General features: G+C 39.1%; 1 protein-coding gene and 1 pseudogene across 1 annotated transcript; both read left to right on the forward strand.

Moving 5' to 3' along the window:
* The first annotated feature begins 2,102 nt into the window (after positions 1-2,102).
* Positions 2,103-4,678, forward strand: LOC130868381 (uncharacterized; annotated as a pseudogene).
* Positions 4,679-30,819: 26,141 nt separating this feature from the next.
* LOC130867608 (fructose-bisphosphate aldolase A-like) lies at positions 30,820-32,135 on the forward strand. Its single transcript, XM_057759673.1, has one exon. It carries the CDS (start codon positions 30,859-30,861, stop codon positions 31,852-31,854), a length of 996 nt encoding a protein of 331 aa, XP_057615656.1. The 5' UTR covers positions 30,820-30,858; the 3' UTR covers positions 31,855-32,135.
* The last annotated feature ends 39,954 nt before the right edge of the window (positions 32,136-72,089 follow it).

Genomic DNA, 72,089 nt, shown 5'->3' on the forward strand with positions numbered 1-72,089 from the left:
TGCCCAGTCCTTCAGGTCCTCAGTTTTCTGCTGCTCTAATCCTCCAAATCAATGCAATTTCTACTTCTCCAATATTGCTCATATTGAGCAGTTAAAACTTGTCTTAGGATTACTATTGCTGTGATGAAACACCATGACCAAAAAGCAAGTTAGGGAGGAAAGGGTTCATTTGGCTTATACTTCCATATCACTGTTGATTACTGAAGGAAGTTAGGACAGGAACAAAAACAAGGCAGGAACCTCGAGATAGGAGCTGATGCAGAAGCCATAGAGGGGTGCTGTTTACTGACTTTCTCTTCATGGCTTGCTCAGTCTGCTTTCTTATAGAACCTAGGACCTTCAGCCCAAGGACAGCACCACCCACAATGGCCTGGGATCTCCCCCATCATTTACTTATTAAGAAAATGCCCTACAGCCTCACCTATACCCCCATCTTATGGAGGCATTTTCTCAGTTGAGGTTCCTTCCTTTCAAATGACTATAGTTTGTATTAAGTTGACATTAAAGTAGTCAGTACAAAACTGTTTTGATATTTTATTTATTTTATGTTTATGAGTGTTTGTCTGACTATTATCTCTGTACCACATCACCCATGAAGGTCAAAAGATATCCTCAGATTCCCTGGGACTGGAGTTACTACCAGGTGTGAGCCACCAAGTGGATGCTGAGAATTGAACCCATGTCCCCTGGAAGAGTAGCTAGGACTCTTAACAACTTATCCACCTTCCAGCCTTTATTAAGTAGTTTAAATTAATTTTTATATAAAACGGATTCATGGTTTTCCTCTTTGGGTATTATACCACAAACAATATATTGAAGTATGAAGAAATAAGCTATAAAAGGAAAACATATATCTTCTCTACTCACTCCTCTTTGCTCATTTTGTTCTTCTGCTTCGTTTTACCTGTTTGCCTAGGGAAAGGAAGGTTCTTCAACTTTACCCATAGTAAGAAGTAAAACAGTATGCTTTTACAATCTTTTGAAAAATCAGGTGGCAGTAATTATACTAAATGGTTTTTTGTTAATATGATACAACAAAGAGTTACAGAGGAATTGGGACTCAATTAAAAGATTCATCCATTAGATTGCCTGCAGGCAAGTTATAGGTCATTTTCTTGATTAATGATTGAGAGTGCCTAGCACCTCTGTGGGCAGTGTGAATCCTGGGCTTCTGGTCCTGGCTGGTTTAAAAAAGCAGTTTGAGCAAGCCATGGGGAGCAGACCAGAAAGTAGTGTTTTTTTCATGGCTTCTGCTTCTGCTTCTTTCAGTGCATGCCTCCAGGTTCCTGCCTTGAGTTCCCGACCTGATATTTTTGATGATGCACTGTGATTCGAAAGAATAAGTGAAACAAACCTTTTGCTTCTCCAGATGCTTTTGGCTATGACATTTTATCACAATAATAAAACCTTAACTAAGACAGTCATGTTTACAGTAAAACACAAAAAGAGAAAAGGTGAATATATGTATATATATATATGTATATATATATGTATATATATAGCCACAGAAACATAAGAATTTTTATAGTTGCTTACTTATTTTACAATTCACAGTTGCTAGCACTTGGACTTAGACAAAGAGGCAAGTATTTTATATTTTTCATGTAGTTTTCATTAAACAATTTCATTTTCACAGGACACAAAAGGCCAGAGAAAGCCACTGCAATATGATTAGATGTGTGTAAATTCGGTTGGCTATCGTAAGTGCCAGCTATCCCAGAGTGTGACGATGAGGCCTACAGGTGCTTCAGTGCCCATTGTATCTGCGAAGCTTCCTGAAGCTGAGTATATAAATTAACCTTTGTGTGTTATTTCCCTGTCTATAAAATGGGGATACTAATTGTGTGGCTATCAGTGGAGGGTCAGTAATATCAGATGTGATAATACCTCTAAACTGTTTAAATGGCACTCCGACTAAGCCAAGCACAAGTGAGGAATGGAAAGGTTTGTGAGAGTCAGAGATTGGCAAGACTTTGTTCTGAGTTGCAATATTTGCCAACAGAACTTTTTTTGCTGAAGGTGTTTCCCATCTTCTTGAGACTCCCTCTATTGTAACGTTTCCTGTAACTAGGAAGAACATTTATGATCCAGTCATCACACAAATGGATCTCCTCACCCACAATCTACAAAGGTAAAATCTTAAATCTAGTTAACACAAAGTTTTTCAAATTGGGTAGCATGGGTAGCACCAAATCCTACAAGGCTAGCTCACTTATTAGGCAGAGCAGCAAGCTCCATCCTGTCTCCAGTTCTGCTTCAAAGCACACTGCACCTCCAGGACACTACTTTAGATCTGCCTTGGCAAGGGAAGCTCATGGGCAGGGGAGTTACCCAAGCCACTATCACCTGCACACCCATCTAGCTGAATACAACTTCCCAAGTAGTACTGCTACTGTCTTCTTCCAGTCAGGAAACACGTCCCAGAGACAACTGTGGAGCAGTGGGTAGCTGTTATTGAAGGTTTCCTGGCAAGGGGATACAGTGCCCTCAAGCCTTCAGAATGGGCACTGGTAATGACATTTTCCACATGCTTAGTGACTGAAAAAATCCTCTATCTTTCTTTCTGCTAAATGACACAGCAGGTGTCCTGAGGGTCTGAGGTTTAAAAATTTTAACTGGTTTTTCTTCATTTATTTTATGTAATAACCACAGTTTTCTCTTTCTTCTCTACTCCCATTCCCTCCCCCACCTCAGATGACTCCTATCTACCCTTCCCTATCCACTCCATTCAGAAAGGGGCAGGCCTCCCATGGGCTTGAATAAAGCCTGGTTTATCAAGTTAAGCCAGTACTGAACTCCTTCCCTTGCATCAAGGTTGGGCAAGGTAATTTAGCATGGGAAACTGGTTTCCAAAAGGCAGCTAAGTGCCAGAGACAGGGTCTGATCTCACTGCTAGGAGTCTTTCAAATAGTCCAAGCCCCCCAGCTGTCCCACACATGCACAGGGCCTAAGCTAGTCCCATGCAGACTCCCTAATGCTACACCTAAAGATTTGAACTAAAAGAAAGTCCCAAAAGGTTGTCTGACAGTGTCAATATGGAGTGTAGGTTTTTGTCAAAGACATCTGTCAGGATAATTTTTTTAGTTTTACTGAAATAAAATCAGTTCCATAAATGTGAAAATTTGAGCAAGAGATGGGTAATAATTAGTAATATCTGTGATTCCACCTATTTTACACAGAGATTTTGGATAAGTGGTATTGAGAAAATAATTCAGGGTCTCACACATATTATCTATTATCTATCACTGTACTGCTGGAACAGTCCCCAAACTGCTTACCTATAGATTTTTTTTTTCAGATAAATTTACCTATAGATTTTTGAAGGTCATCTACCCTGTGGCTTTATTTTTTAAAAATATGTATAGCTTCCTTCAGAAATGTGCACATTTCAAAAATATGTACAAATAAGAATGACAGTGTAGCCACTCAGTGGATCTGAGAGGGGCTCCTTTAGAGGAGTGTACCTGCCATGTTCACATCTCTTTCACTACATATATAAACATACCTACATATGTCAAGTATGTTATTATTTTGACTTAAATAGGTTTACTATGTGTATTATTTTTAAATTTTTATTTGGTTTTTCTTAAGGTGATATAGAAAAGTTCAATTTGTAATAGTTATAAATGTTCTGCTACAATTCTTTTAGATATGATAATTTGAGTACTGCTCCACTTATTGCTTTAAGTTATTAATAACACTGAAATATTACAAATAGAGGTGAAAAGGTATCATCTTGCATATTATATTGCAAACTCTCATGTCATTATTAATTTCAAACATTGACATTCCTAGTCAACACATATAAACATTTCAGCATTTGATGGATATTATTAAATTGTTGTCCAAAGTATCTTAAAACTGGTTACTTTTGCTACACTTGGGTTTCCAGGTTTCTTATATTGTTACCCCCAGTGTGTCAAGCCATAATACATAGATAGACCACTTAAATACAACTTTGAGACAGCAGGGACAAGGTATGAACACTTAGTGCTTTATACACCTGGAGATATTCTGTTTTATTTCTCCTTCTCTGTGTTCCTGGCTTGACTCTACTTCTTCACTTTCGTCTTCAGATTTGCTGTGGCAAAGGAGTGTATCTTCAAACTGAGCAGATTCATCTGCAGCCTGTCAGCTTTGGTGTTTGAAATCATCCTTGCGAGCAGTCGATGCTGGCACCTGTGGGACTTTGACAACAAGGTTGTGCCATTTGTATCCATTGGACTCTGGGAAGCTTATTACCTGCAAGAGTTTAACAAATCTGGGTCTGTGATAAGGAGGCTGGTGACAGCCCTATCAACTCAACATGGACTGTTTCACCTGAACTTCAGTATACACAGACACTGATAGTGTGGGTCGTTTTGATGAAACCTGTAGTCCTTATTTTCAGTGCAGTGGCCATTAAGTTCCGTGGCATGAAAGACCCACATATTAATATGCAGATATGTTTATACAGGATCTCTTCTTTCGTTTTGTGGGTTAGCTGCCTTCGCACATTTGTTTCTGTGAGCTGGAACCATGTTGTAGACCTTTATGGCCAAATCATGTTTGATTTTCCACCCACCTTTCCTGTTAAGAAAGATGCTCTAATAAACACTACCCTGCTGTGATCCCGATAGGGGCCATGTCACTCTTCGGTGTATGTTTTCAAACTGATCATTCAAAAGGTCTGAAGTGAAGGAGAGAGAGCACGAGCAAGGAACTCAGGACCGCGAGGGGTGCACCCACACACTGAGGCAATGGGGATGTTCTATCGGGAACTCACCAAGGCCAGCTGGCCGGGGTCTGAAAAAGCATGGGACAAAACCGGTCTCGCTGAACATAACGGACAATGAGGACTACTGAGAACTGAAGAACAATGGCAATGGGTTCTTGATCCTATTGCACGTAATGGCTTTGTGGGAGCCCAGGTAGTTTGGATGCTCACCTTAATAGACCTGGATGGAGGTGGGTGGTCCTTGAACCTCCCACAGGGCAGGGAAACCTGCTTGGCTCTTTGGGCTGAGGAGGGAGGAAGACTTGATTGGGGGAGGGGGGAATGGGAGGTGGTGGCGGGGAAGAGGCAGAAATCTTTAATAATTAAATAAATTAATTAATTAAAAAAAAGAGACAGATAAAAAAAAGAAAAAGAAAAAAAAAACAAAACAAACAAACAAACAAAAAAGGCCTGAAGTGAGGACTCTGGCATTTGTAACATCTGTCAGAAAACCCCTTTGAGAAATTTCGCATGTGCACACATTGCTAATGCAATTATCAAGTCATTCCGAGTAAAACATCAACCTGGTTTCTGTGGGTATGAGTCAAGCTTGTATTTTCTCCTACTTGTCTTATGTGTTGTTTTCTTTAAAGGCGTTCATATATTAAAGTCTTCCAGCCACAAGCATGTGTTCAGATACTGTCAATGATCTGTGGCAGACAAAAATACTGATGAAACGTAAATAGCATAAACCGAAAGAACTGACGCTAAGGTTTGCAGTTAAACTGAAAAATGACACACAGGAATGCCATCGTGTTTGCAGGTTGGAGGGTTTTAAGTCCTGGAATGTTTTGCATGTGGAGCAGGACTTCTTGCCCTTGGCACTGCTTAACAGATTTTTGGGGGTTTCTTTTGGGTAGGAAGGCCAATCTTTGTATTGAGGATGCTGATTGCCTTCTGTAGTATCTCCTCACTAGTAGTTAGTGGTCAGCTTCTCTCCCCCTGCTTGCAAATGTCTCAAATGCCCAGGAAATCCCAGTGTGCTTTGATGTTAAGAATGGATCACTATGGGAAAGCACTGGGCTTTCTATGGGCATGGTCCAGGTGGGCAGAAGCGCTGCAATGGATATAGGATTAGGAAAAATGCATGTATATCAGTAACACTTCTCTAGTTCCTCTGCGTCCCACATGGAAAGCAAGTGAAAATATCTTCTGACACAATGCAGTGTGTTTGGAGATATGGGATAGGGATGTGGTAACTGGAATTCAGAAGGCTATATTTCCCAGGAAAGCATCCTAAATCATGGTGCCCTATCTTGGAGTAGCTGCAAAGCAGTGTATGGCTGTGAGTAGGCCAACCTCCAGGACAAGTGATTACACATAGTGTTCCCTTGAGTAGCTGTGTTCACACTTTTGTCCTCTCCATTTAGTTCCATCTTTCCGCATCATACAGAGCAGAAGACTCTGGGGGAAGAAGAAGCAGAAGCACTAATCAGCGTACCTAAAGAGAAAGATGAGTTGTACGTCTGTGTAAACTATCTGAGGTATCCCTGCAGGCCAAAGGAGCACTGGCACAAGCAGTTGCTGCTGTTTAAGTGCAGTTTAATGCTAAATCCCCAGCTCAGGCTACATCAGCTTACTAGGTTTGACTATCCTCCCAGTACACCAAGTAACGACATGTTTTATTATTGAAAGGAGTTCAAATAAATCCACTGGGAATAGAAAAAAAAATGAAACAGTCTTGTGATCCTAAACCTGTGTTGTAAGTAGGGACACAAGCTCTATGTTTAAACAAAGAAAGAATCCTCTGATTGGGGGTGACAGCTGCGTGACTGGAGCAGTGTGTGGCACCACTGACAGTGGCATCAGCATTATCCCTAGTGCATGAACTGGCTTTTTTGAATGTATTCTCTTTGGAGAAATACTTTAATCAACCTAGACATGGGGAGAGGGCCTTGGTCCTACCTCAAAGCAATGTGCTAGACTTTGTTGACTCTCCACGGGAAGCCTTACCCTCCCAGAGGAGTGGATGGGGGTGGGGTGGGAGAAAGGTGGAAGAAACAGGAGGAGGGGAGGGAGAGGCAACTGGGATTGGTATGTAAAATGAGAAAAGACTGCTTTAAACATAAACTAATTAATTATAAAAAAGATGAAATGCAAAAGAAAGTGCTTAGAAACTTGTGCTGAGGTTTAAAATACAGTCTATTTTTACAGAAAAAAATTCAACCAGAAAAATATACTTCCTACCTCTGCTTCAGATATAAAATTTGAGATAACTGTATTTTAATTTTGTAAATAAACCAAGGGATTATCAGTTTAAAAAAAACAGAGACGGAATCAAAGAAAGGAAGTGGGAGGTTTCCATCATAAAGGAAGGCTGGTGAAGTTGAGGTCCTGCCCACACTGGCTCATATTTTAGGTCCTATTTTCCTCAACAGACCATTCTGGGTCCTTTAGGATGAAAGCTTTTTCCAAAAGACACAATCTTCCCAGAAAGATTATTGCCCTCCTTCAAAGGGAAATCTATCTGTGAAGTTCTGTTGTTTTTGAGACCCAAGGTCATTGGCAGTTTAGTGCAATGTCTGGAAACAGGAACATACATTTAAGGTGCATGGAACAGGACATTGTAAGATGGGGAATAATATGCATCCATTATTCTCACTTTACTGCCTTTAATCATTAAGTGTAGGGTGAGTGTAGATGTATACACAGTGCTTGAGAGCTGTACATGCCGACATGCCACGACAAAGAGATTAGAGACAGAAGCTAAATGATAGTGAAAATGTGCTCACGTCCCTTGTTCAGTCAGTCACCTTGTGTCCTTCAGTGATAATTCAATCCAACAAAGTACAGCTCTAACATCAAAGGTCCTAAGAGACAAATACCAGTGACCACAACTCAGGAACTTGGATTCAGTTTCCCTCACATATCATGTCTCTAGATTCAGTTTCCTGAAGTTCTCCTAGCTATATTACCAAGAAATCACCTTTGAAATACATTGGTAGGAACATTAAGTAGGTGGACCATAGGAAAATGGGGAAATGTCTGCCTTAGTTTAGTGTTTTAGTTAGGATTTTTATTGTTATGACAAAGTACCATGACAAAAGAACAAGTTGGGGAGGAAAGGATTTACTTGCTTTACACTTCCATTCTTGTCTATCATCGAAGGAAGTCAGGACAAGAGCTCAAACAGTACTGGAACCTGGCAGCAAGAACTGATGCAGAGGCCACAGAGGGGTGATGCTTACTGGCTTGCTTCCCATGTTTTGCTCTACTGACTTTGTATAGAGCACAGGAACACCAGCCCAAGGTTGGTGCCATCCACCATGGGCTGGGTCCTCTGACATCAATAACTTATTAAGAAAATGTCACACAGGTTGCCCACAGCCCATCATATGGAGGCTTTTTCTCAACTGAGCTCCCTCCTCTCTCATGACTCTAGCTTGTGTAAGTTGGCATAAAACTAACCAAGACAGTGATTCTATCTGCTGATATACTTTATGTCAGGTTCAAAAGAAACTCCATTTCCCCAAATTCCAAAAGGCAGAAAGGGATACTTGGCTATCTGTGGTGCCTATTAGCATACTGAAGTGCATGCTGGCTTCCAGGAATCGTCAGTATTACAAATAACTTTTATACATTTCAAAGTCTATGCTAGCATACTAGGTTTTCTCACTGTAACAAATCACCAGCTCACGTTCTTACTTTACCCCACCTATTCCTTCTCTTTATAACCCTGCTATTTCAGCTATGCTTTTTCTGTTTCCCTCTGTCCTGCCATCTCTTTTATGCTCCCCTCACATTTTACCCTCTCTATGTTCTTCCCCGACTTTGCCTCCCTTCTTCTCTCTCTGTCACTTGCTCTCTCTTTCCCTTTCTGTCTCCCTTCTCTCTTTCACACACTCTATCTGTCTTCTTTGTCTCCCTACCACCCATCTCTATCACTCTACTCTGCTTGTTCTTCTCCTACCGCTAGGTCAAGTCTGCTGGCCATGTTCAGTCTCCTACTTTCTCTTTCTGCTCTGGACTCTTCCAGATATGTCCAATTGCTCTCTCCCATACCTACAATTAAAACCTCCTCCTTAACTATACTGTGGAGTGATCATGTCATCAATTTATACACTTTGCATTTGATTTGGTGGAAGGTAGTTATTTAACGTTTTCTTGAAGGTTTCACTTCAGAGTCACAAGTTTGCTAAAGGAGATTCAGAGGAGGAAAAAGACTGGCTGGATACTCATAGACTAAAAACAGACCTCTGGATCTGCTTGCCAACAAAGAGGCAGAGCTCATCTATCAGCCAACCATGGAGGATTTTTAATGCAGTCCTGTCTTTCTTCCTAGAAACTTAGTTCCTGATCTTCAGCAGAGTCAGCCTCTGAGTGTGTGTTGTATGGTGTGGATATTTTCTCAGTGGATCTAGGTCCTTTATCATCATCACCAAGAAACACTGTAGGCACAAGCGTCACCATTCTACTTGATAGCCAGACTTGCCACATCTTTCTCCAGAGTCTAGCCTGCTAGATATTCATGACCTCTTCATCCACACATTTTTCTTAAACTCCCAGAGGTAGCCCTGGCTGAAGAGGTTTCAGAGAAGAATAATTGTATGTGGCCTAGATACTATTATTGGTATATTTTGGTGAAAAATATGGCTGCTTTCTGTCCTTATCCACATGCTGCCAGAAGATAAATTGAAGAATTATGGATTAACAGCTTTAGAAAAGGACATTTCAAAACAACATAGCATTGGCTATGTTTTGTGGTTATCAGTGTTCACTCTTATGCAGTTCTATAATGAAAAGAAGCAAGATGAGCAAGGAAAGTTATAAAATGTACAAGCTGAGGAGAAAGGGATACCAACAAGTGGGATAGAGCTAAGTCCTGTGTTCAAGGAGACAAACAGATGAAAAAAATCCTGATGTTAGATGGAATAAATAGATTGGTGGCCTCTGGGCAAGATTCTACCCAGATTAATTTCCAACTTGTGAAAAGGAATTAAAGAAAAGTTTAGGCATGTGGTGGTACATGCCTTAAACCCCAGGTAAACCTGTCACAATAATATCCCAGTCCCTGGTACTCCAACTTCTGTCCTAGTCACTGTTCTATTGCTGTGAACAGATGCCATGACAATTGAATTGGGGCTGTCTTACAGTTTCAGACATTTAGTTCATTATCATCATAGTGGGAAACATGAGAGCATACAGACACACATGGTACTGGAGAAATAATGGAGAGTTTTGTATTTGGATCCACTGTCAGCAGGAAGACAGAACCACTGGGCCTGAATTGGGCTTTTGAAACCTTAAAGTTGACTCCCAGTGACACACTTCCTCCTATAAAGTCACACCTTCTAATCATTTCAAATGGTGCCCCCCCTAAGCATTTAAACATATGTGCCTCTGGGGGCCATTCTTATTCAAACCACCACAGTAAGTCATGATTCTTTAGAGAAACAGAACTGATGGAATGAACATATAAATGGGATTTAATAGAGTGCCTTACAGGTTGTGGCTTGTATTTTCCAACAATCACTGTTTCCTGATGGAACGTGCAAAAATCTGATAGTTGTTTTGTTTATAAGGCTGGTTGTTTCAGATTGTCTTAGATACACATTGAATCCTCAAAAAGTAGACTTTAAAACCAGTGACATAATGAAATTTCCATAAAGAGTAAGGGCAAGCAGGCAAAAAGCAAGAACTTTCTTCTTCCATGTTCTTTATATAGGCTTCCACCAGAAGGTGTAGTGCAGATTTAAGGTGGGTCTTTCCATCTCAAATGATCCATTCAAGAAAAATTCTTCATGATTGGGCACCAACTTAGCCACATAACCCTTGACCTACAGTCTGTCCTACCTATGGGATGTGCTGGGATAAGGCTGGTGTGGAGATTGTGTGTCCAGACTCAAACTCATTCAAACAAGGGAGATCCTATCCTTGACACTCCCTGGATGGTCCAGAGATTTAAGATAGAACCAAATTCGAATGGAGAAAAATGTCAATGTAATGATGCCTAATGATATTTTGCTATACTCATAGATTGGTACCTAGTACAACTGTCATCAGAGAGGCTTCATCCAGCAACTGATGGCGAAAGATGCAGAGACCAATAGTCTAGCATTAGAGCAAGGCCAGGGAATTCTGCTGGAGAGTGGAAGGAAGGATTGTAGGAGCTAGAAGAGTCAAGAACATCACAAGAAAACCCACACAATCAACTATCCAGAGCTCATAGGAGCACAGAGAGACTTAACTAACAACCAGGGACCCTGCATGGGACTGACATAGGCCCCCTGCATATATGTTATAGTTGTGTAACTTGGTCTTCTTGTGGACTCCCAATAGTGGAATCAGGGGCTATCCCTGATTCTTTTACTTGCTTTTTAGGTGCTTTCCTCCTACAACGTTGCCTTGCCCAGACTTAATACAAGAGGAGGTTCTTAGTCTTCCTGCAACTTGATATGCCATGTTTTGTTGATATCCATGGGAGGCCACTAAAAAATCAACAACCTAAGTAGACCCATAATCAATAAAGAGACTGAATTAGTAATAGGAGTCCTTCCAACTTAAAAGAGTTCAGAGCTAGATCGAATTACAGCAGAATTCTGAATCTAAACGAAGATCTACAGACAGTCCTGATGAGATTATGGAAAAAGGAGTGCCAGAAGGAGCACTCCCAAACTCCATCTGTAAAGCCAGTATGACTCTAATACCCAAAGTATGTAAAGATACAACAGCAACAACAAACTACAGGCCAATATCCCTATGAAAAAAGACTCAAAAACACTCAAAGCATTTGCAAATAGACTACAGACATATATCAAAGAGATTATGCGCCATAACCAAGTTGGTTTTATCCATGAAATTCAGGGATGGTTCAACATATGCAAGTCAATAAATATAATAAACTACATAAATGGACTTAAAGACATAATCACGTGGTCAGTAAAAAACAACAAAAAGACCAAACCTTTCTTTGAAAAACCTTTAGAGTAATAATGACAAGATACTTATTCTGAAAGAAATAATTTTTTCCATATTAATGAATAATACATGTGGAATTCAATGTATGTAGCACAGCATGGGCCTTCAGTTATGGCAGGTATTTCTAATTAGTTTACAATTGTCTTGATTACTTATAAAGATGGGATTAAGATCTTTTCTCTTATAAACCATAAACAATTGTTGATATAAAGTAATTATGTTGATATTTCCAATTAAGTTTGTCAAATCTGAAGGGCTGAATGAGATTTTACAACTGGGTATCATTAGAGGAAAATTGTGCCGAATGGATTTTGGGAGAGAGTTGGTACAAGTACTGAAATTACATCAGAGAGTTCAAAAGAACAGCTCAGTCAAGAAGATTCCATTTAGGGTCCATAAGTTTGAGGCTAGAGCTGCATGTCTGGTGCAATTGTTCTCCTAGAGCACAGAGTAAATCATGTGGGAAAGAAGCTGAAGAAATAGATAATTATTTCTTATATTCTAGAGTGAACCAAATGAACATTTTCTTCTTTCCCCCTTTCTCAGAGGTTTGAAGTGACTTATGGCCTCATATGAAAATGTGGGAAATAGTGAGGAGTAAAGGACAGTCTAAGGATCCATATAAACTTTATCCTGCTTGAAAGTTTAAATTTTTTCCAGGGATGTATTGCAGCCAATCAAAGCAAGGGGCTTAAAGAATGGTGTGATTACAAGATAAAATGGCATCCAAAGGATATTTGATTGTACCATAAGTACATGTGGTGAACTATGTTCATAGCAGCACTGTTTGTCATAGAACCTGGAAATAACCTAAATGCCCCTCGACTGAAGAATGGATAAGGAAAATGTGATACATTTATACAATGGAGTACTACACAGCAGAGAAAAATAATGACATCTTGAAATTTGCAGGCAAATGGATGGAGCTAGAAAACATCATACTAAGTGAGGTAACCCAGACCCAGAAAGACAATTATAATATGTACTCCCTCACTCATAAGTGGTTTTTAGACATAAAGCAAAGAAAACCAGCCTATGATGTGGGAGTGTCATATCAATCTGTTGATTTCATTGGTTAAGTAATAAAGAAACTGCTTGGCCCTCATAGGTTAAAACATAGGTAGGTGGAGTAAACAGAATAGAATGCTGGGAGGAAGAGGAAGTGAGCTCAGATGCAGGGCAGCTCCTCGGAGAGACAGACACCATGCTCTCCTCTCCAGAGCAGACACGATGAAGCTCCGACCCAGGATGGACGTAGGCTAGAATCTTCCCGGTAAGCACACATTGGGGTGCTACACACATGAATAGAAATGGGCCAAGCAGTGTTTAAAAGAATACAGTTTGTGTGTCATTATTTTGGGGCATAAACTAGCTAGGCAGCCATGAGCCGGGCTGTGGGAAGAGGCCCACAGCTCTTACTACAAGCCTACAAATCACAGTCCTAAAGAACCTAGAAAATGAGGACCCTAAGAGAGACACACATGGATCTAATCTACATGGGATGTAGCAAAAGACAAGATCTCCTGAGTAAATTAGGAGCATGGGGACCTTGGGAGAGGGTTGAAGGGGAGCAGAGAGGTAGGGAGGGGAACAAAGAAAAATGTAGAGTTCAATAAAAATCAATAAAAAAGAATGGTGTGATGTAAGAGGACTCATCCACCTGTCAGTGGTATCATCCCTAGGCAGATTGGCCTGAACTGTGTCAAAACAAGAGTAGAATCTGAGTCTTTGGGCCAAGCAAATGAGCAATATTCCTCTGTAATTTCTTAGAAGCAGTTTGACAACATCACTATTTAGCTGCTCAATTTTAGCAAAAGAACATCGACAGATCTTGTCGCTATTACACCAGTGAACACAGTTTGCCTGGCATCTTAGTACTGTAGCATGTAGGATCCATCCAGCCCTGGGTAAGACCACTGCTGTCCTTTTTCCTCTAGCAGCCTTTGCAGTTGACTTCAGGCACTGTGAAACCTATCCAGCAGGAAGAGAGCTTATTCATGCTTTCAAGACTGACTTCTAGATGACTCGCAAAAAACTTCGTGGTGTTCAGCAACAGGGACTTATCATCTAGTTAAGGTGGGCATTCAAGGCAATGGCAATACTATCTTGCATTGCTTGGGATAACTCTGGGGCCTTTCTGACTAATAACTCATATGTAGTGAGGCAACCCAGGGTTGGTGCTGAGATTTTCATTTAATACTCATATTTTCTTGGAACAGCACTGCTCACAAAATATGTATTGGTTCAACAGTTTTTAAGTTATATTTTAATTAGCCTGCACACTAGTGATAATTTATAAGGCTTCTTCATGGATTTTATAGTTTTGATTAACGTACTCATCCCTCCTTTCTCCCAGACTCTGTCCCTATCCCTTCTTATTCCCTTAGCTCCCAGTATTCCTCCCTCTTGTTATTTTTAACATTATGTGTGCTTTTCTATCCTACTTCTTAATATTCTTACTTGTGTTCCAATATCACGTAGCTTTTTCATGTATACTTCCTTCATTTCAGTTAACCCTTATCCTGTCCCGTTATTCCACATCCTTGTCACTACTTGATCTTTTTCATCCCCAGTGTTCCCCATCTCTGCTTCTATTTCACCTGCTCTTTACTACCACCCCTCTATCAATGCATCTGCTAGCACACTGGCCCATTTCTAGTTTCCATGTATACTCCAGTCTAAGCACACAAAACAAAAGATTTGAAGCTCACTTCTGCGTATGAGAAAGAACATGTGGATAAGGTAAAGAATCTACTACCCTGCTTGGTGCCATGAGAACTGAGTGGGAAGGAATGAACACACACACACACACACACACACACACACACACAAACGTGCCCAGAGGCATTTGCTCTAGGTGGGGAGAACAAATCATGGGCCTTCCAGGCACCATGAGGTCCTGGGTGGTCAGGCACTATTATGGTGGGCAAATGTATGGTGGGATATGGGGAGGCAGAGGAAGAGGCCGACTGGTTCATGTCCTGTGGAGAGAAGCAGATCTGAAGAGGCAAAGGCAGTGAACAGGCTGATGTGGGAGGCTTGTTTGCCACCTGGGGCCATGGTGACGTCCAGTCCTGGGCTACTGCTAAGGGTAATATCTGGGTCCATGGTACTGCCTCAGCTTTGGTCTGTGTTGATATCTATTGTTCCTGTTACCATATAAGGCTGTAAGGATGCCTGGGGTCTGGGCCCCCACCTGGAACCATATTGGTGTCCAAAAGCAGTCCTGCAGCTGTGGTGATACTGATCCGAATGGCCAGTGTATATGGTGACATCTGGGCTTGGGCTGCTGCCAAGGACTTTTTTGGGGGGGGGGCGTCTGTGGTCCTACTGCATGCAGCATAGGTCTGTGTTGATGTGTATGGCCCACATTGCTACCCAGACCCACAGGGATGCCCAGCTTCTGGGTATGCTTGTGTCTGAGGGACATTCTCCTGGTGGAGACTGCTAACCTGTGTGGCCCGCCCTCCCATTCATGGCCATGGTGTTGACTAGGCTTGAGCTTCTGCAAGAAGTTAGTGGCCCCACTACAGTTAGAATCTGTGTTGGGGTTCCTGGTTCCTGTTACCATTGAAGGTCATATGATTGCCTGGGTTCTAGGCCACCTGGGACCAGTTAGAGCCTGGGACCACTCTGCTGCTGGGCCCATTCCGATCTGAGAGGCCTGCACTGCTACCTGGGGCCATGGTGACATGTGCGCTCAAGCTGCTGCTGAATGGGTCCAGGGACCTACTGCAGCTGGGGTCCCTGTTGATGTTTATGTGAACCATGGGTTGAACCATGTGCTAAATCACAAGGACCTTGCTGAGCTGACCCCACCCCTCGCAGGACCTGTGATAACCACTCTGATGACCCTGGCACGAGAAGGGTAGCTCCACCCCTAATAGAAGAGCTGTATCCCCCATTGGGAAATCTTGCCCCATCCCTCACCACCAGTGTGGGAGAGCTGGCTCCATCCCTCACCTGAGAGTGATGGTCCCAGCAGCCCAGTTAGAACAAGCCAGCTGCACATTCAGGGCTTTGAGTAGGCACTACCCAACATCGATGGCATCGTGACCTGCTGGAGCACAGCATGTGAAGGGACTGGCCTTGGAGAAGCACAGCCACAAGGTCTCCATGACTCAGGGCAACTTCAAGACATCCAAGACGAGTTTCAGTGAGTGTCCAGACTGTTGCTGTACCAGAGGCCAGAGGCCTTGAACCTGACCAGTGACTAATTGCAATGAACATTTGCAAGCAAAGCTATTTGGACAAAAGGGTCTACTGCATGACAGAGCACAGCTCCCAATGCTGCTGAGATAGATGAAAAGTGAAGAAGAGATGGGAAACAGAGAGGAGCAAAGCAGGTTTTCTTTGTTTGTTTCTTAATTAATATTCTTATTTGCATTTTTATTTCTTATTGTTTATTTTGATCTTATAGTTATTATTTCTATTTTAGTTTTCCTTTAGGGGGACACTATATGAGTAAAGGACAGATACACATACTGGGAAATGAGTGGGATTGGGGTAAGTGTTATGAAATTCCCAAAAGAATCAATAAAATGTGTTAATTAAAAAACACCTGACATTTGTCTTTTGGGGCCTGGGTAATTTCACTTGGTACAACCTTTTCCAGTTTCATTCATTATATCAGTTTTCTTCCTAGCTGTATATTTTGCTGTGGATGTCTGTCACATTTTCACTATCCATCTATCAGTTGATGTACATCTAGGTTGGGTCAATTTCCTAGGTGTTGTGAATGAAGTGACAATGAGCAGGGATGTGCAAGTGTCTCTATAGGAAGTTATAAAGCTTTTGGGTACCAGGTGTGGTGAAGATGGATCATATGGCAGATTTATTTCTAGGTTCTCGATAAACTTCCATACTTACATAGAAAGTGTATGCACTGCTTTACAATCCCATCAATGGTGTATAAGGGTTTCCTTTCTCCCATATTCCTGTCAACATTTGTTGTCATTTGTATTCTTGTTAATGGTCATTCTGGTAGGTAAAATGGCGTCTTAAAGTGATTTTAATCAGGCTTTCCTTGAAAGCTAAGGATTTTGAAGTGTTTACTAGCCATTTGCATATATATTTTTAATAGAATTCTTTTCAATTCCGTAATTTATTTAAAAATTGATCTGTTTGTCTCCTTGGTGTTTAAGTTTTTGCCTTTCTTGTATAGTCTAAACACTAATCATCTCTCTGATGTACAGCTGTCAAAGAGTTCTTTGAATTCCATGGATGGCTTCTTCACTTGAGTCCAGTTTCCTTTGCTGGAAAAAAACTTTTTTGTTGTTATTGTTTTGTTCTATTTCATGGGAGTCCAATTCACAAAGTCCTTATCAGAGCCTCTAAATGGAAGTGCACTTCCTAATTCCTCCTTGAGAAATTTTATGGTGTCACATCTTATGTTGAGGTCCATGATCCATTCGCAGGTGTGCTTTGTGTAGAGTCAAGTTTGTTCTGTTCAGCTATATTGTAATGTCATTAAATCTGTAGATTGCTTTTGGTAGGACAGTCATTCTTATAAGATGAATTCTTCCTGTTGGTGAGCACAGGAGATATTTTCATTGTTTTTGGTGTCTTTCTCAATTTCTGTTTTTAGTATCTTCAATTTTTTTATGGAAGCCTTTCATTTCCTTGATTATTAGCTTTTGTGGCTATTGTGAACGGGGCTATTTACCTGATTTATTTTTCAGTATGTTTGTTATTGATAAATTGAAAGGCTACTAAGTTTTGTCTTTTATGTGTTAATTTTGTATCAAAACTTTTCTGAAAGTGTCAGATTATTTTTGGTGGAGTCTCTAGTGCCTTTTATGTATAGTATTGTATATCATCTACATATAGGCACTTTGACTTCTTTTCTTCTTTATAACCCTTTTATTACCTCCTGTTTTGAGGCTCTTGCTAGGGATTCAAACAGTATGGAGAATAGTAAAGGAGAATGTGGACACTTTTTTTCTTGCTCCTGATATTATTGGGAATGCTTTGAATTTTCTTCAATTTAGCATGTTGTTGTCTGTGGTTTTGTCCTATATAAACTTTGTTATCTTGATGGATATTCTTTCCATTCCAAGGGAGTCATTTTCAGCTAGACAAATCGGAATAAGTAACTAAACAAAAGAAACCTAATCACTTACCTTAAACCTTCCCTTTTACCTAAAATTAAATAGCTTTCAATAAGCATCATGGCATACAGTAACACTCCCTCTCAATTTCTAATATCATTAGATTTCAAGAAATGTCATGCACATTTGGGTGCTCTTAACGAAAACAAATGCTTATTTATTTTAGGATTTCAACAAGTTTTGGTGCAGTAAGCAAAATACGTAATATCCTTCTAACACTTTCTACTTAACCAGAATATAATTAAATGTTGTAAAATAGGCACGTAGTGGATAATTTCCCCCACTCTCCCAGTAAAGGTTATGTTGATACAGGGAAGTAATAAAACTATATTTAAGAAAGTGAACTTTAAATTGCTGGTTACATAAGTAAATAAAATAAACCATTAAATTAATTACTGCGGTGTTTTACATTTTAATTATTACAGGTATATCACAAATATTTACTAAATTGAATCAAGCACTACTGATTCAGTGAAATTATTTTATTCTGAGAAATTATATTAACCTATTCAATCTTAATGTAATTGATGGCATAGAAAAAGTCATTTTTATATAATATCCATTAATAAAGCCAAATTAAAAGAACCCTGAAGATGTAGTGAATTGGAAGTAGATAAATACATTTAAAGGCTCTAACAAACTTGTGGAATGATGAAGATGAGGAACTCTGGAATACAAATGCTTGATTTGAGGAACTTTCTCAAATAGTTGAGACTAGCTTGATTTTTTTTTCCTTTGGCATTTTCTTGGTTCTGATTTATTATATGTATATTTCATCTTTTTTGAAGTGCATGATTTTTAAATAGTAAAATAATATTTTGCTGACTCTGTCAGTGTTTAATACAGCAATTCAAATTTACATTATCTTAATTTACCATTAAATTGGCTTAGTTTGAGGAATTACTTTCTTGGTAAAAGAACTTCCTCACAATGTTTGGCTTATCTCCATTATGTCTTGTTTGTTCTGACTTTCATAGGTATATATTTATAAGGACATTAGAGTAGGTTAATAGACATGTTTTCTTTAGAGTGCCACTTGGGTAACTACATGTATTCTGACTCCACTGTGAGTAAGCTGCATGAGGACTTATTGAATGTTTGGATGCAGAAAGCAATAGAGATATCTGGCTTCTACTAACAGGTTATTTCAACAATAGAATATGTAGTAGTTGTAGGAAAGTAAATCAAAAGTCCCCATTAAAGAAAAACAAGAATAAAATGACAGCAAATTCATTCAATCAACTACTGTTCTTTTGTGAAAAGGACAAGTTTGAGGTTAATGTGACATTATCTATGAAATACTGCAAAACCTCTTGGCCTTGGAAGGTATGTCAACATGCCGTCAGCTTTGGGTTACCTTAGTAACTAATAGAATAAGGCCTTGGAGTATTTAGTGACCAAGGAAAGTAGAAAGCCATCTAGATGTTATAAGTGGAAATGAAATAATTTTTTTCATTGCATTAAACCAGTTTGTTTTCTTTCCTTCCCTCATTTGAGAGCTTTTAGAAAAGTTTTAAATGTTTTGAAAATAATTTGATTTAAAAATAAAAGCTCAAACTAATATTTTTGAACTCATAGCAAATAAGCATGTTTCAGATAAATGGGAGCTATTTATTGTTATGCCTCTTGCACAAATCCTGACCTTAGGCCAGCATTAGAGTTGAGGATAAAAAAACACTGACGACATGAAGTGCTGGAGATCATTTTGAGTTTTACTTTGGATTTAGACGAAGGCTTTAGTTTAAATTAGTCAAAGAAGAACAATTTGCCTTGATGTCCTGGTATAAAGAGAGTCTTAAAATTATTTTAGTGATTATCTTTGCCCATGTTGAAGACTGAGAGCTATGCAGCCCAACCCTCCCTTTTTCTCAGATAATAGACAAAGTCTCAGATGTCACTTAGGCTACTTCAGGAGGAAGCAAGAATAAGAAAAGTCGCTGTTGGAATACATGCTTTGTGTTTCACTATGCAAGCCTATGAACATCAGAGTGCAGCGTGTGATCTCATTACTGAATTAGTCCACTCAGCAATTCACTTTACTTTGATTTTATTAACACAAGAACATGCTTTCTCATTACAGCCCAAGCAAACAATAAAATTCACTCATTTTATTTTAATTAATTTTAAACATTTTAATGCTAGAGAACCATAATCACGTCACTTCTACCCACTTTTCCACATCTGGTTCCTCCTTCACCCTTTCAACTCTCTGCTTTTCTCTCCACCTATTCTACTTTATCATTGTTACATGTGCATGCACACGTGCACACACACACCTGGCTGAGTCCATTTAGTGATGCGCATATGTGTATGAGTTTAGAACTGGTCATTTGGGACTGGATAAATTATCAGGGGTCTTGTTTCTGGAGAAAACTAAATTTCCCTTACAATCTTCATTTTCCTGTAGTTTGTCATCTAAGGGTGAATTTTCCCCAATCCATCCTGACAGCATGTCAACTGTGGGTCTTGTTAGGCTAACCGTATTGTTGAGATTTCACTGGTGTGCATATTTTCTTACACCACAGAGTTTGCTATTTCTGAAGCAGATGGAGAACATTGTTACAGAAAAAACAACTGCTCAAAATGTAATGAATGACTGATTGTAGGGTACCCACCTACAATAGATATATCTACAACTCTTGCACCTAAGGATCAGGGAACATCAAGGAAGTGGGGGCTATTGTAAGAGCCAGAGGACCAGGAGTTCTGCTGTAAGATTTTCTTTTTTTTTTTTTTTTTTTTTTTTTTTTTTTTTTTTTTAGAAATGATAAGGAAGCTTCATCCATGACATATTAACCACAGAGCTGGCTAAACAAGACCTATACAATGACACCAAAGTTTATTTACCTATTTATTATCTAATAGGCAATTGTATGTTTTCTTCTTTGTCACCAGCGACTATGTTCATAGCAGAATTGTTTATCATAGCCAAAACCTGGAAACGACCTAAATGCCCCTTGACCAAAGAATGGGTAAGGAAAATGTGGTACATTTACACAATGGAGTACTACAAAGCAGAAAAAAACCCCAACATCTTGAATTTTGTAGGAAAATGGATGGAGCTAGAAAACATTATTTTAGGTGAGGTAACCTAGATACAGAAAGACAATATCACATGTACTCACTCATAGGTGGTTTTTAAACATAAAGCAAAGAAAACCAGCTCACAAATCACAATCCCAGAGAACTTAGACAACAATGAGGACCCAAAGAGAGACCTACATAGATCTAATCTACATGGGAAGTAGAAAAAGACAAGATTTCCTGAGTAAATTGGGAGCATGGGGACCTTGAGAGAGGGTAGAAGGGGAGGGGAGAGGCAGGGAGGGGAGCAGAGAAAAATGTAGAGCTCAACAAAAACCAATAAAATAACCTTCCAAGATCCAAAAAAAGTATTCTTATGAACACTCATCCATAAGATTTCTGGGACAGGTGCTTTAATTCTGCTAAGTTAGACAGCATTGATTTCATTAGGTCAGTTTAATCATTTTAAAGATCTTCTAGAACATTTACTATATTGACTGTGCCAATTTCCATTCCTACTAGAAATATATTTGGGTTCCTGTTTCTCTATATGTCACAAATATGTGTTATGTTCCTTTTTTTAAAAAAAACACTTTGACCAACTTACTGAATATAAAACACATCTCTTTGTAATATTGATTTGCATTGTCTTATGCACATGAAGTTTTATGTTTTTATATAGTTACTACATATATCTTAGGAAAAATGTTGTTAGGTGTTTCATAGATTTTTACTGGATTGTTTGCTATTTCATTATTGAGTTACAAACATTTTTATGTATCTTAGATAAAAGTCTCTCACGAGAAATACAAGCTACAAATAATTTTTGTCAAGTGTGGGAATGCCTGTTCAATTACTTAGTGATGTCTGATCATGGTATTCAGCTTCTAGGGAAATTTAATATATTAGTTTTATATTCATTCTTCACTAATAATTACTGAAATTTGTTGTTATTTCATAGTTTCTATGGATCTGGAATTTTGGAGATTTCAGCTAGTGTTCTCTGTCTGCTGAAGTTCTGGAAAAAATGAAATTTTGGTCACCCATGTCCTCATGTGAGAGTGTAAATACTGAAACTATGGCCTTAACAACCTTTTTTTTTTTTTAACCATGGCAATATTTATTAAAATATTGGTGAAAAATAGGAGTCTTTTGGGCTGCTCAAGACAGGGGAAACAGACCACACCACACTCAAGAACAACCTTGTTTTTAGAAATCTAACTTACTAGATAAAAATGAATCTTCTAGAATACAGTGTTCCTGAGAGAGCCTTGATAACCTGGGAGTGAACTTGCTCTTGAATACACTGGGCACTCCCTTGAGGCCTCTTGAACATCTTGTGCAAGTGGGTCAAGGCTAGAATATCTACAAATTGTCAAGATGACCACGTTTTCCCAGCCCAGCAGGACCTGGGAAGATGACTAAAGTAATGAGAGATTTTTAGCAGCTTAATTGCTTGATGCTTTCTCCTGCCTATTGTGTTCTGCTTATAAACCATTATGCCCTTTGGGCTGAATTGGAAATAATATAACTCCTACTAACCCTAAAGTCCCATTATGAGATCAGGTGTCAGAAACTATCAAATAAGATGAAACTGTCAGTCTGTCCATTCACAGAGTCATTGAAAAAAAACCTTCAAAGAACTAAAAAATTTCAATCTTAAGCATTATGTTTTTAAATTCCTTTTGAACATTTGATTTCATGTGATTCAATTAAAGAAAGTCATTTATCTCTTCTTATCAGTGTTAATGTGTTCACATCAGTACCATTGTTTCTACTCTTTGGTGCATATAAAACATATTTTTTTTTATTTTCATGTGTTCTTGCTCCTGGTATTAAAAAATGGTTTCTAGATTGATTCTTTGACTTCCACTTCCACAGATCATACTCTTAGATGGTGTCAACTGAGAGTCCACCTTTTCTTTTTTAATGCAATGTACTTTTCTAGAAGGCTCTTGCTCCTCAAGGTACTTGCTAACACTCAAGGCCTAGATATTCATGCCTAGCCTCCATAGATTCCAGGAGGGATCCTCTGCATTTGGGGAAATGTGAAGGAAAATTAGGAGGATATGACATAGAAAATAAACATCATTTTTTCCCCATCTGGGTAAAACAAACCCAAACCTTAAAGAAATCAGTTTTATGTTCTTTGATGTGAGAAGTAGACTGAAAAGGGGATTAAAAACAACAAAATCTGTGATGAGTAGTTTGTAGAGACTAGTAACCAATTATTTTTTTCCTTTTTTTTTCATTTGTGTGTATGTGAGTGTATGCGCACACACATGCTTGTGTTTGTGTTTATGGGTGTGCAACTAGTCAACTAATTGTTTTGTCATACCATGTGAGTCCCACAGACTGAGTTCAGGTTGTATTCAGGCTTGGTATGAAGCACCTGTACTGGAACAGCCATTTCTCTGATGCATGGATTATTGTTTAGAAAGCTGGTCTGGAGCTGGAGAGATACGTCAGTTAGTAAAGTGCTTACCTTGAAAGTATGAGGACCTGTCTTTGATCTCTCAAAGCCATGGTAAAAAGGTGAACATGTCATGGCCTTCATGGATCCGCATCAGGACCTCTGTGTATATCTTATGACTTCCAGGTTAGTGTTAGTGGGATTCCTGAGTGTGCAAACGAGTGGATCTCTGATTTTTAAGCATTCTTTTTGCTTCTTTTCCTTCTGTTGACTTGCCTTGTGCAACTCTGAAGGGATCGTTTTTGTTTTACCTTATTACATGTTATTTTGTTAGGTTTTGTTTTATCTCTTAGAAAACTTGTTCTTTTCTAATGAGAAATAGAAAGGGAGTGGATCTGGATGGGATGGGAGGTGGGCACGGACTGGGAGGATTAGAGAGAGGGAAAATGTAATCAGGGCATATTATCAAAAGAAAAGTACAAAAAGCTGAGCACAGTGCTGTGTACTTGCAGTCTCTGTGCTGGGGAGGCTAGCAAGATATGGATGTCCCCAGAGCTTTGCTGGTCAGCAAGTCTGGCCTATTTCTGTGCCCTAAAAAATCTCCAAAAAAGCAATGCATTCTTGCATACTCATGTGCACACACACAATACACAAACACTCTTTCATACACACAAAATATGTCTTGAATGCTTTAGTCCATTGAAATTCCATAGAGGAAAATTTAATATCTCCATTGTATAGATTAGAAAAGTGAAAGCCAGTGAGGTGATGTGACTGGACTAGTTTGCCTGTCTAAAAAGCATCAGAAACGAAGTCAGCAAAGAGTGCAAACAAAGCTAGCGTTTGTAGCATTGCTCTGTTCCACTATTTACAAGTAACAGCTGGCAATAACTTTAACAAAGATTTTATTTTTTGACACAAGTGTATTCTGTTTTTCGAAGCACTAAACTCTGTTAAGTTGGATCTTTTAAGATCTTAGGTAAAGGAAAAAATAATGCAAAAGCTATTAAGAACGTGTTCTTCCAGGGAAATACCTAAGGATGGATTTCACAACAAGTAGTCAAAATGTTGCTTTCTTGGTTTTAAACAGCTATGATAGGATAGAAATCAATAAGGAACCACATTCAGGACTCTTTGGATCTGAGGCATTGCTGGTCAATTGCTATTCAAAGTCAGATCATTTGTTGACAATATTCTCAGTCTACAAGAAAGATTACATTGACAATGACTGCTTTTGGGACACAGAGTAAAATTAACTTCTAGGTTATCCCCGTCAAGGACCATTAAGTCCCGAACTATGAGGGACACTGTGAACAAGTCATATTTTAACCTCCCATGGGCACACGGCCGGCAGGTTTCTCCCCCCCCCCCTTCAACAAATCTGACCTTCACTGAAATTTATGTGAAAATGAAAAGGGAGAAGAAAGCTGTGGCCCTGCCAAATTCTGACGATGTTACTCATTTTAATTACTGGTATTTGGAAATTAAATGGCCTAGGGCTTGTTCGGCAATTTGTTTCAGGAAAAAAAAATGATTTAAGCAAGCCACGGAGTCCCAGCATCTTTTTACAGCAGGTGTTGAACAAGGCGTTCATTTTTCTTTTTACAGAGTGTCCTTGTAAGCATAATAACAATTAGGAAGCAAGGCCTTCACGTCAAAACCTCTGGCTTGTTCTGACATTCTTCCTTTGGCTACTTCATTGCCTCCAGTTTCCTCAGTCAGCTTTGCAAATGTATGCACTTGAAAATTCCCTGTAAATAATGTGACATGTTGGATACTTTTTGGCGAAGGTAAGGATTTTAAAGCATACTATGAGGAGTACCTTCAAGTTAATTAAACTGACTCTCTGTCCTTATATTCTATTCTTTAGCTCTGAGTTCAGATAAAATGTCATTAATAGAGTAAATTGAGCTAGTTTAAAAGAAAAGCATTGCTTAATTTTTGCACGTATTTGAGATTGCAATTAGCTCAAAGTTCCATGTATAGTGGGCCATGCTTGGAATATACTTTAGTAAAGAAAATGTAATGTGTATGCACACTAGAATTTTATTCAAGTAAGGAGAAAAAGCTGAAATCATGGCATATGCAAGAAAATGGAAATAATTTATTAAGTAAAATAGGCCAGACAAAAATGTCAAATGCAGCATGTTTTCTTTCCTATGTGGAAGCCGTATGTGTATTGTGTGTAAGTTTGTGTGTATGTTTGTAAGTGCATATGAGTGTGCGAGTGTGTGTTTATGTGTGAGTGTATGTGTGTGTGAATATGCGTGTGTGTGTGTAAATAGGAAACATAGCCCTTAGAAAAGAAATGATCTTAAATGGGTAAGAGGAGAGAGGGCTGTTGAAAACTTGTAACATAAAAGTGGAAGGGGGGTGACTTGAAGTTAAGAAGACATTTAGGATGAGGAGATGGGGGATAAGGGAGGACAATGGGGGAGGGAGATGAATTAGGACAAAATATAAATTCACATGCATGCAAACACTAGAACCCACTACTTTACATGCTAATGTACATAGTGACCAAATGATTTAAAACCTATTTTATTGTGGTAAAAACACTACATGAGTTTTACTTTTTAAACCATACTCTGATACTTTGAATTTTCTACTGGAACTAACCTTGAACTCACAGAGATTCCCCTTCCTCTGTCTCTGAGGCGCTGGGATTGAAGGTGCGCACTACCGTGTTTGGCCCTTTCTCCAATTTTTAGGAACAATACAGCACTGTTGACTACAGGCATAATTTTGTGAAGTATATCTTTAGAGCTTATTCATCTTGCTCGCTGATGTGAAATTTTACACCCATCAATTACTAACTCCCCGTTTCCACCTTGCTCCAATCCTCTAGCAACCATAACTTTATTCAGATTTCATGAAACTGATTACTAACTTTATATTGTTGAATTATCCAGTATTTATCTTTCTGCAGATATATTCCATTTATCAAAAGGTCTTAATGATTCATCCCATGGTACAATTTTCTTCTTTGAAGGAGAATTAGTACCTCATTCTGCATAGATACTGCATTTCTTTTTCTAGCTACCTGTTTATGGACATTTAAGTCATTTCTACATCTTGGTCACTGCATGCAGTGCTTGGAAATGTGTCAGTGAAATCCCCTCCAACACATCAATTGTTTTAAGACCCCTTTCCCCTCTCAATCACTCTTTCTTTTCCCAGTGCTGAGGACTGAACCCAGGGATTCATGCGTGTTAACCACTGAATTACATTTCCAGTCCCCGCAATCACTTTCTCATTCACTATAAACATGTGCTCAACATAAGTTTGAACACCAGGCATCTTGTTTGGGTTAATATTTGTTAAAAAAACAAAGGTGCATTTAATTTCTTTTCTTTGATTTTAAAACAGGATATTTTTTTTTTTTTTTTTTTTTTTTTTTTTTTTTTTTTTGGTTTTTCGAGACAGGGTTTCTCTGTGGTTTTGGTTCCTGTCCTGGAACTAGCTCTTGTAGACCAGGCTGCTCTCGAACTCACAGAGATCCGCCTGCCTCTGCCTCCCGAGTGCTGGGATTAAAGGCGTGCGCCACCACCGCCCGGCTATAAAACAGGATATTTCTATGGAGCCCAGACTGGCCTAGATATTGCCAGGTTCCTGCTTTAGCATTTGTGTGCTAAGATTGCAGGTACGTGAGTGGGTAGACCTTATGTTTTGAGACAGGGTCTTTCCTTGAACTAAAAGCTCCCATTTTGCCAATCCTAAGATGGCTCCCTTAATTAGGATATATATTTCGCTGCCCCCGTATCCACCCTTCCTATATCCCAACCATCCCATTCCCCCAAGTTCCTCCCATCCTTCCCTTCTCACGTTTCTCACCCCATTTCCCCTTAGCCCCATGCCACCTCACCAGCAAGTTCCCAGTTTTTGCCTGGCAATCTTGTCTACTTCCCCTATCCAGGCGGATGACTATACGTTTTTCTTTGGGTTCACTTTCTTATTTAGCTTCTCTAGGATAACAAATTATATGCTCTAGAGGGGCTCACAGGTGTCCAGGAAGATGTCCCCAGTTGGTATCTTGGGCAACTGAGGAGAGGGAACCTGAAATGACCCTATCCTATACTGATGAATATCTTGCATATCACCTTAGAACCTTCATCTGGCGATGGATCGAGATAGAGACAGAGACCCAATTTGGAGCAACGGACTGACCTCTTAAGGTCCAAATGAGGAGCAGAAGGAGGGAGAACATGAGCAAGGAAGTCAGGACCACGAGGGGTGCACCCACCCACTGTGACAGTGGAACTGATCTATTGGGAGTCCACCAAGGCCAGCTGGACTGGGACTGAATAAGCATGGGTTGAAACTGGACTCTCTGAACATGGCGGAAAATGAAGGCTGATGAGAAGCCAAGGACAATGGCACTAGGTTTCTATCCTAATACATGAACTGGCTTTGTGGGAGCTTAGCTTGTTTGGATGCTCACCTTCCTGGACCTAGATAGAAGTGGGAGGAACTTGGTCTTCCGGCAGGGCGGGGAATTTGGACTGCTCTTCAGTATCAAGAGGGAGGGGGAATGGAGTGGGGGAAGGAGAAGAGGAGTGGGGATAGGGGGAGGGGAGTAAGGGGAGGGAGCAATATGTGGGAGGAGGGGGAGGGAAATGGGAAACCGGGAGGAGGCGGAAATTTTAATTAAAAAAGAATAAAATAAAATAAAAAAAATAAAATAAAAGCAACCTAGATGTCCTTCAATGGAAAAATGGATGAAGAAAGTGTGGAATATATACACATTAGAGTACTACTCTGCGGTAAAAAACAATGACTTCTCGAATTTTGCATGCAAATGGATGGAAATAGAAAATACTATCCTGAGTGAGGTAACCCAGACCCCAAAAGAAGATCATGGGATGTACTCACTCATAATTGGTTTCTAGCCATGGATAGGGGCCACTGAGTCTATGATTTGTGATCCTAAAGAAGCTAAACAAGAGGGTAAACCCAAGGAAAAACATATAGTTATCCTCCTGGCTATGGGAAATAGACAAGATTGTCAGGCAAATAATTGGAATCTTGGGGGTGGGATGGGATGGGGGTGAGGGGAGATGGGGAGAGAAAAGTGTGAAGGAGAGGATGAGGGGAACTGGGGGAAATGGGATGATTGGGGATAAAGGAAGTTTGGATAGGGGAGCAGGGAAACTCATACCTTAGTTAAGGGAGCCACCTAAGGGTTGGCAAGAGACTTGAACTTGGAATGGCTACCAGGTGCCCAGGGCAATGTCCCCAGTTAGTTCCTTGGGCACCTGAGGATAGGGAACCTAAAATGAATCTATCCTATAACCATACTGATGAATATCTTGCATATCACCATAGAACCTTCATCTAGCGATGGATGGAGATAGAGACAGAGACCCATACTGGAGCACCAGACTGAGCTCCCAAAGTCCTAATGAGGAGCAGAAGGAGGGAGAACATGAACAAGGAAGTCAGGACCACGAGGGGTGCACCCACCCACTGAGACAGTGGGGCCGATCTATTGGGAGCTCACCAAGGCCAGCTGGATTGTGACTGAAAAAGCATGGGATAAAACCGGACTCTCTGAACATGGCGGACAATGAGAGCCGATGAGAGGCCAAGGACAATGGCACGGGGGTTTTGATCCTACTTCATGTTCTGGCTTTGTGGGAGCCTAGACAGTTTGGATGTTCACCTTCCTAGACCTGGATGGAGGGGGGAGGACCTTGGACTTTCCACAGGGCAGGGAACCCTGACTGCTCTTCGGACTGGAGAGGGAGGAGAAGAGGAGTGGGGGGAGGGGGAGAGGGGCGGAAGGAGGGGGAGGGAAATGGGAGGCGGGGAGGAAGCAGAAATTTTTTTTTCTTTTTCATTAAAAAAAAAAGCTCCCATTTTTACTAGAATGTATGGCCAGCAAATTACTAGGATCGACCTGTCTCCATTTCCATCTCTGAGATTGCAGGCTTTTTACATGGATACTAGAGTTTCAAACGCAGGTCTTCATTACTGCACAGCAAGTTCTGCTGGCCACTGAGACATCACCCCAAACCTTCAATCTTCCATTGATAATGATAAGATATTTAAGAGAATCTGATATCTTAGAGATTCTAATATGGAATTGATTATAATTTGAAAAGGTTAATTCAAGTTAGACTTGCTACGATTATGACTTGAAAGGTATAAGTTGATCTGAGTTCATAATAGTAGTTGAATATGTAAATGGCTATGAATTACTATTTTATTGTTTCTACTTTATTAGATTTGCAAAAGCAGTTTCAATGAATAGGTTGATTTGTACCCATGTACTACCGTTCTAGGGAGGGAAAATTTTAAAGAACTTGTGAGCATCAAACATATCAAACTTGGAAATAACTATTAAAATCTACAGTTTTCACTTGGTTAGCAAATATACAAAATAGAAAAAAATATACAAAATAGTGACATTTTCCTACAGTTATCATTATGTCCCTTCATCTTCCCTTTCCTCCATTCTTGATTCTTGTCCCATTCCTCCTCTCAAACAGTATCCATTTTGTATGTTAAAATTAAGAAGATTCATTTAAATAAGTATGGTGTTTGTGTGTGATGTGTATTAGTGTATAACTTTTCCATAGTTTCCAGTGACCAAACTGAAGTAGTTAAGCTTGTGAGGTAAATACTTTTGTTCCCCATTGAGTCATGTCACTGCCCCACTTAAGGAAACTTAATTGTACATAAGAGTCTTTTAACTTTAATTAATGGAGAAATTTGAATATTTATTTTTATTTTTAGATTGAAAGCCCCACTTCAGTAAGCAGCATAAGAAGAATTAAAATTAAGCTTAAATTGAGAAAAATTGAGACTTTCAGTTTGCAACTTATCATGATATTTGACAAAAGATGCAGCAACAAGTTTTTTCTTATGTGAACAACAAATACTTCAGATGTTTAAAAGACTCAAGAAAATATGAGTCCCCATTTGACAAGCATTGACTTCTTTTTCTTAATATAGTCATCGTTTTGTGAGGAAATTGCCTGTATCTAAAGTTTTTTTTTCAATATTCTGCTTTACTCTTGTACCTAACATGACTTCAGAAAATGAAGAACGGTCCAATGTCATTATCTGTCTGGACTGATATTAGTTAAATACTCCAATCACAAAGATGAGTTTTGGAGAAAAGATTGCTTAAAGAGCAATTTTTTTAATTAAATATATGTTTTAATTAAATATATGTCAACTTTCTTGAAGGGTGTGACTCCTGGTAGGTAGCCCACACTCCAGGGCAGGCCCACTCAAGACTAGTTGGGCAACACAAATTGAACTCGATGAGATGGCGGAGAAGAAAACTCAGTTATGTGGGTGAGGAGAGAGGGATTTTGGGAACGTGGTTAGATACGATCAAAATACACTGTATGAATCTCTCAAGGAATTAATAAAGCATTATTTTTTAAGTCAAGGAAACATCCACATTGTGAATCTCACATGTGCAATATATTTTCATCAAAAATGAAGGATTCAGGTCACCCCTTTCCTCCTCAGCTCAATAGGCTGCGTTCTTTTGGAACGCACGCATGCAGATCGGGGGTTCTGGTGACTTTATCCACGTTCGGTCCTTTGTTCTTTCGCTCACCCACCGCCGTACCTGGCAGACCCACCTCCTCCTGTGCCAGGAACGTGCTGCCACTGGCACCATGTCCTACCCATACCCAGCACTAACCCCGGAGCAGAAGAAGGAGCTGTCTGACATCGCTCACCGAATTGTGGCTCCGGGCAAGGGCATCCTGGCTGCAGATGAGTCCACTGGAAGCATTGCTAAGCGGCTGCAGTCCATTGGCACTGAGAACACTGAAGAGAACAGGCGCTTCTACCGCCAGCTGCTGCTAACTGCTGATGACCGTGTGAACCCCTGCATTGGGGGGGGGGTGATCCTTTTCCATGAAACACCCTACCAGAAGGCGGATGATGGACGTCCCTTCCCCCAAGTTATCAAGTCCAAGGGCGGTGTTGTGGGCATTAAGGTAGATAAAGGCGTGGTACCCCTGGCAGGAACCCATGGTGAGACCACCATCCAAGGGCTGGATGGGCTGTCAGAACGCTGTGCCCAGTATAAGAAGGATGGAGCTGACTTTGCCAAATGGCGCTGTGTGCTCAAGATTGGGGAGCATACTCCTTCAGCCCTTGCCATCATGGAAAATGCCAATGTTCTGGCCCGTTATGCCAGCATCTGCCAGCAGAATGGTATCGTACCCATTGTGGAACCCGAAATCCTCCCTGATGGAGACCATGACTTAAAGCGCTGCCAATATGTAACTGAGAAGGTACTGGCCGCTGTGTACAAGGCTCTGAGTGACCACGATGTCTATCTGGAAGGCAAACTGCTGAAGCCCAACATGGTCACCCCAGGCCATGCTTGTACCCAGAAATACTCTAATGAGGAGATTGCCATGGCAACTGTCACAGCTCTGCGTCGCACAGTGCCCTCTGCTGTTACTGGAGTCACTTTCCTGTCTGGAGGGCAGAGCGAGGAAGAGGCGTCCATCAACCTCAATGCCATCAACAAGTGCCCACTGCTGAAGCCATGGGCCTTGACTTTCTCTTATGGCCGGGCCCTGCAGGCCTCTGCTCTGAAGGCCTGGGGCGGGAAGAAGGAGAACCTGAAGGCTGCTCAGGAGGAATACATCAAGTGAGCCCTGGCCAACAGCCTTGCTTGTCATGGAAAGTACACCCCAAGTGGTCAATCAGGAGCCGCAGCCAGCGAATCTCTCTTCATCTCTAACCATGCCTACTAAGCAGAGGTGATCTGAGGCTGCCCCATCAACACTCCAGGCCCCCGCCTATCCACTTGCTTTTGAAGAGGGGGCCTTCAGGCTTTCCCATCTATCACTCTTGCTGCCCTTGTGACTGGTGTGGTGTTGTCTGCGAATGCTAATTCTGCCATCCCTTCCAGCCCGCTGCCAATAAACAACTAGTTAAGAGGGGAAAAATAAAAAATGTAGGATTCAGAAGATTCAGTAATTGAATTTGCTGTTCATTTATTTTCTGGTGGTAGACTGTTGTGCTTTCTGTTTGACTGATTAGTGGCAGGGACACACTTGCAGGTAGGAAAGAGATGACTGAGCAAATTCTGCAAAGAGTTTAAATTTCAATATCTTTTACCATCTAACCATTAACATAATTAGTCAATGTGGTCCTTTAGTTTTTACAACTTAATAGGGCCATAATTGGCACCGTTTCACTCATTAGCATGCAGAATGGACACATTTTCTCGACTTTGATGTTGTCATTCACAAGCTTCCAGTGGACACAGCATGATTCATAGGAAAGACGTTTCATGCCAAGGGAAATAGCTAGGTTGAAACATAGCTAAAGAAACCTCCATTTGTGAGATGATACATGTTCCAGGTTTTGTCTGAGGTTTCAGATTTCTGAAAGCACTTCCGTGCACACTTCCTTCTTGGTTCTCACTACAGGTATGCAATCTAGTTAGGGTAATACAACTATTATAAAATGCCATTTTGAAGAAGTGATTACCAACTGATATACATCTAAGCTGAGAAAATTTCCAGAGATCAGGTAGCTAGTGCAATGGAGCTCAGAATAAGATTTCTAGTTCTTTCCCTTCTGTGTTCTTTCTTTCATTGCATTGCTAAGCAAATTAAGCCAGGGGTAAAAGCTACATACATTTTGCTTACTACTTGGATAAAATTATATACACTTCAGACTTTAGGCCATCGGTGCTGTACCTGAGTAAAAAAATGTTAAGTGAACATTTCACTGTTATTTGACCATTTAATATCATTTGTTCTGTTTTGAATAAAAGTGAAAATCCATTGCAACATGTTGCAGAAAATGGAAAAGCCTCTCTCAAGTTTTGCGATCAAAACACATACAAAAATTAGAATTCAGGAAAGAGTTAATGAGTTCAGATGGGTTGAGAAATTAAACTAAAAGGCTAGTAATAGTCTGCAGAAGGTTTCTCAGGATCAAAAAAAAAAAGCTCTGCAGGAAAGATGGCCTTAAAGTCAGTCTGCCTCAGTCAATTCATTAAACAGCCCAGCAACAACAAGCCTGTACTATGTTCCCCAATTGCTGGTAAGTGGGTTTGCTTTTTGTCTTTTTGTTTATGCAGCTAGCAGTAGTTTCCATCCTAGACCCATGACATAAAACTATGTCATTAGCCTAAAGCTTTTATTTATTCATACTAAATTTCAGAAGACCATGCTGAATTCTTTTACTTAGAAGAACTGTATAAAAGCATCCCTGGAAAAAAATCAACATTAGTTGCTAAGTGTAGGTCTCTTACTATGTGAAAAGCAAACAAATTAAGGTTTAAAATGCATTAAAATTATAGCTCGGTATCTTGGTAAACAACTGTATTCTCAGCACTTGGGAGGGAAAGTCAAAAGGCTCAGGAGTTCAAGGGCATTTTTGGGTACGTAGTGAGTTTGAAGCCAGCCTAAGCTACGAGAGACTGCCACAGATAAAGTATAGTGAAGTCTTTCAGGAATGAAGACACAACAAAGGACAAGCACATACAGAATTTTAAGAATAAGCACGTTTCAATGATGTTTAATTTTTCTGAACATTAAAACATGGGTTTTATTAGTAATAAAATCTCAAAAGAGAGCATTACCTACTGAAATTATTGACCATGTGAAGTTAATGGACCTATCTCTTGCCTTGGGCTATGAAACCTTTCAGCTAATCAGCCATCAATCTCAGAATGTGCCTATGCTAGAGTCATTAGCATGGATGAAAATTGAAAAATGAGTGATATAAGATTAATGATACAAAAGGTACAAAGTTTATGTCTAATATGTCATCACTAGGATTTTTTTCCCAAAATTTGCTATCAACTTTCAACTTTCTGTGGATTTGTGACTTTCTATTTATCTGTATGTTTTATACATATATACTATTTAGAGATAGTAATATATTAATCTTACTCTATATGTGTTCTCATATACTCATTCTCTCTACAAACATGTAAACATATGTGTATGTGTGTATATATAAAATACCCTAAACTTTTTTTTTGTGCCTTTGAGAACTATGCTAACTCACAAAAATATAGAAAGCACCATTTACGTTAAGAAATGGACCAAAGTGCTGATCAACTAAAGGAAAAGATAAAGAAAATTAGCTACATGTATACAATAAAAGTGTTTTTCAGCCATAATGAATAGCAAGCTTGTGTCACTTGACAGAGAACTATATGTGGAGATAACCACGTAAAGTGAATTGACTGTCTCAGAAAGCCAAATATTGTATGTTTTTTCTTATTTGTGGTTCCTGTATTTCACACATATGTGAAAGTAGAAACAAAACTGTATCGGGGAATAAAGGGACTAATGAGAACTAACTAGAAGGGATGAAGCCACAATGGGAATCAATTTGGAGGTTTCTTAAGAAAGTGAAAATGGAGCTACTATACCACTCAGTTATACCACTTCTAGGTACTTTCCCAAAGGATTCTAAGTCTTACTACAGGCACATTTGTACACCTGTGTTTATTGCTGCACTAGTCAAAATAGCTAAAATATGGAACTAGTTCAGAAGCCCATCAACAGTGGAATGGATGCAAATTATGGTGAATATACACAATTGAACATTCAACAATAAAGCATTTGAAATAATGTAGCTTTAAGGAAAATATATTCATCTGGAAATTATTATATTAAGTGAGATTATCCAGACTCAGGAAAACAAATACCACATTTGCTAATGAATATGTATCCAAGATTATACATATATTTATATGTGTGTGTGTGGTATGTAAATAGATCAGGAAACTGAAAAGGGGAACATAATATGTGAGAGGAAAAAGAGGTCTTAAATGGGAGGAAAAAGAGGGTCATAGAATGGAAGAGACCGGAAGGGGGTGGTAAGAGGGCAGAAATAGGAGAGGAGGAATGATGAAAGTACGCTGTGGAAGTGCTCTATTATATGGAACCTATTTATCTACAGTGTTTTTTTTTTTAAAATCAGAATTCATTTTCATTTAAAAATCTTAATTAACTTTTTAATTTTTTAATTAAAGCATAATTGCATCCATTTTGCAAGTTTAATGAGGCATAATGTAAATGTAAAAATTATATTTAATTTGCATAACATAATGATTTTATATGTGTCTTTTGAAATGATTAACACAACCAAATTAATTAACACCCATCACCATACTAAATAATTTTTGTGAGCATATATGTTGTTGGAAATAATTGTATTCATAGCTATTTATTAAATTCACAAATTTTATATACTATATACAAGTAAATATGTATGCCCTCTTCAAAAATTTCAAGCAAACATTACAGCATTACTAACTATAGTAATCGTAATGTCCACTAGATCTTCAGAACTAATATTTCTTATAACCAAAACTTCCATGTGTGTTTTTAAGAAAAATAATTATCTTCTTTAAATAGGCTGTTTTAATGTCAAAAAAATGCTTGACACCAGCATTTTCAAATTAGTTATTTCTGTTAGCCTAAATTTTCCAAAAGACATTTATAGTGCTCCTTTAAGTAAGTTTCTATTTTCCGTGTTTTACACTCATTGGTTTAAGCTGAATAAAAAATGCTTAATACAAATTATTCTCATTATCTTATGAAAATAAAATACAGAATGACTGATTGCTCAAGTCAATTAAAATCTTTGTACAAATGTTTTTAAGTTCTATTGGAAAATAACCAAAGAGAAAGGAGCCATCTTTAACAAAAATAATAGTTAAACAGTCATCATTCATTGTCATTGACAATGGGCTAATGTATAATCTTGCTAAAATGTGCTGAAGTCATTTAAAACATTGCATCTCCCTTTGGGTAATTTACAAATGGCTTGGTAAAACTACTGGAAGTTCATGCTGCAATAAGGGCAGTATGTTAATATTGAAAATGACATGCTCCAGAAATTGAGAGACGCATTAACAAGGTATAAGGAGTTAGGTTTTATAATATTCTGAAAGATGAGCACAATGTGGGTCTTTTAAAGCTATATAAAAGGGCATTCAAATAAAAGGCTAGATGAACAAAAGTATAACCAATTATTGAGACAACATGGAGACCAGAGTGGTCAGCACCAAATTTGCCTACAGTGTTGGGTAATAATATTAAGAACATAAATTTCCTGTCCAAAAGAACACAGGACAAAAAGCTTAAGATTTACAGCCTAAGTTATTATGACAGACTTTTTCAAAAACAATTTGATCAACTATTCTGAATCTCAGTTCTCTCATCTGTAAAATTACATGTTTGCCAGAAATTAAATACAAACATGTAAACTTGTAAATATTAGCATAATTATTATGATTATGAAAAACTAGTATTTCAGCAGAAGTACCTCAACTACATGTGCTAAGGCATTCATCGAGCAGGAAAATGGCATAATTGCAATAATGCTTAAGAAAAATTACTCCCATTAATGACAGTCTTGACAAACCGTCTGGATGAGGATCAGAGGTAAGAAGCTGCAGCAGAAATCTCAGCTTCAGTGTTACACTGTGGATTATTGTGACAACAAAGGAATTGAGGTAGAAGATACTCTAAGTTGTGGAAAGTTCACCAGTCATACACATCTACTCATAAAAGACAATTTAATTCTACATGATTTATACTGTGTACATACCAAATTGTAAACAGTTGCCAAATAAAAGGTCTAGCGCCAGGTGTGGGATACCCATCTTGAATTGTTTTGGATGTTCCAGAGATCCCCAAAACAATGCAGATGCTTCCTATTGATTGGCTGCTCACGAGAACTTGATGGTAAGATCCTATGACTGAAGACATCATACACATTGGCCATAAGACAATCGAGCCAGTCCTAGCCAGAATGCTTCCTCCCTGCTGAATGTCTCTCATAGTACCAGAAGATATTACGTAGAGTGTTGAGGGGATCACCAACAGTTTTACTCAGATTTTAGCCCTGTGGACTACTATAAAGACTAATGTGTCAAGGTATGTCTGTGGGTACAATACTAACATGAATGCTGTGGAGGTAGCCAACTGCATTTTGATGGGATTTAAGGCCTACTTCATAAAATCAAACACAAGACTGCTTTGGCAAATATTTTCAAAAATCCATGCATGATTAAGGAGCTCAGAGTTGCCAGGCATGAGCCTACAACTAATATTTTGCTTAAGCAGACATAGAACTGCCCTCTGAATTCATCTCTCTCTACCCATTGATTAGTGCAGTCAAGACCATATAAGAAGTTTCTTTGCTCAGTGGACAGCAGTTAACACAAAAACTCACAACTGGTCACTGTGGAGAATAAGTGACTGTATAGGACTCATCCATAAACAGGACATCTATACTATAGCAGCTTCTGCAGGACCCAGGGCCCATTGCAGAGAAAGTTGGGGGAAATATTGTAAGAGACAGAAGAGAAGAACTTCTGCGAAACAGTGTCTTCTGGACATGCCAGAGCCAGTGCAGTCGTGAACTCACAGAAGTTGTGCCTGCTTTTACAAGGCCTGTACTAGATCAAATCATTCAACATTCCATCCAGGACAGGGATGGACCACGAGTCTCCAGCCCTAATTTAGGCGCTAAGAACAATTGGTGACTTCTGGGCGAGGCAGAGTCCATTTTCTTTAAGGGTGTATGTGTTTCCTGGTAGGTCAACCATGCTTCAGTGGATGAACCCACACCCAGAATAATATGCACAGCATAGATTTGAGTCAATTAAGTTATTAAATTAAAAACAATTTAGGACACAAAAGGCAGAAGTATGGAGAGGTAGAGCGAACCAGGGATAAATATGGTCAAAATATATTCTATGACATCCTTCAAGTATTAATAACGTATTAATTTAAAATAATTAAGCTGGATTATAGAGAAGACAGAAATGAAGCCTATGGTTACTTTATTTTTATTTAAAGATTTTCATTTTAGGTGTATGTTTATGTGCCTAAGTGTATGTGTGTACCATGTGCGTGCATATGTCTGCAGAAGCCAAAGGAAGATTCCAAATGCCCTACAGCTGGAGTTATAGGTCAATGAGTTTGGGGAACTGAACTTGCATACTTGGCAAGAACAGCAAGTACTGTTAATCACTGTACCATCTCTCCAACCTCTGGCTGTTTTAAGGGTCAAGTCTAAGCAATGCTACACAAGCAGATTATTATTTCTCACCTAGTTGAAAGAAAAATAGATGAAAGAAAATTAAATAATTTTTTCTTTTGTTTATGAAAGAGTAAAGTTCAGTTCCATGTAGTAAGTAGTGATGATGACTTCTACTGAACGTTTAAAGTACAAAAATGGTTCATTTATGTTTAGTTACAGTTATCATTTCATCAATTCTTTCTCAAGATCAATTAACATTTTAATATCACATTCCACATATATTGTTCATAATGCATTCAGTTGTATTTACCTATTTTTCTTATATTTTAATTTATTATTGGAGGATTTCATATAGGCATAAAATGTATTTCAATGATATTCACCTCTACCTACTAAAAAATCCCTCATTTGTTTCCTCCTAACTTTATGTCCTCTTGTTTTTATTCCCTAGTGTGTTTAACTAGTGTTGGAAATACGCTCAAATCTGCTCATTGATGTGGGGTCATCGAGGGGAGCATGATCAATCTTATCAAGGACCGTACCTCTAATGAAAATGGATTCTACCTCAGCTAACAGTCATCAACTGACAATAACACCTTAGGGATCATATGTGCTCCTCCCATATGGCTTGATCCTGTGTAGATCTTGTGCAAGCACTACCACTGACAGGAGTTTATGAGAACCACAGTCTTGTCATATTCAGAAGATACTGTTTCACAGCAGCGCTCTCTAATCTCTAGATTTTGCAGTCATTCTGCAATGTTCTATGAGCCGCGCGGGTAGAAAGCTGGATATAGACGTCCTGTTCCAGGCTCAGCACTCTATAGTTACTTATTGTCTGCACTTCCATCAGTTATGGGTCTCTGTATTAATCACTGTTCAATGCACAGAAATGCTTCTCTGATGAGAACTGAGATCTGTTGCACTAGCACACACACGCACACACATACATATATATGTATGTGAATGTATGTATATAAAACAGCACATCTACTTAGCAAAATAATAGTAGAAAGTCCACCACTTGGGCCTATGAATTCCCTGTTCATGAGTTCTTGGCAAGGTTTATAGTACCATTATTTATTTATTTTTAAGACACGCTGTATTCATTTCAAGTAACTTGCTATAAAACTGAGGATTTTAATCCTGTTCCTCTTGCACACATTTCCTAAGTGTAGGACTAAAAGAACACCTCCAGCCAGATTTATAAAAAAAATTAAAATCAATTTCCACTTTTATTCAATGCAAACACAACCTTATTAACAAGGGAGCAAATTCTTTTTTAAAAAAAAAACATAGCAGATGTCTATTTGCCATAAATGAATGTAAATGTAAGACACTATCAACAACATTGCCACCTCTTCCCCTCTCTGAAAGGGCTGCTTTACTTAGAAGAAAACACACACGTGCACACGTGCGCGCGCGCACACACACACACACACTTAAATTACAATAGGTGCAAGTTCAAAATTTATCACTTTGAAGGGAAAATATTGTAGGCTGATGCCTTAGCTGGATCATTTATAAAGAGGGTGACTGAGTGGGAGAGAGAGAAATCTTGTCACCCTTGCCTCTTATATTACACATTGCCATTCTGTCAAGTCAAATCTAATATAAATGAATCACATTAATCAGAAAGTGTGAATTTCTACATGACAAGCTAAAGGGGCATGCCATTTCCAATTAGATTAGTGATCTAAAATTAGCTACTGACACAAGCAAGTATACATGGTCAATTTGCCTGCCTGAAACAGAAAATTAAATAAGACATATTGGATAATAGATAGCCCTAGCGGGGACATGCAGCTGTAATTCACTTAAGTTACTCAGTTGATGTCAAAAGCCACCAAAGAATATTCAATCTTGTGCTCATTTGAGATGCTTGAGTCTAACTCAAGACAATACTTGGGTCACTTGCTCATTTATTTGGTTCTCCAAATGCTAGAGGGTGTGTCCAAGGAGGGTATTCAGTGTTGTTTCAATAAATAGTAAATTGGCGTGGTAAAGGATAGTGGCTTTTTGCATGATCAATATCCCATTATTAATATGTAGTACTTAGGAACTTGGGGAACATGTCTGTATACAAATCTTTCTTTACCTTGCTTACTGCACCATACAATCTCTTGCCAGTACTTGTCAAAACAGGAGCAGTATTTCAGGAATATAAAAATGAAAATAATTTATAATGACATTAATATTATTGTTACTTGAAAATATAACTATGAGTCATTTTGTAAGATTTTTTGTGAATGATGCATAATTCTTCCTCATGTACATCTGCTGAGGCAAGCACATATCATAAACAAAGCCGTGCAGCAGGATTTACTTATTCTAATGTGAATAACGATGAATTGTTAAATTCAAGTTCTATACCTTTATCTCAGACATGGAAAGCAAAATACAAGAGGTGTAAGACTGTAATGACTGGCTTTTAGTTAAAATCAATAAATAACTGATAATGTGATTTATTTGACACATTCCTTTTAGGCGGTGTCCATATGCTCATGTATTTGCTCATACATATAGAAACAAATTTGTTGCAAAGGAAACATATATTCCAGTAAATTTGCCATAGACTAAGCATACTTTCCATTAATTTTGATTTCTAATTAACATCTATACTTCTGAGGGATTGTAATGAAGCATTTTAAGAAAGCAGCAAATCATAAAAGAGTGATTCAGGCCTATAATCTCAGCACAGAAGATGCTGAGGCAGAAGGATCACAAATTCAAGGTCACCCTAGGATAGAGAGGTCCTGATTTATCAGAACAACAACAAGGAAGAAGATTGGAATTACTTTGAAAAAAAAAAAAAGCTCAATGTTTGCCTGATAACAATAATGTCATTTTTATTGCTAAACACATGCTACCTTTATGATCTAGCAATTTCAGTCCCTGAAATGTTACACTGATACCCAGAAAATGAGTGCAAAAGTAGATATCAATAGTATTTGTGTGTGTGCAGCTGAATATTGAACTCAGGACCTTGTGCATAAAAGGCAAACACTCAACCACTTAGCTCAATCTCCATCACCAGTATCAGTAATATCTTTAGCAGCTAATTTCTGATAGCCTCAAATTAGAAGTTACTCATGTTCATTAATAATAAGATATACAGACACACTGGGCATACCACTCTGTGGACGTAAACTCTGCAATAAAACGTTATAAATTACAATTATGTGCAACAATGTGGACTACCCTTTGAAACATAATGAGTCTAGAAAACCACATAGAAAAAAGTTCTGATTCTATTTGTATGAGGTTCTACAATGGGGGAATCAAATGGCACAAGTATAAACTATGGTTACCGCAAGGACTGTAGACCAACTGGCAAGATCAAAAGTGAGTCAAAAGTGAGGCCTGTGGAATGATGAAAATGTTTGATAGTTCAGTCTTGGTATTGGCGCTCTCTCTCTCTCTTTCTCTCTCTCTCTCTCTCTCTCTCTCTCTCTCTTTCTCTCTCTCTCTCTCTCTCTCTCTCTCTCCCTCCCTCCCTCCGTGTGTGTGTGTGTGTGTGTGTAGGTGTGTATGAGAGAGAGAGAGAGGGAGACAGAGAGAGACACAGAGAGACACAGAGAGAGAACAAGGGGAGTTGTAAATTTAACCTTTGTGAGCTTTAATATATAATTTTACATCCCACTATAGATTTTTTATTTTAATTTATTTTTTAAAAAAACTATCTTTTCTTATTTTTCAATCCAAATCCATTTCCAAATCTCTCCCCTCCTTCTGCTCCCTCCAACTTTCCCCTATCCTACCACCTAACCACTCCTCAGAGAAGGAAAGGCTTCCCATGGGGAGTCAAAAAAGTCTAACACATTGCTTTTAGGCAGGAGCAAGGCCCTCCTGCCCTCCACACTATGTCTAGGCTGAGCAAGGTATCCCTCCAGAGATAATGGGCTCCAAAAACCGGAACAAGCAGTAGGGATAAATCCTGGTCTCACTGCCAGTGGCCCGACCATCTCTCCCAGTCATACAACTGTCACCCACATTCAGAGGGTCTAGTTTGGTCCTATGCTGTTTCCCTTGCTGTCATGTCAGAGTGAGAAGGCTTCCATTAGCTAGAGTTAGTTATTTCAGGGGTATCCCCATTACAGTCTTGGCCTCTTTGCTCATATTCTCACTCCTCCCTTTCTTTGAATTGGATTTAAGGAGTTCAGCCCAATGCTCCACTGTGGTTCTCTGCATCTGCTTCCATCAGTTGCAGATTATAGGTTCTATGATAAAATTTAAGATAGTTATACATCTGACTACAAGGAAGGCCAGTTCAGATGACCTCTCCACTATTGCTTAAGGTCTTAGCTGGGCTCATCCTTGTGGATTCCTGGGAATTTCACTAGTGCTAGGTTTCTTGCTAGCCCCATAATGGATTCCCTCAATCAACATATCTATTTACTTGTTCTCTGCCCTTCCCCCTTCTCAACCATCCCTTTCCTTCTGGCTCTCCTCCCTGCTCCCCTTCTCCCCTCCTCCTCACCTTCTGCCTTCTCTTCTATGCTGACACCCATGCTTCCAATTTTCTCAGGAGATCTTGTCTATTTTTCCTTCCCATGGGTATATATGTATGTTTCAATTAGGGTTCTGTGGTCATGAACTACAGGCTTCTTATCTTTTGCTTTACAGCTAGTATTCATCTATGAGTGGGTACATAACCATGCTCATCTTTCAAGGTTTGGGTTCCCTCACCCAGGATGGATTTTTCTAGTTCCATCCATTTGCATGCAAATTTTAAGATGTTATTGTCTTTTACAGCTATGTAGTACTCCATTGTGCAAATGTACATTTTCTTCATCTATTTTTAAGTTGAGGGGCATTTAAGTTGTTTTTAGGTTCTGGCTATCTTATGAATAATGCTACTATGAATCTAGTTGAACAAATGTTTTTGTTACGGTACAGTTGAGCATCCTTTGGGTATATGCCAAAGAGTGGTATTGCTGGGACTTGCAGTAGGTTGATTCCCAATTTTCTAAGAAACTGCCATACTGATTTCCAGAGTGGTTGTACAAGTTTGCATTACCACCAGCAGTGGATGAGTGTTCCCCTTACTCCACACCCTCTCCAGTATAAGCTATTATTGGTGGTTTTGATCTTAGCCATTTTGACAGGTGTTAGATGGTATCTCAGAGTCATTTTTATTTGCATTTCTCTGATGGCTAAGGTTGTTGAACATTTCTTTAATTGTCTTTTAGCCATTTGAGATTCTTCTGTTGAGAATTCTCTGTTTAGATCTGTACCCCATTTTTAATTGGATTATTTAGAATTTTGATGTCTAACTTCTTGAATTTTTTTGATTATGGAGATCAGTCCTTTATTTGATGTGGGATTGGTGAAGAACTTTTCCTATTAAGTAGGCTGCCTTTTATGTCTTATTGACTATGGCCTTGACTTTACAGAAGATTCTCAGTTTCGGGAGCTTCCATTCATTTACTATTGCTCTTAGTGTCTGTGCTACTGGTGTTACATTTAGGAAGTGTTGAAGGAGCTGCGGGCAGCATTCCCGCCCGGCTCCTGGCTGCCTGGCTAGCTTATGCCCCGAAATAATTACACGAAAACTGTATTCTTTTTTTTTTTTTTTTTTTTGGTTTTTCGAGACAGGGTTTCTCTGTGGTTTTTGGTTCCTGTCCTGGAACTAGCTCTTGTAGACCAGGCTGGTCTCGAACTCACAGAGATCCGCCTGCCTCTGCCTCCCGAGTGCTGGGATTAAAGGCGTGTGCCACCACCGCCTGGCAAAACTGTATTCTTTTAAACACTGCTTGGCCCATTTCTATTAATGTGTGTAGCATCCTGAGGTGCTCTTACCAGGAAGATTCTAGCCTACCTCCATCCTGGGTCAGAGCTTCATCGCATCTGCCCTGGGGAGCAGAGTTATGGCATCTCAGCTCACTTCTTTTCTTCCCAGCATTCTGTTCTGTTTACTCCACCCACCTATGTTCTAACCTACCAGGGCCAAGCAGTTTCTTTATTAATTAACCAATGACCTTCCTCCATCATTTCCCCTTTTTCTGTTTAAACAAAAAAAAAGGAAGGCTTTAACTTTAACATAGCAAAATTACATATAACAAAACAGTTATCAAGTAAGAATTACAGTTACATTGCAGCTAAAGCTGAATCAGGAAGCCTCTCTTAGCTGAGAGTGCTTGCTTGCCTCTAGCAAGCAGAGCAGACCCGAGAAATTGCTGCTACCAAGAAAACATGCACAACATTGTCATTTTGTTCTAGAATTACTTCCCAAGCTTTCTCAGGCTTTCTGTGGATTGTTATCCACACGTTGGGGGCTATTCTGTTGTGGGAGCTGCGGGCAGCATTCCCGCCCGACTCCTGACTGCCTGGCTAGCTTATGCCCCGGAATAATTCCATGGAAACTGTATTCTTTTAAACACTGCTTGGCCCATTTCTATTAAGGTGTGTAGCACCATGAGATGCACTTACCAGGAAGATTCTAGCCTATGTCCATCCTGGGTCGGAGCTTCATTGCATCTGCCCTGGAGAGCAGTGGCCTGGCATCTTACCTCACTTCTTCTTCCTCCCAGCATTCTGTTCTGTTTACTCCACCCACCTATGTTCTAACCTATGAGACCAAGCAGTTCCTTTATTAATTAACTAATGACCTTCTTCCATCAAGGAAGTGGTCTCCTGTGCCCATGCATTGAAAGCTAATTCCCGAAAGACCTGTTTGACTAGAACTTTAAGTCTCTGTAGAAAGAAATTGAAGAAAATACCAGAAAATGGAAAGATCTCCCATGTACTTTGTAGGTAGGATCAACATAGTAAAAATGGCAATCCCACCAAAAACAATCTATAGATTCAATTCACCAACACAATTCTTCACAGACCTTTCAAGAACAAAAATTAACATTATATGGAAAAACAAAAACCCAGGATAGTCAAAAGAATCCTGTACAATAAAGGAACTTCCTTCTGTCCTGACCTCCTTTAATGATGAACTGTGATATGGAAGTGTAACACAAATAAACCTTTTTCTCCCCCCCCCCAATAACCAATAAAGGAACTTCCAGAGGCTAAACCATTCCTATATAATGCTCTAATGTAGAGCTACAGTAATAAAACAGCTTGGTATTGGCATAAAAACAGACAGGTTGACCAATGGAATCAAATTGAAAACCCAGATATTAATCTACACACCTATGAACACCTGATTTTTGACAAAGAAGGTAAAATTATACAATAGAAAAAGGAAAGCATCTTCAATAAATGCTGACATAACTGGATGTTAACATGTGGAAGAATGCAAATAGATCCATATCTATCCCCATGCACAAAACTCAAGTTCAAATAGATTAAAGACTTCAATATAAATCTGACCATGTTGAATCTGATAGATAAGAAAGTGGGAAGTAGCCTTGAATGCATGGACACAGGAGACTATTTCCTAAATATAACACCAGAAACACAGACCCTGAGAGCAACAATAAATACTCTAATCTGGGGTACACAATGAAAATTTTCTTTAGTGACAAATGATAATCATAGTGTTCCTAGTGTCCATTTTTGGAAATGATTGACTTGACTGTTTCTTCCTAGGGATCTTAGGAGACAGGTATTGGTCTCCTTACATTACAAAATAAACAAATTAAAATAGCGTGAATTCAGCAATCCAAAAGTCACCATTTTCTTGTCTCTATGTCTAATGGATATAAAATGAGATTAATTCTACATGTAAATGTGATGCTTGTAAAATATTCTAAAATGTGTATGGCTACTTATAAAGTAGAAATCTAGGATTATATTATATTTTGGATACTTATGAAATAAAAATACCACTTTCTAATAATTTTTTAAATATATGCTTAATTGACAAATCACCTTTTTGGTGTAGAAACTGCTTGAGAGTCATACAGTTCTGGACTGTATACCATTTGCTACAGATTTAGAATATTAGAAGCTAGTTTTTAGAGTTTTATACTACTTATTATAATTTCTGAATAATAAGCATGGTTTACAGCTTCTTACCCTTTCACCATCATGTTCTGACCTGATTCCTATAATTGCTGGGCTAATTGAACTATGGATCTTCCTGGTAACTTGATTCTATTGTTTTCCAACTCAAATCCACCTTAAGTTGTTACTGAAGAAATATTTCTTCTCTTTGTAGCTTTAACTAGCTTTTCTCTCAGCTTCCAATTTCTCTTTTTGCTGTGGTTACCAGGATGAGTCCAAGATGTGAATTGCCATTTTAGTGCATTGCTAGCATTATTTCTAGACATTTGCCTTTTCCTCTTGTAAAATCCTCCTTTTGGAAATTAGTCCCCATCTAAAACCTAGCCTCTCTTCTTTCTCGTTATACTACCTGCAAACTGCATTCGTGTATGGACCCCAAATCCTCATTCCTAGTCGCTTTCCCTATCTGACTCTAGAAGACATTTATATTCATGGGCATATGTGATGACTTTGTAATTCTTGATCTACCCACTCATAAGCTACCAACTCTCTCAACTTGTCCTCTGACCTTCATATTCTCACCATGGCTTGTGCACACACACACACACCACTAAATGGATAAATATAACAAAATTAATAGTTAAAAGAGTACTAAAACCTTTCTAATATCACTAATTGTCAACATTTTATAACATATGTAAATATATATATATATATATATATATATATACATACTTGTGCATAGAGATACAGAAGCATAGATATAGGCATGCAAATTTCTGTATAGTAACTTCACCTGTTTTCTTTTACATTGTATCAAAAATATATTGCTATATCCATAAATGCTCATTTGAAAATGCTTATAATTGCTGTGTGATAAATGGTTAAATGGATGAATTGCTATTAATTTGGTAATTTCTCTACTATTGGGTATCTGACCCATTAAATCTTCTCTATTATACATAAAAGTGCTATATACATTCTTATACATAAATCTTTGACAATTTCCTTGGGACTTTTTTTGGAAATAATTATTGCAAGAGAATTATGGATCTAAGAAAGTAAATCATCTTTAGTTGTTGTCACATAATCCTAAAGTAACTGACAGAAAAGGTGTGATGATTCATAATCTCATTTATAATCAGTAAGAGGGCCTGTTTTTCTCTTTTGCTTTAAAATACTTTTATCCTATTTATATTGCCTTTCACTGTATTATTCCCTACTTTTATTCCTTTCCCTTCAATAGTTTCAGTTTCCTACATTACGCTGAAATATTTCAAATACAAAACACCAGTCCTGGCCTCTCTTCTGAACTTTGACTCATGGATAAAATCCTTATAAGGTATAACTTTTCTTAGTCTAAAAAAGTTCATAACTCTGTCTATTATAATGATAGGCTGGGGATTTAGGTCAGGTGGTAGACTACTTGCTTAGCATGCATGAAGAGCTATGTTCCATTTTCAGTACCACACAAACAGGGTATGGTGGTACATGTTTGTAATCCCAGGACTCAGGAGGTAGAAGCAGGAGAATAAGAAGTTCAAGATTATCTTACTTATACTGTTCAAGTTTAGTCTGGCGAATGAGACCCTGCCCAGACAAAGAGTTACCCCAATTTGTAATCTCGTATTTGAATTTTCTCTCCTCATCAACATCCCACTGCAGAACACATTTTTATCTCTGGGACAGGAGACTCTAAGTTTAATCTACTTGAGTAGAGAGTACATTAAAGATTAGAATATTTGCATGGGCTGGAGAGACGGTACAGTAGTTAAGAGCACATATTGCTCTTCCAGAGGACCTGGGTTCAATTCCCAGAACCCAGATGACAGCTCATCAACTGTAACTCAACTTCCAGGGGATCCAACATCTTCACACACACACACACACACACACACACACACACACACACATGTATATATATATATATACAGAGAGAGAGACAAAACACCAAAGTACATGAAATAAAAATAAATTTTGAAAAAAATAAATATACTCTCTATTGATTATTTCTATTTTTCTTTTAGTTTGAGAGAGAAACTAGAAATATTTGGTTGCCATTTTGTATTAGTCAAACAAACTTGCTAAAGGCATGTGTAGGCTACGCTTGGGGCTGCAAGTATAGTTCAATTGTAGAGTGTGTTCTTAGTATGCACAAAATCCTAAATTTTACTACCTAGCAATACCTTCACCAAAGAAAAAGTAAGGCTAAAATATTTGTTTCTTCAAGTTCAGTATACCACTCTTACCATTGAACTTATGTTACAACCTATGTGCCTACATGCACTTGAAAACAAAACTATCATGCCATATAATAATATCCCAAACTTGAATGCCCCTGCTAAGCTGGAAGGCATAATTGAAATATCCAGCTAAATGTTTTCAATTTGCTTGTTAAGAATCTGGGAGCCATGCTGGGCAGTGGTGGTGCATGCCTTTAATCCCATCACTGGAGAGGCAGGGGCAGGGGGATCTTTGTGAGTTCAAGGACAGCCAAGTCTAGGAGAGCTAGGGCTACAGAGAAAAACCCTGTCTCAAAACACCAAAGAAAAATACCCCCCCAAACCTCCAAACCAAACAAACAGCAACAACAACAATAAAAAAAAATAAGTAAAACGCGGAGGAGCAGAAATGGCACCTCACCTGACCCTGTTGGTGGGGGCACAGGTGAGTCTAGCCTGCACACGGGAGAGCAGGAGAGCTTCCCCTGCTCCTCCATGGTATGCCATGATATGGCAAGAGTAAGGGACATATGACCTTCCCCCACGCCTTGCCACCTGCTAGAGGTGAGAGAGCCGACCTCAAGGGCATGAGAAAGGAAGAGCTGGCCCTGCCACTCACCAAGTGCAGCATTCCAGAGATTGGGTCCTGTACCTTGCCTGAGCAAAATAGTAGAAATGGCCCTGATGGTGTGCATGTGGGTGAGCTGGACCCAAGGGTGTGAGAACTGACCCCATTCCTTGCTGTCTACTAAAGTGGGGGAGCTAACAAGGGCGGTGCTGGAGAGCTCACCTGGGTAGTGACAATGAGGGAAAGCTGGTAGACTGATCGGCCCAGCTACCACCCAGGCCCAGAACCAGGACTACAGGGTAGCCCACCCCAACACCCACCTCATCTATGAACTGCTGGAACATGCGAAGTGGCCATGTCTGCAGATCCAAAGCTACAAGAAAACACAAGGTAACAATACAATATCCAAGAGGAGTCCCAGTGAGGGCCCAGTACTGGGGGTGTAACAAAAACCAGAGACCTCAAATCAGACCAATGACTCATTGCAATGAACAGTAACAAGTAAAGATGCACGGACTAAAGGGGATACTGTGTTACTGGGTCACACTATAACTTCCATGCAGAGGGTTTTATTTATTTGTTTTTTTATCTTTTTGTTTGTTTGGTTTGGGTTTTACTTTTAAATTTTTATCTTGGTGGGTTGGTTGCAAGGGCAGATAGAGATGAGTGGGACAAGGATGCATGATGTGAAGTTCATGAAGAATCAATAAAGTTAAAACAAGAACAAAACCAAAAAGGAATTTGGGAGTCAGAAAAGTTCACTCAAAGAAGTACACTTAACTAATACTAGAGTCCACTGCAATTTAAGTCTTCTGATGCTTATTCTAAGGGGCATTTTGCAACACAGATGTTTCCATATGTCTTTAACCCTGGTTTTGGTAGAAGCCTCTATGAAAAGATATGAACAAATAAATGTTACATCCCTAGAATCATACCTTTTAAAGAAATATGAAGCTGAATTATGATACTCACATGCTCCAGACACTTTTGACTTTGTGGGCCATTAAAAACAGAAAAATTTTTATCTTAAGACTTTGCTGCTATAGACAATACTATACTTCAGGCTAAAATAATTCTTACGTATTCATTACTATTATTTCCATTTTCATTGTCACTTTGAGCCTTATCCTGTGATATGGGCACTGTCTCTATTGTCACTTGTAATCTACGATGAAGACTCAAGAATTATTATAAATACAGAACTTATTTAATACATTTTAATTAAAATAGAATTACATAATTTCCCCCTTTTCTTTTCTCCCTTCAACTCTCCCAAGTCTTCTCCCTTCAATCCCTACCATGCCATCAAACTCTTAAACTGAAAACCTATTTTTTGTGTGTATGTGTGTGTCTGTAGGCATACAAATGTAAATACAACTTGTTGAGCCTGTTTTTGCTGTTTATGTGTGTTTGATTTCAAGGCTGACCATTTTGTATTAGATAACCAATTAAGAGGTTCATACCTGCAGAGACTAATTCTCTCTCAGTAGTCATTAATTGTCTGTAGTTCTTTGTTGAGGGACGGGTCCTCATGGTATTTTCTATGTTTTGTGTTAGTATGACTATCAATATTACTGTTGTCCCAGTATTGTTTATGCAGCCACTTCCTGGAGAGACTATTTAACAGGAGACTTAGAGAAGCTTAGCTCTCACAATCTTTCTGCCTCTTCTTCTACCATGCTCCCTAAGATGTCATGTAGATGCAGGAATGGTGATGTTTATAGTTGGATTGGGCCATGCGCAATCTGTGGATCTTTGTATTTGATCCAGTTGTGCTGTTTTTGTGATGGTCTCTACTTGCTGTGAAGAGAGACTTCTTCAGTAAGAGGTGATACCTACACCTATCTGTGGGTATAAGGATACAATTTAGAATGTAGTTTAAATTATACTGGTCTAGCACAATGATGGTAGTAAATTCTCTTTCAAAATCTGGCCTCACATAAGATTCATGACCTCATAAGCCCCAGAAAGCTGGGCAAGTTTTTAGTACCAGGAATGATATCCTTTCTTTTGCGTGATTCCCAAGTCCAATTAGAGAGCTGTTGGGTACTACTAACATCTAAGTGCCACTTATTGCACCTTTGTGGATATCTTGCTATACTGGCAATTGTTGTGGTTCATAAGTGTTACAGCTGGGTAGAACTATTAAGTGTTTCCATCCCTGGATAGCTTGCATAGTGCTATCTGGTACTATGGAAACGGCACTGATGAATCTCAGCTCAAATAAATTCTGTATCCTATTTATCTTCAGTGATATGGGTTTATCTTCCACATCTGAGATGCAACCAAGGGCAACAGTAATAGGCTATGTTGTTTTAGGAGTCACTTTGCATTACCCTGACCAACCATTCAAAAAGAAATTCTCTGTGCCTGATATTGGATAAAGAGGAAGAAAGGACAGTTAATACAATGTTTTTTGATAATGCATCAAGGAATAATTTTCTTTTATATTTGCCCAAAATTTTACACAGCATATATATATATATTATATCACATTTTAAATATTATATTTGTATATTATAAATACACACATAATATCTTAAAGGAAGTTATACCTGACAATGCTTCCCACAAGACCCAAAGACTGAAAGTCCTATATTTTGTTTCTCTTAGAACTTCTAATATCTTTGCCCATAAGGTTTTGTTTCTGTCTTAAAGCACACTGGTATTCTACAAAGCCAGGCTTAGAAGAACATCACTCTCTGTCCTCAAACTGTGAAAATAATCACTCTTCAGAAAGGTAGATAGTGGTGAAAATTGAGTTATTCTTAAATTAATTATGGTTGAGATATCTGGATTAGCTGTAAAATACTCATAAAAGTTCTTCAAGATGTTTTATAGAACACACATCATATCAAATTCTCACATACAGTTCACATTAATGTATGGAATATATGGCAATTATAATTCATTAACACATCTTTCTAGTATGTGGGAATGACAATACACCATTAACTCGTGCTTTTGCTTCTTAAGATAATCAAATAAAATTAGAGGGCCTATAATACTAGATTTTCAGCTTATTTTCAGAAGAAGGGTAACAATAGAACTTTTCCTATATTACAGATGAAAGCCTTCATTGCATATAGCAACCACTTTAAAAAGTGGCCTCATCGGTTTGGATACTCCTCTTAATAGACTGGGATGGAGGTGGATGGTCTTTGGACTTCCCACAGGGCAGGAAACCCTGATTGCTCTTAGGGCAGACGAGGGAGGGGGACTTGATTGGGGGAGGGGGAGGGAAATCGGAGGTGGTGGTGGGGAGGAGGCAGAAATCTTTAATAAATAAATAAATAAATACACACAAAAAAGTGGCCTTATTCTTCACATATTTATGGGTCTTTTGATACTTTGATATGGGACCATTAATTATAATCTTAAATGTTTTAATGTTTTTTTGTTTGTTTGTTTTTGTTTTTTGTTTTTCGAGACAGGGTTTCTCTGTAGCTTTTGGTTCCTGTCCTGGAACTAGCTCTTCTAGACCAGGCTGGCCTCGAACTCACAGAGATCTGCCTGCCTCTGCCTCCCGAGTGCTGGGATTAAAGGCGTGCGCCACCACCGCCTGGCATCTTAAATGTTTTTAATATTTGTTCATATTACCTTTAAGAAAGTTTTAAATATTTATAGTAAACCCCATAGATTGGTTATAAACTTACAACAATCAAATGTCTTTAAAATTCCATACTTTTATGTGATCTTATGATATATTACCAGGCAATGTATCATGGTAGGCTAGGCTCATATCACAGTAGCAAAAATATCCCATTATTTATGTTTCACTGACAAACTGCTGAATGTATGAAAACTCTGGTGCAGGCTGCTGTGATTTCCCATCTCCATTGACTCAACTTGAAAAATACTCCACAATTAGTGTGAAGAGAACCCTGGAGGGGGAAATACTGGCTATTAAGTATGTTCGTATAGAAATGACATGCAATCTTTCTGCCTACAGTTCATTTGACCATATCTAATTATTTGTTCTGCTCAAAGTATAATATTCTTCTGTATAGAAAGAGAAAGCAGAAGTGGCTATGGGTGAACACAGATGTCCCATCATTTGGCTTTCAGAATGAAAAAAATGTAATTTTTTTTAAAAGACCCAACTCCCTGAACCAGTAACAGTTGGTAGTGCTCTTTCAAACAAATTAATTAAAGTTTTCTCCATGAATGTTGACAATTAATTAACAGCTTATGCATAATTTTAAGCTTAAAATTGGTGACAACTTTTATGAAGTGGTATTGGAAGTCCTTCTGTGTATGTGTCACTTTTATTGTTTAATGAATAAAGAATCTGTCTTGGGTCACAGGGTTGGATAAATATACACAGGCTTGGGAGAAAAAAGAAAAAGAGTTTAGAGAGCTATAACAAAGAGTAAACGGTTTTTTAAAAAATAAAATAAAGTCTTAAAAGAGATAGAATACAGAGAGTTATAGATTAAAAGGAGTAAAGAAAAATAACCCATATATATGGAATATACACAGAGAGTCTGGATTATGTATACTATTGTGTTTTTTTTAATTATTTGACTATGAAGAAGCTAAATATGAAGAGACATTTCATTATATGGACTGCTAAGTTAAACCAACATAAAGGTATTTTGACTTCAGAATTTGAGTCTAAGGATTTGTTGCTTTGGAAAAGAAATTCTGCTTTTGTTTCCACAGGAGATGAGAACCTGTGGACTAATTCCAGACTAATGTGGTTTTATGCACCAAATTCCCCTAAAATGTTGTCATAAACACCTCCCAAAATACTTTGCCCAACAAAAAGCAGGAAGCAGTTTGGAGAGAACTATGCCTATATTCCCAATTATTGTTTATAAAATATGTTTCTTTATATTTAAAAGGGGATATGCTATAGAGATTTGCATTGGTATGCATATTGGTTTATTGATACAAATTTAAGGTCGATTTTGTTATACTGTGTATATGTATTTCTGATCTTGATTCAGTCATTGTGTTTGTCCAGATCATTTAAAAATGTATAATTAAGAAATATAGATTAATAATCAATATAATAGTCAAGCTTCTAATCATGTTAGTTAGATTGTCTAAATATATAAGATATACTTCAGTTAGACAGTTATACTTCAAATCTTTCAGAGACCTTCAGAATATGGCATTTAAATGTTTTGAGAAATTGGGACTTTTCATGACAATGAGACACATCTGATCCTGGCAGCACCAATTTACTTCAAGAGGATGATGGACACCAAAGAGGTTCCTTATGGAATTATCCAGCCATTTGGGCAAGAAACTGCTCTTCCCTGGACTGCTTGAGGCTATTCTGTATGAACTGGACATGCAGGACCCAAGGATAAATGACTTCTGAACTTGCCTAAAGGTAAGATGATCCTTCGGGGTTCCTGATTCATGAAAGAGTCTGCGAGACATTCTTCAGGATACAGAAAAATGGGACTGACAAACTGCCAATACAGACAGAACTGTCTTTGAAATTTCCTGAGTCATGGAAAAGTCTGCTAGATACAATGGGCCTGTAGACTGAGGATGGATGCTTCAGTGTTACAGAAGAACTTTGGGTGGACTGTCAAGGCAGTGAGATGTTTCTGTCAATTCTAGCATTTTGGAAGTTTCTTTCTTTATTTATTTATTTTTATTCTTTTTTAATTAAAATTTCTACCTGCTCCCCGTTTCCCATTTTCCTCCCCCTCCTCCCACATATTGCCCCCTCCCCCCACTCCTTCCCCTATCCCCACTCCTCTTCTCCTCCCCCCACTCCATTCCCCCTCCCTCTCGATACTGAAGAGCAGTCCATATTCCCTGCCCTGCAGGAAGACCAAGTTCCTCCCACTTCTATCTAGGTCCAGGAAGGTGAGCATCCAAACAAGCTAAGCTCCCACAAAGCCAGTTCATGTATTAGGATCGAAACCTAGTGCCATTGTCCTTGGCTTCTCATCAGCTTTCATTGTCGGCCATGTTCAGAGAGTCCAGTTTCAACCCATGCTTATTCAGTCCCAGTCCAGCTGGCCTTGGTGGGCTCCCAATAGATCAGTTCCACTGTCACAGTGGGTGGGTGCACCCCTCGTGGTCCTGACTTCCTTGTTCATGTTCTCCCTCCTTCTGCTCCTCATTTGGACCTTAAGAGCTCAGACCATTGCTCCAAATTGAGTCTCTGTCTCTATCTCGATCCATCGCCAGATGAAGGTTCTAAGGTGATATATGATGCACTTTCTGTTTACTTAGGTAATATTATATTCTTCTGGAGTCTTTGATGGAGTTGAAGAATATAGATAGTTATAGTTATCCTTAGTTATGATAAAAGATAAAGAAGATATAAATGTTGTAACTGTAATTCTTGTTTGATACCTGTTTTGTTATATGTAATTTTACTATGTTAAAGTTAAAACCTTCCTTTTTATTTAAACAGAAAAGGGAAAATGGTGTGGGAAGTTTTTCTGTATATGTGTTGCTATTATAGGTTAATGAATAAAGAATCTGCCTTGAGCTATGATAGGTAGAGTAGAGCTAGGTGGGGAAAACTAAATTGAATGCTGGAAGATAGAAGGCAGAATCAGTGAGAAGCCATGTAGCCCCACCAGAGACAGATGCCAAATGGTACTTTGCTGGTAAGCCATAGCCACATGGTGATAAACAGACTAATAGAAATGGGTTAAATTAAGATGTAAGAGATAGCCAATAAGAAACTAGAGCTAATAAGCTGAGCAGTGAATGAGTTAATACAGTTTCTGTGTGGTTATCTCATTGCTGAGTATCTGGGAACAAGCAACTGGCCTCCAACAACAATGAAGTGACTTCAATTTTATCTAAACAATAAGGTTAGAGGTCAGTTTACCTAAACATTTTTCCACAGAGTAGTATTATATTTAACATTTTCTATGGTACTAGAGATAACACATCAAGATGTCTCAAAGTGAAGAATCCTTTAGGATCTGGAATGTTTGCTATCAAAATGATCCTTGGTCCAACCTACAGTCTAGCAGTTTTTGGAGGCATGAAGTTATATGCTATTCTGAGAATTGTTGTGCACATTGATACTTGGCAGCCATTAGCACAGAAAAAGTATTTGTTAGTGCTGAGGAAAAAAAATAACAAGCTTTATTAAAATCCAGCTATACAAGTCAGATGGTCGTGGCACATGCCTTTAATCTCAGCACTCAGGAGGCAGACACAGGTGGAACTTTATGAGTTTGAGGCCTGCCTGATCTACAAGGATTAGTCTGAGGTCAGGCTCCAAAGCTACAGAGAAACCTTGTCTCAAAAACTAACAAAACAGCTTGCATCCAGAACCCTTCTTCCTTCTGCCCCCTTTCCTCTTTGGGCTCATAACACCATCCAGCTCAGTCTGTCTGGCGCTGGGGGCAAATCCTCAGGGCAAGTAGGCAGACGAGACTTCCTTTGTCTCTCCAGCCTGCCTGCATCAAGCAAGGTAAGGCCTTTGTTTACAAACTACCCAACCCGCAGGGAGATCTGATCTAGGCACCAGGAGAGACAGCAGCTGGGTGAGTTTGTGACCTGACTGGCGGAGGCAGAAGCAGCCCTGGACAGGGAACTCTGAAGTTCCTCATCCCCCACCCTATACTCCCTGGGCTCCCTGCAGGGGCTCTACACCCTGCATACTGCCTCTCTCTTCTTGTCCCACCCAGCTTGCATCCAGAACCCTTCTTCCTTCTGCCCCCTTTCCTCTTTGGGCACATAACACCATCCAGCTCAGTCTGTCTGGTGCTGGGGGCAAATTCTCAGGGCAAGTAGGCAGACTAGACTTCCTTTGTCTCTCCAGCCAGCCTGCATCAAGCAAGGTAAGGCCTTTGTTTACAAACTACCCAACCTGCAGGGAGATCTGATCTAGGCACCAGGAGAGACAGCAGCTGGGTGAGTTTGTGACCTGACTGGCGGCGGCGGAAGCAGCCCTGGACAGGGAACTCTGAAGTTCCTCATCCCCCACCCTATACTCCCTGGGCTCCCTGCAGGGGCTCTACACCCTGCATACTGCCTCTCTCTTCTTGTCCCACCCAGCTTGCATCCAGAACCCTTCTTCCTTCTGCCCCCTTTCCTCTTTGGGCACATAACACCATCCAGCTCAGTCTGTCTGGTGCTGGGGGCAAATCCTCAGGGCAAGTAGGCAGACGAGACTTCCTTTGTCTCTCCAGCCTGCCTGCATCAAGCAAGGTAAGGCCTTTGTTTACAAACTACCCAACCTGCATGGAGATCTGATCTAGGTACCAGGAGAGACAGCAGCGGGGTGAGTTTGTGACCTGACTGGCGGCGGCGGAAGAAGCCCTGGACAGGGAACTCTGAAGTTCCTCATCCCCCACCCTATACTCCCTGGGCTCCCTGCAGGGGCTCTACACCCTTCATACTGCCTCTCTCTTCTTGTCCCACCCAGTTTGCATCCAGAACCCTTCTTCCTTCTGCCCCCTTTCCTCTTTGGGCACATAACACCATCCAGCTCAGTCTGTCTGGCGCTGGGGGCAAATCCTCAGGGCAAGTAGGCAGATGAGACTTCCTTTGTCTCTCCAGCCTGCCTGCATCAAGCAAGGTAAGGCCTTTGTTTACAAACTACCCAACCTGCATGGAGATCTGATCTAGGCACCAGGAGAGACAGCAGCAGGGTGAGTTTGTGACCTGACTGGCGGCGGCGGAAGCAGCCCTGGACAGGGAACTCTGAAGTTCCTCATCCCCCACCCTATACTCCCTTGCCTCCCTGCAGGGGCTCTACACCCTGCATACTGCCTCTCTCTTCTTGTCCCACCCAGCTTGCATCCAGAACCCTTCTTCCTTCTGCCCCCTTTCCTCTTTGGGCACATAACACCATCCAGCTCAGTCTGTCTGGCGCTGGGGGCAAATCCTCAGGGCAAGTAGGCAGGCGAGACTTCCTTTGGTTCACTGGCCTGCCTGCACCAAACAAGGTAAGGCCTTTGTTTACGAACTACCCAACCTGCAGGGAGATCTGATCTTGGCACCAGGAGAGCCATCAGTGGTAGAGCTAATCTGGGTACCAGGATTGCCGTCTTTGGGCACGGAGATCTGATATTGGTACCAGGAGAGACATCACTGGAGCACCAGGAGAGCTATCACTGCAGGGTGCCATCACTGGGAAAGTACATCAGTAGGCAAGGAGACCTGATCCGGTAAAAGAAGATCCATAGGGGAGCATTCGGAGAAAGAGATGGGCAGGCGCCAATGCAAGAATTCACCCAACAATCTGAAAAACTATATGAAACTACCAGAACCCAGCGACCTCACAACAGGAGGACATGAACACCTTAATCATGAAGAAGTAGATAAAATTGACTTTATGAAAGTGATTGACGCCCTTAAACAGCATGTAAAAAATGCCCTTATAGAAATGGATGAGAAGTATAACAGAAAGTTTGAAGAATTGAGTAAATCAGTGAATGATACCCTAGGAAACCAAGGAAAAACAATCAAACAAATAATGGAAACAGTTCAAGACTTAAAAACTGAAATGGAGGCAAAGAAGAAAACACAAACAGAAGGCCAGCTGGACAGGGAAAATCTAGGTAAACGAATAGAGACTACAGAAACAAGCATAACCAACAGAATACAAGAGATAGAAGAAAGAATCTCAGATTCTGAAGATACCATAGAGAAAATAAACACGCTGATCAAAGAAAACAGCAAGGCCAACAAATTCTCATCACAAAACATTCAGGAAATATGGGACACAATAAAAAGACCAAACCTAAGAATAATAGGAATAGAAGAAGGAGAAGAAGCGCAGCTCAACGGTCCAGAAAATATATTTAATAAAATTATAGAAGAAAACTTTCCCAACCTAAAGAAAGATATACCTATGAAGGTTCAAGAAGCATACAGAACACCAAATAGGCTGGATCAAAAAAAAACATCCTCTCGCCATATAATAATCAAAACACAAAGCATACAGAATAAAGAAAGAATACTAAGAGCAGCAAAGGAAAAAGGCCAAGTTACTTATAAAGGTAAACCTATCAGACTTACACCTGACTTCTCTATGGAAACCATGAAAGCCAGAAGGTCATGGATAGATGTACTGCAGAAACTAAGAGACCATGGATGCAAGCCCAGACTACTATACCCAGCCAAGCTTTCGTTCACTATAAATGGAGAAAACAAAATTTTCCAGGATAAAAACAAATTTAAACAATACGTAGCCACAAATCCAGCCTTACAGAAAGTAATAGAAGGAAAATCACTAATCAAGGAGTCCAACAATGACCACAGTAACTCAGACATCTAGAAACCCTTTACCAGCACATCTCAAAGAAGGGAAACACACAAAATCTACTACTAAAAAAAAATGACCGGAGTTAACAACCACTGGTCATTAATATCACTTAATGTCAATGGACTCAACTCACCTATAAAAAGGCACAGACTAAGAGATTGGATACGAAAACAGGATCCAACATTCTGCTGTTTACAAGAAACACACCTCAACCACAAAGACAGGCACCTACTCAGAGTAAAGGGCTGGGATAAGGCTTATCAAGTAAATGGACCTAGGAAACAAGCAGGTGTGGCCATACTAATTTCTAACAAAGTTGACTTCAAACTTAAATCAATCAGAAGAGATGGAGAGGGACATTTTCTACTCGTAACAGGAACAATTCATCAGGATGAAATCTCAATCCTGAATATCTATGCCCCTAATATAAAAGCACCCACGTACGTAAAAGAAACATTGTTAAAACTCAAGGCAGCCATCAAACCGCACACATTAATAGTAGGAGACTTTAATACTCCTCTCTCACCAATGGACAGGTCAATCAGACAGAAACCTAACAGAGAAATAAGAGAATTAATGGAGGTAATGAATCAAATGGACTTAACAGACATCTATAGAATATTCCACCCAAATAGGAAAGAATATACCTTCTTCTCTGCAGCTCATGGAACCTTCTCAAAAATCGACCACATACTCGGTAACAAAGCAAACATTCACAGTTACAAAAAAATATTAATAACCACCTGTATCTTATCAGATCACCATGGATTAAAGCTAGAATTCAGCAACAATGCTACCCCCAGAAAGCCTACAAACTCATGGAAACTGAATAGTCAACTACTGAACCATACCTGGATTAAGGAAGAAATAAAGAAAGAAATTAAAGTCTTCCTTGAAGACAATGAAAATAAGGAAACAACATACTCAAACCTATGGGACACTATGAAAGCAGTCCTGAGAGGAAAGTTCATAGCACTAACTGCCCACTTAAAGAAAACAGAGAAAGCACACATTGTAGACTTAACAGCCCACCTGAAAGCTCTAGAAAAAAAAGAAGCAGACTCACCTAGAAGGGGTAGAAGACTGGAAATAATCAAACTGAGGGCTGAAATCAACAAAATAGAGACACAGAAAACAATTGAAAGAATCAATAAATCAAAAAGCTGGTTCCTGGAGAAAATCAACAAGATTGATAAACCCCTATCCAAACTAATCAAACTGCAGAGAGAGAATTTGCAAATTAATAAGATCAGAAATGAAAAGGGAGACATAACCACAGACACAGAGGAAATTCAGAGAATCATTAGAACTTACTACAAAAGCCTGTATGCCACAAAACTGGAAAATGTAAAAGAAATGGACACTTTTTTAGATAAATACCATATACCAAAGTTAAACCAGGACCAGGTGAACAACCTAAATAGACCTGTTAGTCGTGAAGAATTAGAAGCAGTTATCAAAAACCTCCCTTCCAAAAAAAGTCCAGGACCAGATGGTTTCAATGCGGAATTCTACCAGAACTTCCAAGAAGACCTAATACCTATACTCCTTAATGTATTTCACAATATAGAAACAGAAGAGTCATTGCCAAATTCCTTTTATGAAGCTACAGTAACTCTGATACCAAAACCACACAAAGACCCAACCAAGAAAGAAAATTACAGGCCAATCTCACTCATGAACATCGATGCAAAAATCCTCAACAAAATTCTGGCAAACCGAATCCAAGAACACATTAGAAAAATTATCCATTATGATCAAGTAGGCTTCATACCAGAGATGCAGGGCTGGTTTAACATACGCAAGTCTATCAATGTAATCCATCATATAAATAAACTGAAAGAAAAAAAACATATGATCGTTTCATTAGACGCTGAAAAAGCATTTGACAAAATTCAACATCCCTTTATGATAAAAGTCTTGGAGAGATTAGGGATACAAGGGTCATACCTAAATTTAATTAAAGCTATATACAGCAAGCTGACAGCTAATATCAAATTAAATGGAGAGAAACTTAAAGCCATCCCACTAAAATCAGGAACACGCCAAGGCTGTCCACTCTCTCCATACCTCTTCAATATAGTTCTCCAAGTTTTAGCAATAGCAATAAGACAACATAAGGGGATAAAGGGGATTCAAATTGGAAAGGAAGAAGTTAAACTTGCATTATTTGCAGATGATATGATAGTGTACATGAGCGACCCCAAAAACTCCACCAAAGAACTCCTACAGCTGATAAACGCCTTTAGTAATGTGGCAGGATACAAGATCAACTCCAAAAAATCAGTCGCCCTCTTATACACAAAGGATATGGAAGCAGAGAGGGAAATAAGAAAATCATCACCTTTCACGATAGCCACAAAAAGCATAAACTATCTTGGGGTAACTCTAACCAAGGAAGTGAAAGATCTATTTGACAAGAACTTTAAGGCATTGAAGAAAGAAATTGAAGAGGATACCAGAAAATGGAAGGATCTCCCTTGCTCCTGGATTGGGAGGATCAACATAGTAAAAATGGCAATTCTACCAAGGGCAATCTATAGATTCAATGCAATCCCCATTAAAATCCCATCAAAATTCTTCACAGATCTTGAAAGGACAATAATCAACTTTATATGGAGAAACAAAAAACCCAGGATAGCCAAAACAATCTTATATAATAAAGGAACTTCTGGAGGCATTACCATCCCTGACTTCAAACTCTATTACAGAGCTACAGTAATGAAAACAGCGTGGTACTGGCATAAAAACAGAGCAGTCGACCAATGGAATCGTATAGAAGACCCGGATTTTAACCCACAAACCTATGAACAACTAATTTTCGATAAAGGAGCTAAAAGTATACAATGGAAGAAAGAAAGCATCTTCAACAAATGGTGCTGGCACAATTGGATGTCAACCTGTAGAAGAATGAAAATAGACCCATATCTATCACCATGCACAAAACTCAAGTCCAAATGGATCAAAGACCTCAATATCAATCTGAACACACTGAACCTGATAGAAGAGAAAATGGGAAGTACCCTACAACATATGGGCACAGGAGATCGCTTCCTATGTATAACCCCAGCAGCACAGACATTAAGGGCAACATTGAATAAATGGGACCTCCTGAAACTGAGAAGCTTCTGTAAAGCAAAGGACACTGTCATTAAGACAAAAAGGCAGCCTACTGACTGGGAGAAGATCTTCACCAACCCCGCTACAGACAAAGGTCTGATCTCCAAAATATATAAAGAACTCAAGAAACTAGACTTTAAAAGGATAATTAACCCAATTAAAAAATGGGGCACTGAACTGAACAGAGAATTCTCATCAGAAGAAGTTAAAATGGCCAAAAGATACTTAAGGTCATGCTCAACCTCCTTAGCGATCAGAGAAATGCAAATCAAAACAACTTTGAGATATCATTTTATACCTGTCAGAATGGCTAAAATCAAAAACACCAAGGATAGCCTTTGCTGGAGAGGTTGTGGAGAAAGGGGTACCCTCATCCATTGCTGGTGGGACTGCAAACTTGTGCAACCACTTTGGAAATCAGTGTGGCGGTTTCTCAGAAAAATTGGGATCAACCTACCCCTGGACCCAGCAATAGCACTCTTGGGAATATACCCAAGAGATGCCCTAGCATATGACAAAAGCATTTGTCCAACTATGTTCATAGCAGCATTATTTGTAATAGCCAGAACCTGGAAGCAACCTAGATGCCCTTCAATAGAAGAATGGATGAAGAAAGTGTGGAATATATATACATTAGAGTACTACTCTGCGGTAAAAAACAATGACTTCTCGAATTTTGCATGCAAATGGATGGAAATAGAAAATACGATCCTGAGTGAGGTAACCCAGACCCCAAAAGAAGATCATGGGATGTACTCACTCATAATTGGTTTCTAGCCATGGATAGGGGCCACTGAGTCTATAATTTGTGATCCTAAAGAAGCTAAACAAGAGGGTAAACCCAAGGAAAAACATATAGATATCCTCCCAGCTATGGGAAATAGACAAGATTGATGGGCAAAAAATGGGAATCTTGGGGGGTGGGGTGGGATGGGGATGAGGGGAGATGGGGAGAGAAAAGTGTGAAGGAGAGGATGAGGGGAAGTGGGGGAATCGGGGTGATTGGGGGTAAAGGAAGGTTGGATGGGGGAGCAGGGAAACTCATACCTTAGTTAAGGGAGCCACCTAAGGGTTGGCAAGAGACTTGAACCTGGAATGGCTACCAGAAGCCCAGGGCAATGTCCCCAGTTAGCTCATTGGGGCACCTGAGCATAGGGAACCTGAAATGAACCTATCCTATAATCATACTGATGAATATCTTGCATATCGCCATAGAACCTTCATCTAGCGATGGATGGAGATAGAGACAGAGACCCACACTGGAGCACCGGACTGAGCTCCCAAGGTTATAATGAGGAGCAGAAGGAGAGAGAACATGAACAAGGAAGTCAGGACCATGAGGGGTGCACCCAACCACTGAGACAGGGGGGCCGATCTATTGGGAGCTCACCAAGGCCAGCTGGACTGCTACTGAAAAAAACATGGGATAAAACCGGACTCTCTTAATGTGGTGGACAATGAGAGTTGACGAGAGGCCAAGGAGAATGGCACAGGAACTTTCATCTGGCGATGGATCGAGGGAGAGACAGAGACCCAATTAGGATCAACCGTCTGAGCTCTTAAGGTCCAAATGAGGAGCAGAAGGAGGGAGAACATGAGCAAGGAAATCAGGACCATGAGGGGTGCACCCACCCACTGTGACAGTGGAACTGATCTATTGGGAGCTCTCCAAGGCCAGCTGGACTGGGACTGAATAAGCATGAGTTGAAACTGGACTCTCTGAACAAGGCGGACAATGAAGGCTGATGAGAAGCCAAGGACAATGGCACTAGGTTTCGATCCTAATACATGAACTGGCTTTGTGGGAGCGTAGCCTGTTTGGATGCTCACCTTCCTGGACCTAGATAGAAGTGGGAGGACCTTGGTCTTCATGTAGAGCAGGGAATTTGGACTGCTCTTCAGTATCGAGAGGGAGGGGGAGTGGACTAGGGGGAGGAGAAGTGGAGTGGGGATAGGGGGAGGGGAGCGGGGTGAGGGGGCAATATGTGGGAGGAGGGGGAGGGAAATGGGAAACGGGGAGCAGTTGGAAATTTTAAGTAAAAAAGAATAAAAAAAAATACAAAAAAAAAAAAAACTAACAAAAATATCCGGCTATACAGAACACTTTGCCTTGAGACTTGCCTGCATGAAAGCAAGAATAGTATCTTATTGATTTCATGTTAGTTGTCAATGAAACAAATTGCAAAGGGCAGGACTGCCAAAGGAATACTCTATTATCTGTTGAAATTCCAGATACTTTCACCATCACAGACATTTGATCTAGTTTGAGTATTGAGATGATTCAAGAATTTTGCATTTTGCATAGTTATTTTTATTGCCACACTTTACCTTGATTTTCTAGAGTATCCATTTCAATCTCATTCTTTAATACTTTCTAAGTGTTAAGAATCACAAAGATAGATCTCTAGACTGAACCTCTTTGCTAAGGCTAGAAAACTGTTTGTATTCTCTTCTGATGGTTAGTAAGGTTTTAAATATTAACATCTCTAAAATTTGTCTCCTAATACCTTCCTCAAACATGCCCTTCCTGTGGACTCATTCACTTCGGTTTGTAGAAATTTCTGTCTTTTGAGGTCAGGCTAAAGGTCTTGATATTGTACTGTGGGACAATGATCTTGAACCCTGTAAATATTTGTCACTTGTATTGGTTTAATAAAATGCTGATTGGTCAGTAGTCAGGCAGAAAGTATAGGCAGAGCAACCAGAATAGGAGAATTCTGGGAAGAGGAAAGGCTCAGTAAGTAGTAGTCACCCAGATACAGAGAAAGCAAGATGAGAATGCCTCACTGATAAAAGGTACCAAGCCACATGGCTAATACAGACATGAATTATGTGCTAATTTAAGATGTAAGAGTTATCTAGAAATATGCATAAGCTATTAGCCAAACAGTGTTATAATTATTATAGTTTCTGTGCCATTATTTGGGCCTGGGCACTGGGAAATGAACTGCTAGTCTCCCTGAGCCTCCTTATTCCCCAGGGAAAGGTGAGTGCACTATCCACCCATTCTTGGCATCCTACAATGCAGGACCATCATTCCACAGTCCTGAAATGTAGAACAATCAGATGCAATAGGTAGTCGAGTCAAAGCAGGAACTCAGTTTATTGCTGTGAGCGTCTGTTTCTAAAGAGTAAGTGACATCCTGTTATGTGAGGGTACCTCCAGTCAATGAGAGGCACTTGAACCCTTCCCCTGGCTGGAGGGGCATTTACCTAGGTTTTGCTGTCTCATCCTCACTCAAACTTAAGCCAGGCTTTTTTCTGTCCTACAGGCCTCAAAGTATAGACCCTGAACTCAAGCCAGGCTTTTTTTCTGTTCTATAGGCCTTGAGGTACAGGCCCTGAGATATTGGCCCAACAATGAACAGTCTTAACCAACAAAACTGAACTTTTTTCCCAAATATGTTATTAAATCTTCCATTTAATCCTCTTAGCTTTGATTTAAAAATAAAATCATATCTGACCATTCTTCTTGTCTGCCTTCATTGTTACTATTCTTGCTCAAGTGACTAGTACTTCTTACCTAATTCCACCAGTCACCTAAATGGTCCGTCTGTTTCTTTCTTCAAGCTTTAGCTTTTAGTACTTTTTTTACAACCTGCCAAAATGATACCTTAATTCTCCAGATCAAAACTCTTTCTATTCCAAATGGCTCTGATGTTATTCAGAGAAAACCAAAGTCCATCCACAGCCTGCAATCCTTGCACGGTAAGATACTTCTTGCTAATTCAATTCTCTAAAATTCCCTTATTCAGTGTGTGTGTGTGTATGTGTCCACATGTGTGCAGATGCATGTGTATTAGTTTGCTTAGAAAATAATTTACCCCTTTTTGATATAAGGTATCTCTCTGGTCTAGAGCTCCCCAGTTAGGCTATACTTATGGTTATAGAGCCTCAAGTATCTGCCTGCATGTGTTTCATCAGCACAGGCACTATGTGTATAACACTGACTGAAGTTTCTCTCTCTTTCCATCTTTCTTTCTTTCTTTCTTTCTTTCTTTCTTTCTTTCTTTCTTCCTTCCTTCCTTCCTTCCTTCCTTCCTTCCTTCCTTCCTTCTTTTCCTTCCTCCCTTCCTTCCAACCCTTCTTTTTTTCTTCCTTACTAATTCCAGTTTGTGGGGTTATATTCATGTCCTCATGCTTCCCTATCTCATTAGCTCTCTTATTCACTTTTAAAAGAAACATCAAAGCTGACCATTCAATATTTGGATAACCAATTGGTGTGCTCTTCCCTGGGGAAGACTATTTCTCCCACTCTTAGCATTCCTATATATAGGTAAGTAACATTATGCTTAATTGAGTAGGAGATATATGTATGCATGTTTATATAAGTATATAATTGCTTGTATATCAATGATTGAAAGGAAGCTATGAATTTGAAAGAGAGTAAGAGGTGAGCATACAGGACAGACTGGAGGAAGGAAAAGGAAGGAAGAATGATGTAAAATAAAAATAAAACAAATGATTAAAAATCATGTGAGACTTTTTTTCATTTCCTTAATCATACCATGTCATAGTCTCTGTTTAGAATCATTTATCTGTCATTCTGCCTGCTGGGTTTCCTATAGACATTGCTGCTCTTCTTTCTGACTTTTGGTTAAAGTTGCATTTTCTTAATGAGACCTTCAGTGTTCACTATTTCTAAAATGCCAGCCTTTCCCAAGTTTAGCACATTATATCCCTTTCTTTTGCCTTACCTCAGAGTGCTATGCAACACTTTCTTCTATATAAAAAAATTAAATTTCGTGAAAGTAATCTTTTATTGTTGCTGTTTTGTATGCAAATATATACCAGTACTGGGAATAGTACTTAGCTCATACAGTGGCTCAACAAATATGTTGTAATAAGAGCAGCAGGCGGCAGGGTTGCGTCCCCGGCACCCAGCCGCCCGCATGGCTTATGCCCAAAATAATTACACGGCAACTGTATTCTTTTAAACACTGCCCAGCCCATTAGCTCCAGCCTCTTAATTGGCTAGTTCTTACATATTGATCTAACCCATTTCTAATATTCTGTGTAGCACCATGAGCTGGCTTACCAGGAAAGATCTTAACCTGTGTCTGTCTGGAGTGGAAGAATCATGTCGACTCCTGACTCGGCTTCTTTCTCCCAGCATTCTGTTCTGTCTACTCAGCCTACCTAATTTTCTGTCCTATTAAAGGGCTAAGGCAGTTTATTTATTTAACCAATTAAATTAACTCCTCCATCACAAATATTTCCAAAAAGAACAAATAAATGTTTATCTTTTAACGGAAACTGATCTTAGAGTCATAGTTCTGATATTTGTTGTTTATTGATGTGTTCATGAGGTGCTATTTAAAATGGATTTCCATACATCTCAAACAAAAACTTTCACTCAAAATTTCCCAAAACAACTCAGAACTAAGTAACAGAGAATAAATATGATGACCAGAGTTATGGCTCTCAGGAACAGAAAATTCCAGGAAGACATAGCAGAATAAAAGAAATAGGATAAACAATTTATGTAAATAGAAAAATATGTGACTCTGACTGACAGTAAAATAGTTACCACTGATTCTTATTTCCTAATATTCAAGAGAAATATCCTTTCCTTCAGTGTGGGCTGAACCTAGTGACTCATGCATGAAAATTAGAATGTAATAAAGTAAAATTATGCCATTTCCATAATTATGCTGCAAAATAAAGCTAGTTTTTTTTGTGTTGCTTGATTTCTCTTATTCTTTCATTCTGATTAAACAAAATTCCATTGGGAGGCCCATATGGCAAGAAATTGAGAAAACATTCTGCTAGCAGATAGCGAGGGACTGGAAACCTCTGTACAATTGGCAGCTGAATCTTTCCAGCAATCAAAGTGAGCTTGGATGCACCTCTCTCTGCTTTGGAGACTTGAAATGAATGCTTCCTTGGCTAATACTTTAATTGCGCCAGAGAGACCTTGAGTTACAGGGGCCAACTAAACCATGCTCAGTTCCCTGGCCCACCAAACTGTGATAATAATATGTGCTATTTTAAACCACTTAGTGTTTTAGTAAGTTTTTTACTCAATCATAGATAATTAACACATTGGCCAGACAGCCAATTTTCCACTTACATATGAAAGCAACTTCCAAGAAAACATGAATACATGACTATAAATGAATGAGAGTTTTGAAGGAAGACATATGTTCATAACATTTATATTTCTTGTTATATTTATTAACTAATTTCACAGGTAGTTTATTGATAAGCAAATTGGTGACAATCAGCATTCAAGATGGAGGGAGAGAGTGATGAGTACCTACTTTAGTGGAATTTATAAACAAGTTTGGGGGTGTGACAAGGACAAACAAAATCCAGGAACAAATGACCAGTAGTTTCCAAAAGAAAATATCATGTAATGATTTATACATGGACTAGCCATTCAAGGTTGGACACCTCTGGTAGAGGCCTTGTGACATTTGCAATTCTTCAGTTGGATTCAAATTTACACGAACAAATTCAGCAATGGGAAAATTTCTGTACAGAGAGCCTTATAAATAAAAGAAAAAACAAATATGTAATTAGCAATAATTATGTCCCTAAAAGTTAGATCATATATCTTGTTTGTGATTTTACATTAAATGCAGTGGAAGAACCTTAGGGAATTTAAACAAGGAAGTAGACTATCTCATTTTAAGAAACTGTACGGTCATCTGGCTGTCTGTACAGGTAATACAATGTGGTAGATGGGGTATTAGTGAAAAAGAAATAATTTATAGGGTAATGACAAGGAGAGTGGAATTACATGGAAACAATAAATGACTGATGCTGTTACGAGGGCTTAATTTGTATCCAGTGACTTTAATTAATATAGAATACTGAGCTACAGAGATCAAATTCTTGCCTGAAGGCAGAGTGAGACTACACAGTAAACACACAAGTAAGTCACATGTAGATAACTGTCAATATAACTTGACTGATTAGTGAATTGAATTGTTAGAATAATGAAGTCAAATTTATGTCACTCCATTTGTTCTTGGGAGTGGGTCAGGATTAATTTTATTAATCAAAAGAACATTTAAAAATACTATGTTTTATGTTTTATATAATTGCATAATGTTAAATAAGAGAATGCGATTCTGATGGTTTTATAGCAACTGTTAGCATTTTCTTTTTGTGCTCATAAGTAAAATTTTTATGACCTTGAAGCTAGCTTCATAGTATTATAAGCCAATTAAATGTTAAGCATATTCTCTCTTAACCTTGGTAATAAGTATTCCACATAGAAATGGTTCTTCAATTCCCTATATGCTGATTAAGAATCTAAGTAAAAAAAATAAATAAATTGCAAGAAGAGATCTACTCTGTTGATTGGCCTTATCAACTTCAATGTGAAAGAAAGATAATGATAAAATGTGTTGTGGGATAGGAAAGTTGAAATGCTTATGGCTGTTAGTTTGCCAAACTGCTAGCTTGATGCTGACTCATCATCTAAAGGTCTATTGAAAAGTGAGATGGGAAAAAGGTACAGTAGGAAGTAGATGCAAATTTTCCACATCCCTGCTGTACTTTAACTATTATAAAAAGAATAATGCCTGGTAAGATAACTTTAAATTCATCACATAGATGAGGATAGTTGAGAATAAAGTAATACCCTACTGTAAGTATACTTTATAGACTTTAGGATAAATGGTGTATTAGTTCATCGCCTTAACAAATTACCACAAATTATTGCTTGCACACACAAACACATACACACAGAGTGCTTGCATACACAAACACACAGACACACACACACACAGACAGAGAGAGAGAGAGAGAGAGAGAGAGAGAGAGAGAGAGAGAGAGAGAGGCAGACAGATAGGCAGATAGACATATACACACAAAGGAGACAGACAATCTCACACACAACCCCCCACACACACCAATAACAACCTTATTCTCTCAAAACGAGAGAAGCCAGAAAGATGAAGTTATGGTGTCTGAAGAGCTACTTCTGCCTTAAGGTTTTGGAACAGAATCTCTTTTACATCTCTTCTCTCATTTCTGAACAAAGCGGGAAACCTTAGCAGATTTTGACTTGAAAACACATCACTCTAGTTTCTACCTCGGTCTTTACATGAACTTAATTCTTGTTTCTCTTTAAATGCCAAATTTGTTTCTTTTTTATCTAAAACACAATTACTCTTTGAATTCAGAGGGCCAAAGTCAAGGTTGGTCGTATCTGGAAATCCTTAACTTCATTACATCTGCAAAGGCTCTGTTTCCAAATAAAATCACATTTACAAGTACCAGGGGTTAGAATTTTCTCACATATTTTGGGAGAATCTACAATTCAACCCCCTCATGATAGCAAATAAAAATGGTTAAACTTTATAAATATGATGAAGCTTTATACATTTAGGTTGTGAATTAGTAAACAAACTTTTTCTAATTATAAAATATGTTAATTTTGTTCAGAAAATATAAGTACAATAAGAAAGTATAACAAACATATGATTTAATTTTTTTTAAAAAAAATTTGAGATAGGGTCTGAAGCAGCTTGGGTTATTTCCAAACTTCCAGTGCAGCAAAGGATGATGTTAAAGTACTGATCCTCCCATCTTTACATCTCAAGTATTAGAGGTATATGTCATCACACTGAGCTCTAAAATTATTTTTAACTTTATTTATGTATTTATGTGGTGGTTTGAATGCCTCCATAGACTCATTCATATATTTGAATACTTAGCCACATATGGTGGAATTGTTTGGGAAGGGCTAGAAGGTGTCCCCTTTTTGGAGAAGGTATTTCACTGGAGGTAGGCTTTAAGGTTTCAAAAGCCCATGCCATTCCCTTTCCTCTCCTGGTTTCTTTCAATCATAGTGTCTTATAACAACAAAAGAAGCCTTAACTAAGACAGTTAGGTTCTGGGAATTGAACTCATATTTCAGGCTTGTGTGGCAAGGTACTCTATCCTCTGAAACACACAAGAATCCACATTCACACATGAATACTACTACTACTACTACTACTACTACTACTACATACAAACACACACACACACACACACTCACACACACACACAGCTGTGAGTCCTACCTAGCAGAGATATCTATAAATCACTGTAGTCACCAGCAAGGCAAGATTTATGTAAAAGTTCATTAAGTGGCACTCACATGCCAGTGTCAAGCAGCAACTGTCTAGTTGGACTTAAGTTCCACTCAGCAGGAGGTAAATCATGCCTAATACTGGAAATCTAGTAAGATTTCTGAGACTAGTAAGGTCCTGAACCCTAAATAGAATCTCCTATAGTTTTAGTTGTGATCCTAGCCTTAAACAGCTGAGCCATCTCTCCAGACCTTTTTACCTAGCCCCATTGTCATCAGAGAGGCTTCATCCAGTAGCTGATGGAAAGAGATGCAGACACAAAGCTCAGGGAATCCTGCAAGGGAGATTGTAGGAGCCAGAGAGGTCAGAGGCACAAGAAATCTCACTGACTCAACTGACCTGGGTTCATAGGGGCTCATAGGGACTGAACTGACAACCAAAGAGCCTGCATAAGACTTGACCTAGGCACACTGCATATATGTTATAGTTGAGTAGTTTGGTCCTCTGGTGAGACTTCTAACAATGGGAACAGGGACTATCTCTGATAGTAAAAGATTCTGGCTTTAGGGACCTACTCTTCATACTGTTGCCTTGCCAAACCTTTATCTTTGGGAAGGTGCTTTGTCTTACTGCAACTTGATATGCCTTGTTTTGTTGCTATCCATGGGAGACCTGCCTTTTCCTGAACAGAAATGGAGGAGTGGCTTAGGGGGTAGGAACACAGTGGGGTTAGGGGGAGGGATTGGAAGGAGAGGAGGGAGGGAAACTGCAAGCAGGGAAGTAAATTAATTAATTAAATAAATAA

Source organism: Chionomys nivalis, chromosome X (assembly GCF_950005125.1).
Source record: "Chionomys nivalis chromosome X, mChiNiv1.1, whole genome shotgun sequence".
NCBI lineage: Eukaryota > Metazoa > Chordata > Mammalia > Rodentia > Cricetidae > Chionomys > Chionomys nivalis.

Bases quoted from the DNA above. Each gene is read 5' to 3' on its own strand.
- LOC130867608 (XM_057759673.1), top strand. From the start codon at position 30,859: ATGTCCTACCCATACCCAGCACTAACCCCGGAGCAGAAGAAGGAGCTG.